Source organism: Polyodon spathula, chromosome 1 (genome assembly GCF_017654505.1).
Source record: "Polyodon spathula isolate WHYD16114869_AA chromosome 1, ASM1765450v1, whole genome shotgun sequence".
In the NCBI taxonomy this organism is placed as follows: Eukaryota; Metazoa; Chordata; class Actinopteri; order Acipenseriformes; family Polyodontidae; genus Polyodon; species Polyodon spathula.
Window position 1 is genome coordinate 72,252,975 of NC_054534.1, and position 72,089 is coordinate 72,325,063.

Genomic DNA, 72,089 nt, shown 5'->3' on the forward strand with positions numbered 1-72,089 from the left:
GTGGTTATAGGAAAAGTGAAAACCCATGCATTAGTGGACACAGGGTGTGAGCAGAAATTAATTCGAACGTCTCTCTTGGGCGGTGTGTTGTGGCAGCCACAAGGTCAGGTGGCTATCTCCTGTATCCATGGAGACACAATGACATAACCCGTATTAAAAGTACGTCAAACGCCATCTGGTAGTAGGGGTGGCAGAAAAGCTACCACACCCAGTAATTCTGAGCTGGGACTGGCCAAACTATAAGGAATTGGTGATATTAATGGCAGCCCCGGTCACACAAGTAAACATGGCAGAAAAAGAAACTGATATGTTTTCTCCCCACTTTTCATACTAGAAAAACAAAAAAAAAGAGAGACGGATCAAGCTGTACATTAGTCCTGATTATCTGTGTAAATGGTTGCACAGAATAAGACAGCGATGCACAGGTTTTGCAGGAAACGAAGACATGGTTTATTTACACTATTTACAAGAAAACAGAACAAAATAACAAAATAAATCAAAACAGGCCATAGGCACTCCAAAGGGTTAATGTCCCATGGAGAAGCCTTATTAGGGAGTTTCCCCAAAGTTTTTTCAGAACAGGTTTTCAAGTTCCCCTGTTTTGCAGGCCTTAGTTTCGTAGTTTTCAGCTCACGGGTGTAGCGTCAGTGGGGGGGGGGGGGTCATGAAAACATTATGTGCATGAAAGTAACAGAATTGGAATATACAGATGGGATCTTAAACTATATTCTGTGTCTTCTTGGTCTGGTCACAAACTCCCCCACTGACAAAGAATGTTTTTAGAAAGAGTCATAAACTTCTCGACAAGTGTTTTATCTCTACCTATCACTGAATGAGTCATTTCGGTGCCAATAGTATTTTGCTGAAGGCAACTTCCAGACAATTCTGGGTGCCTTGACATCTAAGATGAGAACCAGTCCTTGTCGTACATGGGTGCCCTTTTTTTCAGCTTCATTTAGCTCCTATCGGTCTCACTCTGCCATTGAAAGGTTTTCTCTGCTTTTTCTGGAGAAAAAACAACTAGAGACCTGTGCTTTACGTCTTTTTGATGACAGGAAAGGGAAAATTGTAATGTCGGACCTGATCCGGCATAGGACCGCTAAGGGTTAATGGGGAGATGCTCCTCAGAGACATGTCCACAGATGTGTCTCTCCAAAAGCAAACATAGCAGGAAGCATGTCACAGATGGAGTGTCTGACTCCAATTCAAAACAAACAAGCAAAAAACCTGAACAAAAATAAACACAACAAAACATTTCTATTTCATGTGCAGGGCCTCAGCCACGCCCATTTAAATCTCATTGACTGGTGTATTGTGTATGTAACTGATTGTCTGTTAAAACTATATGGAGTTATACTAAAGTAAAGTATGGTATTAAGCAATCTTTAATTGAGAAAAACAAACAAACTAAAGGACATAAACAAAATATGGCACAAGCAATATTTTAAATAGAAGCATGGTCAATGGAGATCGCTGTCTGCAATGAATTAAAGATGTAGTTAATGTAAAACCATTATCTGTATATTTCTTCATTTAAGTTATAAAATATTTCTAAGAAACCACTTCATCAATCTGTCTTGGATTGTAACCACTTGAAAGACTGTTATCTCTCTGTACACTCAATGTGCCAGCAGGAATCACATGATAAATGCATTCAGGTGAAAGTTTACCTCCCTCCTCCCTACCTTCAGGCCACGTAACACTCACACTGGCAGTGTCCCAATTTTATCAGTAAATCTACATTGTGTATTTTCAGTCTGATTTTGCATTTTGAACCTATGTTCAATATTCATATAAATATCAGTTTATGATATTAAAAGTTGATATCATGAGCGAGTTGCCAAAGCTGAGCAGTTCACAAAGGCCCAAGCCAGGGCCACTGACAGAATACAGATGGCAAAGTCATGTTGAATGATTTTTTTTTTTTTTTTTTTTATCTTTCTCTTCTGCCCACACATGCCATTAAGTGACTCTTTCAATTAGTTTAAGTTTTGGATTAAATTTTCAATGTAGTTTGTACAACCAACAATTTATTGGATTATACCCAAAAGTTCAATAGAGGTTCAGAGTCTATGATAAAAGTTTGAAGGCATTTATTTTGTTTACCATGAAGAGTGTGACAAACAGACTGTGACAGAGAAAGAATGAATCTTGGTTATAAATCTCCCTCCCGGCCTGTGAGGGCCCTGTGTAAAAGGAACAGTGTGCCTCGGACTGCATGGTTTGGCAGTTCATTCTAGGGAAAGGTGGAAGTTGGCCATCTAATAAGGGGGCAGAGCCACAATACATCAAATCATCGCCCCAGACAGGCTGCAATGTGGCAATCGCGGATTGAAGGTAAGACGATTGCACTCGCTAACCAAGGGGGTTTGACTAAAGGTACAAAAGGGGATGTGGCAAAGCGAACAGTTCCTTTGTTATGGTTGCGAAAGAACCGCTGAAGGATGTAAAGTAACTGTGAGTGTTTTTTGCTTGTTTGTTTGCTGTTCTAATTGTACTTGTTTGTTGCTAAAGGCCAGCACCAAACCCGAACAGCACTGCACTACTGTTCACTCTAAATTGTATTTCACCACTTGCACGCATAGCACCGACTCTGGACTTGTGATCGTGTTTGTGTTCTGTTTGCGTTTATACTCTGCTTATTATTTCATGACTGAACCCTGTGGTTTTAACAGTGCAGTACACATTGTTGTGTATTGCCAGTCACTATAATTTACAGTCGCCAAATGACCCGGATTATAAAACAATAAAGGATTGTTTGGACCGTGAACTTTGTTGTTTGTCATCTGTTTAAGCATTGCATCACCTCTACTCCTGTGTACTACAAACCACTTTGCAACAGGACCCTAAAAATTAACTTAATCTTAATAAAGTTATTTGTAAATCAGGATTTTAAGTATACATTATTGGTATACATTATTTTATTAGTTTTTCTTTTATGAAACACTAACCCTATTATCTAAACACCTCATGAAAGGTGAGTGATAATAGACAGCCAAACTAATTTTACTGGAGAACTGAGCTGGTTATGCACCCAGGTGTCTAATAGAAAGGGGTTAAGGGGTGAACCTGCTGTGCCACTTATCTGCATCAGTCCCACTCCTAATCCTAATCTTAATTAAATCAACACTAAATTATTACTGGGACACTGAGAAATTATTTTATTTATTTCTGGCATTTGTTGAAAGGTTAATACCAGTTATTTTTGATCAGAAACAAAATACTTTAAATATTTTTGTGGGCTACCTAAATAAAGGTAGAGAATCTTGTGAATTTTAGTCTAACAAATTTTAGAGATGTCACAGTTTGAGTAAATATGCCATAGTAATCCTGCTGTTGAAAAACTGTTTAACAGCAAGCAAAGGGCTTGTTTGCACAAAAAAGTGTGTTGTTATACCCAAGCAACATTTATGCATGCAGTGATGTGTAACATAATTTCCACAAGTCAAGCTGTGGTGGTATTCGGTTTGGTGAGAAACAAAACTGTTCTGAATGTACAACATTTAAAGTGCCTAAATACAGCATCATATGAGAGTGACTGACTTATCCAACAATAAAGTGAAGACAATAGTGATGTAAATTTGAAGTCTAATCATTTTCTGCTGTCACCACAAAAAATCATATCACACAAAGTAAAGCAGGCAAGATCATAAGAAACAGATACAACAGATAAAATACATCTTGGCTGCCTGTATAAATAAATAAAAAATACCATTATCCCCTTGGAATAAGGTTTCTCTTTATCATATAGCAATTTATTTTTGTCTCAAGGATAAATAATAATAATAATAATAAAAAAAAACATATCTTAAAGAATCCATGCAGTGCTGTAAGAAAGATGTATATCAGCTTCCAGCAGTTCCTAAATGTGGTTCTGAAAATGTAAGCTCAAGCTGCAGCTATAAATGACCTCTCAAGGGCAAGTCAACTAGTTCCCTAGACAGCCGAGAGTTCTTCAACGTGTTTAAATGACGGGAACCTTGACATAATGCCACTTTAACATAATTACCTGCCAATAACAAGGTGCTCCAATTTGCCTTACGAAATCAGATCCTTATGTTGCCCAATAACTTTTCTTCTTCAGCCTAGCCAGTAAAATATTGCTGTCTTACCATTCTGTAGACAAAATGCATGCTTTCTTCATTTTTTCTTAATTTAAATGTTCCACTGGTATTTTTACGTATGGTCATGCCACACAACAATTGTTTCAGTATTTATTTATTTTTTCTTAAAGTAGGTCTGGTGGCGTGCTAAAGCCAAACTTGAAACAAAATAAATAAATAAATACTGTAGAAATCATTGGATTTAATTTAGTTGTCTATTTTTGTTTTCTTTGTCAATTTACTCTTTTGACATACTGTATATTGGTGGCTATTGCTGTACTGCAAGCATCAGAGGTTTGCTTATCTTAGCAGTACTGTGACTTAGTGACCATGTGTAAAACAATTTGTCATGATTTAACATCAGAAAACATCCATGAACTGCATTATTCAATGCAGTCTAAACTATCGCAATTTTAGGATATAGCCACGCACCGGTGTAAAACGTGCTCTGATGCATTCCGCACCCTTTTTGTCATTCCTGTAATGAGTCTGTTGTATTGCACACTCCTATATAGAACGTGTACTGTTTAGAGACCCTGGTATTGGTTCTAAACACTATCATCCAGTGTTTTGGATTTTATATTAAGATAAGGATGTGTAATCAAAACACTATTATTTCTACTCATTTACCATTATATTTAACAAATGTTCTTAAATACTTTAACAGGTCTATCACAATTTTTTATTTTTTTTTATTTAGGCATGCAACACAATAATCAGTCATGTCTACACAGCTGTATGGATATACAACTTTTAATTAAATGTGAAATATAGCTGATGCATTTTATGTTAACTTATGTTAAAATATGCATCAATTAAGCAGTGGAACCCCAAGAAGAGTATGGATGCTCTCACAGGCCACTCTGTGTCTCAGAAAGGTGACTTCTTGTCGCATTTGTCAGGATTGCCAGCCGACTCCAGCCATTGCATCACCTCGTGCAGGGAGTGGAGCGCTTTCTCGAAGGGAGGGGCGTGTACCAGCAGATCATCTAGGTACGTTATGATCCTGTTCAGTATTTTCTCTATTAGATTCCCGAATGTGGCAGAAGCATTGCAGAGACCAAAAGACATAACTTGGTGGTCAACAGAACCGCTACTCTCCATCCTTTTTGAGAACCAGGACAACAGGCGCATCCCTGGTGTCAATGGCGTTCTGCACCAGATGAGTCAGGTCTGCCTTCTCTGGTCTGGTTGCAAAGCTGTTTTGGAACTCCAGCCACAGTTCCTGCAGCTGGACCTGCTGCTCCGGAATAAGCTCCTCACAGATGAGGTGCCAAACTATGTTCACTGCCGTTGTAGTGGCGTCTTGGTCGACAGATTGCTGTGGTGTTGCTGGTGTGGCATGCTGGAGGGTCGCTATTCCAGGCCAGGCTGACTGTTCGCTGACCCTTGTCGGGCAGCTCTGGGGGTTAGGCAGTTTCTCCTGAACCAGGGAACCAGGGAAAGTGGTGCTCTTGTATCTATGCTGTGCTGTACAGTGGGGTAGTGATCAGGGGTAAGTGTTGGCTCAGTGGCGGCAGCTCCCGATCTCCTCAATCTTCCTTTGCAACATACAAACACAAACAATAAAAAAGAAAACACGCACATGCTCCAACTGGTAATCACGTCTCAGCACAAGAGACTGTACTCACAAAGGAGTTCTTCAGCAATTTTGCAGCTACAGGATTATCTCTCAATGTCCAACTTCCGCTTATCACCTACGGTCGAGTCAGCCCATCTATGGGAAAGCATACTATCCCCTTACACGGCGCCCTTTCTGATCAGAAGGGAGATTTACAGTGCAGATTCCTTATTTCCCTGTCACATATCACACCCCTCAGAGTGATGTCGAAGTAACACTTGGCTAACCCTACGTCTCCAAATGGACCCCATTTTAGTGCTCCTTACCTGCACGATGCTTCACTGTGTAGTGGAAGAACTGCAGCGCCAGATACCACCAGGCGCCCGGCCAGCCACAGGGGCCACTGGTGTGTGGTGAGCCAAGGACTCCCCAGCCGACCTAACCCCTACCCCGCCCGGGCAGTGCTTGACCAATTGTGGGGACTCCTGTCCATGGTCGGCAGTGGCATAGCTTGGATTCGAACCATGGAAACAGCCACCAGTTCCTTCCCAGCAGTATTTACTTTACTGAATGCTACGAACTATGACACCAGGCATTAAAAATCACCATCTCAGACTAACTCAATATAGATAGTTTGGGACTTGCATCAGGCCTAGGTACAATAGATAAAGTGGTAAATTAGATCAGCTAAATTAGTAATGACTGCATGCACTACAGTCCCTTGCCCTTGAAGGATATAGATTTTAAATGTGAAGGATAATTGACCAATAAAGTTGAATAGGTTTTGACGGCTTGCAGCAAAACAGTTTTTACAAAAACAACTATTTCAATGTAATAGCCATAGTCTACAGAACTTATTTGTGGTAGTTGTATACAGCATTTAAGCAATTAAAGCAAGCTGTTTGCAATACGGATATTTCCATCTTAGTGTTTTCTACTTTAAAAAGAAAAAAAGGGGGGGAGGATTAACACATTCCAATGTGGAGTTGTTGAAACCATTGGTTGTATTGGCATTTCAACATTAATGTGGCATGACCTAGTTTTGGTTGGCGATCCTAGCTCTATTATATGTGTTATATTTAAAGCTTCAAGTCAGACAATATATGTAGTGTACCCTTACTTACTTACGATATACTTACGCATTCTTTGGAATTTGTCTTTTTGACTATTATCAAAGAAAGCTGGTTGTCAATTCATCCCTTGAAATTTTCACTGGGAACATCCATGGCTCTGGGAGCATCTTCATAAACTGAACATGTCATATTCATCTAATATGTGCTGGAATATTGTATATACCTGCTCCGAGAGCATCCAGCAACTTATGCAGTTCTTCTACACATGCTGATCAGGTCGTGTGAGCTCCACTATCACACTTAACAACATTTAATGCTCCTGGTATTTAATTCAAATATTTAGTGACACTTAAGAACGGACATGCATGAGATATTCACACACGCAGAGATATTTAAATTTGAATTGCAAAAGCCCTTCAAAAAGCGGCTGTGGTGGTGCTAGTGTTAAATAGGAAGTGCACCACCTACTCGATATATCGAGGGTGCCGAGGTCCAATATAAATCAGCTATATATCATGAGCCGCAATATAGAGAGAGACACATAGAAAAACAAATAGGTTAACAAATAAATACTGTACAGCCACTCCCTTGTTTTATCGGGGGTGTCAGGGTCCAATATAAATCCTCTACGCAACCCGCTTTTTCTCATTTTTTGTATAAAAAGCAGCACAACATTTAAATTAGTAGTGCGGGGGTGTCACAAAGACTGCTGCAGTGGGTGACGTCAGACTAGAAACAGGAAATAAACAACAGAGAGAGAGGTGGAGTTTGGTGGAGCTGAGCGAATGGTTTCGCTCAGCGTTTAATGAATGAACAGACAGTAAATCAAAGGTCTGTAACAAACAAAAACACAGGACACGGCACATTCGCCAAAACAAAAAAGACAAACAAAACGGACTAACACTACACAAAACACGGTGAGCAGATATTTTAACTTTACGTTATTATTTTATTATTTATTACCTCTGTCTCCAATCCCGTTCTCCATTCACCGAACACCCCACCCCAAGTGGGTGAAAACATGCAGCTTATATGCAGCTGTACCGTGACTCGATTGCTAATCAATCATTCAATTGGAGTCATGGTACAACTGCACGTGAATTAATAAAGTGCAGTTCCCCTTGCTCACATATTATTACGTTTTACTTGCACGGGAAGTGCTGTGCAATTTGCGTGCCTAAATACAAATATACATTTTAAACACTCGTGTTACACAGACCCGTTTATATCCCGTGTACCAATGACCATACACCAACATTAACACACAACATACAACACAAAATACACACAGGGACGGGCACTTTACCACACGGGGGTAATTGCTTCTCATCATCTTAAGTCTGCAATTAATTTCATGAATCTTCCTCTCCTTTCTCAAATGCCCAACTGCTTCATTGAAAGAATCCATTCACAACATAGGAGGCTTGTTGCTAGGGAGCTGATGTCACTGCCCTTTGACTTTCGTTAGTGCATTGCTGCCACAAGTGAACAACTTGGCTAAAATAATAAAAATACGCTATCAGCAAGTAGATATTTAATTTGCTTTGTGTTATTGTGAAATGTGTGTGTATATGATAAATAACAGTGCTATCAATGCTTTGTATATTGTTTGTATTGCGCAGTACGAAATAAAACTAACATTAATTCTAAGTAAAATTGTCTGTGTATATTGCAGCTAAGGCATGCGCAGTTAGACTGTAAAACTGGGGAGCCAACTCCAGGACCACGATATACAGTATATCTGAATCCGCAGTATAGTGAGGGGTGATATAACGAGGGGGTGGGGCGATAATTACGGCGATTTTGTAATAAAACAAAAATAGACTGCTCATTTTTCAGCTTGCACATAACCTATAATTCCCTTAAATTCTAAACAGGAACATTTGGTAATCATCATATGAAAACACACAGCCAATTGCAGCTTGTGTAAAAAAAAAATAAAAAAAAAAAAATTCCAGGAACTATACATGTAATAACATGAAAAATGATGTTCTTATTTTGCAGCTTTATATATTTCAAGTTTTAATAAACATATCATACAAGTACTTCATAACTTTAAATCAGAGACTGCATTTAAATGACAGCCATAGTTTATGAAAAAATGTGTATATATAAAAGAGAAGCTAATCTTATCGCACTGATAAACATCACAGATCCAGTATGTTCTAATACCTATTTGGCTATCTATACAACATAACTCAATTGTATTTTATTATTTTAACTGCAATGGCATTAATTTGTATATTTGCTTAGCTGAATGACTCTTATAAAACAGGCTTATTATTTGTACTTCATGTGCATGAACAGTTTCAGGAAGCACAAGGCTGTCTTTGTGGAGAGCCTTATGTCCAATACAGCAATGGTTTATTTTCATTACTAAGCCTGCAAACTTTGACATTAGTAAATCTGTTGAGTGGTTCAATAAGAGAGGGACAAGGAAAACATTGCAACAAAAAAAGAAAACTCTTTTATTTATTCTTAAAGGTCAGGCTGACAGATTCATGGGACTGTATCTAGCAAGTAGTTGCAGAGGCAGATAATAACTTGATTGCACTGGTAATGATCTGCATTAGATACATTATTGGAAACCATAAAACTCCACAGAGAATAGATTCAATCTTGTTAATATTGACTTCCTTAATGTTAAAAGCACTATCAGAAATACTAACTGGAATATCCTTGAATCCACTCTCATATTCCCTTTCTCAGCTCAGAGATTCCCCTTGCAGTGCAGCAAGGAGTGTGTGTATCTAATCTGACACCTACTGGGCCAGGATACTGTTTCAGATATTTGAGTGAATCACTGCTGCTTTCAGAAAACACTGCACAAATGAGACTAAGGCTGCTACCTTTAAAGGTGTAAACGCCTCTGCTTAGTTCACTAGTAATAAACATTTTGAAAATCCATAAACTATAAACTAACATTAAGCAGCAGAGGGGTCTGAATCATTTTATTCCCAATGTGTTTTTGTATTACATTGCAATTGCATACTGATAATGGCATTCTGGTATATAAATATATATATATATATATATATATATATATATATATATATATATATATATATATATATATATATATATATAATTTTTTTTTTTTTTCGTTTTTTCGTGCAATGAATTGATGTATTTTTCTTTACATACTTGCATCCTAGCACTGCCCTGGAAGCGCTTGTTAAAAAACTTCAGTCTACAATGCCCCTAACTGGACCTTCCTGCCTAATGAATAATCAGAGTCTGGTCTGTGAGATGTAAATTGTCTTGCTTGTTTACCACAGTGCAGTATCAACCTTTTAAAATAAATGTGGATCAGGAGACGGTAGACAGTTGTTTAAACATTTATTGCCTGTTTCTACATTCCTGTCGAATCATAATTGGTGTGTTTCAATACGACAGGTAGGATAGCTAAACGTTATTCTACATGTTCACATTCTCTATATCTGAAATTAATATATGACCTAACACCCCATTTTTGATCTAACCTATTACTGTGTGTGTAATTTACACGTTTGGAGCTACAACATAAACACAATCTTAAATAGACTAATACAGATGATTTAAAAGGACAATATAATATTTAACTAAATAATTATTAATTTAAAAACAATATATTACAAACCCAAAGAGAAATTGTGGATTTTGTTAGGAGACATAATGGCATCTGCACAACCAGCTTACAGGTACTGCTAGAAGTAGAAAAGAATCAACACAATATGAGCCAATGCCCTCTAACTGTAATTGTCTATGCCTATGTCTTAAACTTGCATGAATTAGAGCAGCTTAGTTTCTCAAAGTTCAATGAGAGAAATGACTCCATCCACACCTTGATTGACCTGGCTGTGAGGCATGGAGCATTGTCCTGCTGGAAAAACCAATCCTCAGAGTTGGGGAACATTGTCAGAGCAGAAGAAAGCGAGTTTTCTTCCAGGACAACCTTGTACTTGGCTTGATTCATGCCAAAGCTGCCCGATTCCAGCCTTGCTGAATCATCCCCAGATCATCATTGATCCTCCACCACATTTCACAGTGGGTGCAAGACACTGTGGCTTGTAGGCCTCTCCAGGTCTCCGTCTAACCATTAGACGACCAGGTGTTGGGCAAAGCTGAAAATTGGACTCATCTGGGGGTGCTTCAGGTGTGGATGGAGGACCACCAGATCAAGACCAATCTCCAGACCTGAACACCATTGAAAACCTCTGGAATGTGATCAAGAGGAAGATGGATGGTCACAAGCCATCAAACAAAGCCGAGCTGCTTGAATTTTTGCGCCAGGAGTGGCATAAAGTCACCCAACATCAATGTGAAAGACAGGTGGAGAGCATGCCAAGACGCATGAAAGCTATGCTTGAAAACACTATGTAACACAATTTTTGTTCCTGGGTAGTAAGTGTTATTTCCTAATTGCTTATGCCTCAAAAGTATAGAAAATGGCTATTATTCCCCACAAACTTTGCTTTTGTGACCAGAACAGTGAACAACTGTTACACGGTGAAATCAGGGTTATTCTACCAAATATTGATTTCTGAACTCTTCTTAAGTTAAAACATTAGTATTGTGTTGTTTAAAAATGATTATGAACTTATTTTCTTTGCATTATTTGAGGTCTGACAACACTGCATCTTTTTTGTTATTTTGACCAGTTGTCATTTTCTGCAAATAAATGCTCTAAATGAAAATATTTTTATTTGGAATTTGGGAGAAATTTTGTCAGTAGTTTATAGAATAAAACAAAAATGTTCATTTTACCCAAACACATACCTATAAATAGTAAAACCAGAGAAACTGATAATTTTGCAGTGGTCTCTTAATTTTTTCCAGAGCTGTGTGTATATATATATATATATATACACACACACACACAAGGGTGGGTACACAGGTTGTGGATGTGTTGTTTCTCTTCATTTATAGCTATTGAATGTTTGAAATGCATTTGTTTATTGGGTTCTTAGAAAAAGAAAAAACGCTAATCAATGGAATAAAATGGTTAAATAATTATTTAATGTGTGGTGTTTGTCTACGAGACTAACAATGATTAGTATGTATATGGCTTGTTGTATTGTAATACAAAATAAACTTGATTATACTGCATTTGTATTTTTAGCAGTGTTAGCAATAAAAAGTATTTCTATTTTCCATACCTACGTTATCTGTTGCTAGATTTGCACCTTTAAACCTTTACAATTACTTTCAGAAAATCTGTAGCAAATCAGTAGCAAAGCTTTGAAAATCACAGTGTTACTGTATTACCTAAATTAATTTCACAATTTACAAGGGAGGGCCTCAAAAATATTGTCGCTTAGGGTCCCTAGTCAGCTAGCACCGCCACTGCTTCAGACAGATGGGCTGGGTGGAGAGAAATGCATTCTTTTTTAAATTCTTCTATTAAAATATTATCATGTATATAAAAATAAGTAAAAAATGTATTTCATTCTTAAAATATTTCATATTTTGTGAATATCAGCATTTGTAAAGTATTGGTTTTAAACGATATGCCATATGCTTAGCAATATAGTGTATTTGCAGTGCAATGTCACAATGATAAAAAAAAAAGCTCTGGTCACTAACTTTTCAAGAGAAACATAAAAATGACTCACGGAAACATAGCCACATGAGTGGTATAAATTGGATATTCTTCTCCCGACATCATACTTGACTGATAGACCATTGTATTGATATATAGAATCGGACCCCAGTTCTTACTGAAAGGGTTCTTCAAGTTTAAGTACATGTTTTTACCTTTTGCTATACTTGTTCTATCGGCTAATGTACCAAGTAAGTGTTGCTGCCTTGCAAGGTGGAACACGTGCTGCAGTACGCATGGAATTATTACATTATGGTCATATAAGTTTACTAACCAAATATACAGAACAGAAAATTATACCAACAAGCTTATGGCAAATTAATAGAAAAATGCACACAATATTTAAATGTAGTTACTAGTAAGAATAACATGATAGGGATCAATTTAGTGAAAAGAAATAGGCCAAACAAGTTTGCAAAGTTATAAATAAATATACCAGGTGTTTATTTTTCTATACTGTGCTAAATGTGTTTCATTTTAAATATGTCAGTGATGACCCTACAAAAGAGATAGGGTAATGGGATATGAGCTCTAAAAACAAAACAAAAGATGTCCAAGTGGATCAGTCCTGTATGACAGTGGCTTAGGCTTGTGCTTAAAGAATCAAGGCAAAAAGCACTGGTAAAGAAAACGTGTATTTTTTCATTGGAGGAGCATCTTATCTTAATTTGCAGCTAATGAATCATAACAGGGTCAAACCTTTGACATAAAGAAAACAAATACTGCAGGCAGATTTGCATTGAGAGTTCAAACATATCCCATTGAGCAAAAAAAATAAGCAGATTTCCTTCACGATTACACAAATCGATAATTATGATTTAATTGCTTCTCAAAATGATTAAATAAAGGGCGGTCTTCTCCACTGTTCCATAGTTTGGAATTGATGAGTTAATTTGTCTTTCTGTGGTCTGTCGTCTAACATTTCTCCTCTATGCCATGAAAATTAATAGCACGCAAAATGGAGAAATTATACCCACAAAGAAATCACTGTACAGTACAGTACCACCGAGGCATATTTATTTCATCTTGGGAAGGTTCAGAGTCACCATTTTTTTTTCCTCTGACATTTCAGACTTGACATTCTGTGACATTTTCAGTTTAATATTGCTGATACTCCTGCAGCAGAATTAAAAGTACATCTGAAGGAAGTCCTGCCATTGAGCTGCTTTGAAAGGGGAGATCAGTACAGGGTTACACACAAACTCTGCAAAAAAATAAAAAAAATCTAACATTTTGTTTGCAAACAAGGACTGTACGTATCCTATCGTATTATGATAAATCCTTACCCCCAAATCCTCTGACAAATAAAGCATGTTGTGCAGTACTTGTTAGGTTTCCATTATAATCTTCCCAAATTGAACAGAACTGAAATAGTGTTTTCATCATTTTGTTTGGGTGTATTTTTGTAGTATACTTAGGGGTCTCGTTTTAAGTTTTTTATTTTTGTGAAGCATGCACAGTACTGTAATGCAGCACTCACCGTTTAAAGTGACATATTTATTTTAGGCTGACTCGGGTTCTTCATATGAAATATTAATAAAATGTGTTAATTGTGCAACAGGTTGGCAATAAATAAAGAGGCAAAAGTAATATTCAATGTATTTATTGTTCAGACCAGCTGAAACACAGCCAAGTTAAAGTTTTTCAGCAAAGTTTCAGCAAAGTTTTTCAGGAATATATTATTTTGAGAAAGTACTTTTATTTGAAACAGACCAAGTAAAACTTTAAAATAAACAACCAGATTACAAAATGAAGCCATTGCATAATATTAGTAGATGTATTAATTTTGTAAAAAAAAGACAAAACAACTTGAATGTTTGAGGTGAATATTTTCCCCAGATAAGAATAAACAACTAAAATTATTATTATTATTATTATTTTTTTTTTTTTAACCAATATCTTTATCAGAAACAACATCATCAAAATGTTTTAAAAAAAAACTGAAGATTTCACCTTGGAGTGTTGCTTTGCTCTTGAAGCAATCAATTCTGATGTTCAGACACAAACACAACTGGTTGTTACAGACAGAGGCACAACCCATTAATAAACTGCATTATACAGACTTTTACAATGACACTTGTACATAAAGCCTTTATTTATAAAGTAACTTTAACACTCAATTGTACTTTATCAGATCTTTCCAACACAAAACATACGTAAAACACGTATAAGATCTATAAAAGCAGTCAGTTGCTTCTGAATATGGAGGAACAGGAGGTGGTTTAAACATTGTTCAGTTATGGGTAAGGCAGTATTTTTTTTTTTTCACAATAAAAAAAAATGTATTTCAAGATATTTCACGGTTAAGGATGCTATGTATTAATGCAAAAAAAAAAATTAAAAAAGTAGTTCAAAATAATAGTCCACTGTGGAAGGCATTCATACTTCATTAAACAGTAAAATACATACAAATAGCTTAGGTAATATGAATATAATATCGGCATTAACAAAAAACGTTCTCATCTGCTCAAAAATAATCAAAATAATTACATTTCCTTAAATATATCACAAATAACACCCTGAATAAAATGATTACAATCCAAAAGAGTAATGTTGCATGCATATTGGTAATTTCGGAAAAATCTAAGGATTGTAATTCAATAAAACGTGGGTTAAATGTGAACTCGAGATCATTTCTGAATGTAAAACACTTTTGGTTGCACTAAATTTACATCATTGTAAATGTTGCTGGGCCTTTAGTATGGAGCGGAGAGCTGAAAACAGGCAAAGCTCACCTTTGGAGCATACATACTGTCCATTTCTGAATTCAATAAAAGGGGGTGAAATGTGAACTAGCGACATAGGGGGAATATAAAATAATGTTTTGTTTTTTGGGGGTGGGGTTATATCAGATTTACGTAACTGTAGAACATACAGTCATTTAAAAACAAGTGATGCATTAAATATATGGGGTTGAGCTGAAAAGACTGGCATAGGTCACATGCCACCCTATCTGCTGCAATAAACTAAGTATTGTGCCTCAATGAAAAGGGGGTGAAATGAAATCATTCAAATGATTATGAAATGCAACAATATTCATCTCACCCTTCACACAGGGTCTTAAAAGAGTATTTCACAACATTTTAGTATGTTTAACATAACTTTGTCAAGGGGAAGTATGTTTGAAAACAAACATTGGAGGTATTTATAAGCTTTTGATGCCATGGTAACCACACATTTATTTCTCTTTAAATCTAATCTTTGGGATGTCATTCACTATATAACTAATGACGTAATGATCTACTGTTTCAGGCATCATGGTATCTACTGTATTTAGCTGTTTATTTTATTTTATTCTTTTATACTGTTGTACATTATCTAATTACATTTTTTTTTTAAACCACAAACTTTAGGTCATCGGTGGTGTCTGTTCCTTGTAAAGTGCTGAACTATTGGTTCATTTACTTTTTTATTTCATGTATTTGATAGGTGGTTCTGTAGTCTGTCCTTATTTTATTACATGTAATGCCATTTTAAGCCAAAAAAGGAGATTATAGTACCTAGCGAGCAAGTGTAGAGTGAGAAGAGGTGGGGTCCCAGGACAAATCCTTGAAGTACACCTGTAGAGAGGGGGCGAGAAGATAGAGAGCCATGGAAACCTGGAAGAAATGGCTAAAGAGAGAACCAGGCGAGAGCAGTGCCTGAAATCCCCAGGTCAGAGATAGGAGAGGGGAATAACATAATCAACAGTGTCAAAGGCAGAGGAGAGGTCAAGGATAATTAGAATGGAGAAGAGGGAGGCAGCCTGAGGAGAGGGTCAGGACAGAACCCAGATTAAAGAAGGTCAAGCAGTGAGTGCTCAGTGAGAAAGGATGCCAGCAGGTGGTGGACAGCTCACTCGAGAGTTTTAGAGAGGAGTGGGAGGAGACAGGGCGTTAGTTTTGGGTGGGAAAGGGTCAAGAGGTTTGTGATGACTCAAAGGGGTTTTGGTCTGTAATTCAGCCTCCCGGCAGTAGACGACATCAAGCTAACTCGGGACTTCCCTTACCAAGATCATGTGACTATGACAGAAGTCTTTAACGAACTGGATAAAGCAAAGGCAGAAAACTGCATACATGAAAACAAACAGGTACATGTAATTCTATTTTTATTCACAATATCATCTAATTGAGTTATTTATTAATTTTGATTGTCGTTTCGCTATAACAAACCCCTCAATATAATAAACAAAAGGCTTGGACCCCAACAGGTTTGTTATAGCGTGGGTGTACTGTACTTCACTGCACACAGACTAGCCAATCCGGAAATAATTAAATCTTCTCTGCATATAAATGCTGACTCATGTCACCTCTAAAAGTAATAAGTACAATGTCATGCTGAATTTTGTATTATTTTGAGATGTGTTTTGATGTTTAAAGGTGCATCTCATTTGTAATACTGAAAGTTCAACTTAAAAAAATACATTAATAATAGAATAAGTAATCACACAGACAAAATGCATTGAACCACTTATGCATGTGCACATATCAAAATATTGCCAATAGTCCTTAATGCAGACAGCATGCAAATAGCGTTTGGTACCTTTGGCGAGTACCAGATAATGTGGAACCATAAATTTTCCACCTGCTGCTTTTAATTTGAACAGCAGTATATATATATATATATATATATATATCTATATATATATATATATATATATATATATATATATATATATATATATATATATGTGGAGGGAGGTACACAGTTGTGGGTTTGTTGTTTTTTTCTCTTGATTTATAGCTATTGAATGTTTGAAATACATTTGTTAATTGGGTTCTTAGAAAAACACCGTGTAACAATTTTTTTTTTTTTTTTTTTTTTTTTTGTTCCTGGGTAGTAAGTGTTATTTCTTAATTGCTTATGCCTCAAAAGTATAGAAAATGGCTATTATTCCCCACAAACTTTGCTTTTTAAATTTCAAAATATCAGTATTTCCAATGAGAAAACGGGCACTTTTGTGTCTTTTCCTTCACATAAAGTCAGAAAAAACAACATATGAATCCAAATTAACATGTATTTATACTAAAGTAATACAAAAATGACTACAAAAGATTTAGAAGTGAGTAGTTTTTTGAGATTTACGATTATACTGTAAATCTACATAAAGGGATATTGTCACAGGCAGAGACGACCAGGGGTAACCACAAGTAAATAAATCATGAGTAGTACCAACTACGCCAGAGTTTGAAAAGGGCAAGGACCTTTTTGACCGAATAATAACCTTGCTGGATCAGGAAACCCAGATACATTAAAACAATTTTTATTGTTTCTCAACAGGGTAAAAAATGCTCGCAAATGCGCAACAAATATAAACAGTTAAAAATGAGGGAAACATCAAAAAAATACAAACTGAGGAAATCCCCTCCTGTTGGTAAAAGTCAGTAAAATAAATATGTAAAAATAATGTTTGTGTTTAGCTGCCACACAGTCCAGTAAAAGCATTGGAAGTCCGATTAAAGTTGGTTCCCAAACAGCATAGCTGCCTAGTCCCGACGTCCACTATCCCACATATCAAACCGCCAATGGACCTCACTGCAACGATACGCCGACTAGGGATCAAACGATAGCACATTTTCACGATACGAACAGTTGAGAGCCCACTCTTTCACGATACACCGATTATCACAATCGTGGCTGTTATTTTTCAATTACTTTTTTTAAACTAAATAAAAAAAAAAAATAACAAGTTATGATTTTTCTCTGTGGGATATGGTCTGCAACACAAGGAAGCTACAGACTTTAAAAAAGCAAGATTCTAGCAAGAATTACAAAAAATTACTAGCACACAAGTGGAAGAAAAATAATCTTAATGAAATTGTCTTTATATTACCATCTTTAATGGTTGCAAAAAATGATACCTTTATTTAAGTCTGTCAAAATGGGACTGCAAGCTTTTTTCCCTTCTGCATTATTTATACATTTTATTTATTTTAATGTACTTAGAAACAGTACATAATTACAAAATATGAAGCATCTGTATTTCTTTCAATACATTTAAAAGTATTTGCTTTACACACATACTGCTAACTATTCTCAATTTTTTTTCAAATAGTCTCCAAAATAAATAAATCATTTTGTACTATATAACCTGTAAGTATGGAATAGAGTAGTATGGGCATGGTGTTCTTTATGCGTATTCCTTTTTTATTCCTTTTTTGTCATTATTTCATTAATATTTTAAGAAAACACATTTAAATACCCTTATCAACTTTACCCGAGGTAGCCTGTTTTTCTGGTGGCATAATAGCCTATAACGTGTACATTTTAATGAACGTTTTGAAATTATATAATTGAAGGTGGAACGGAGGACAGTATAGGGAGGGTGCCGCACTGGAAAAAAAAAACAGTACGTTATTAAAGTGACCTTGCTTGCTGACCGCAGTACAGAAAGGCATGTTTGAAGTTGTTCCTGCTTTTGTTGTTGTGCTTTTGCCACATTCTGTGGATTGGATGTATATCCTATGGTACTGCATTTCCCCGCTATATATTTCTTTGTAGTGAACGTACACACTAGGGCTGTCAGTTAAGCGTCAAAATAGCAATCGATTAATTGGGCACACAAAATATAATCGTTCTAGTAGATATCGATGACTGCACCATACATTTTCGTTCCTTTCCTCAGTGACATCATTATTTCAATATCGTTGTAGTTCAGTAAAAGCTTGTGCACAACAATTGAATGTGAGGGGTAATTACGCCTTGGTAGCGTCAAGAGAAAAAGAAAAACAAAACACAACATTCGCAACAAGCCTACCAAGTTTAACATACAACATGAGTGTTACTAAAATATTTATTCCAAACAGATTACAGTATTTTGGAATGTAAGCTATATAAACTAGACACAAGCTTACGAAAAACTTTTTTTTTTTTTTTTCTTTCAGCAACAGCTGCAGCATCATGCATTGCATCTTATTAATACTGTACCACTTAACCTTCACTATCTGTGAAACACAATGTGTAGATCCCGGCCTAAAACATAATAATAATAATAATAATAATAATAAGCTAGCTGATCCTTATTCCAAAATTGCATGTAACATCACTGATTATTTATTTATTTTTAAAGTTTTTGAATATTATTAAATATTGATTATATAACAGTTCATTTTAAAACTCCAAAGCAGTGCAAACTATATACAGTCAGTTTTCTTCAATGTGCACAATTTATTTATAGGCTGTTTGCCAGGAATACAAGCCTGTCGTCCTGCTCTGGATACAAGGTGGCACGCTTTTTTATGTAAATACGAGCGGCGTACTTACAAATAATTTTCAAAACTGATTCGCTGATAGGATGGGACCAGCAAATCAGAGGCTAGTTAACAAGAGAAGGCAAAGAAAAGCACGCTCACTGCTTGTCTGTGGCAGAAATACTGTTTGGCGCAGTTTCACTGATAAACTTAAATAAATGCTGTTAACTATGCGCATTACAAAAATATAATTACTGAATCGATTATCCAGTATTTATATCCATGTATATAATGAGGAATGGAATCGATTGAAAAATAGATTTTTTATTTAATCATAGCAACCCTAGCACACACTGATGATTTTATCCTTATTTGGAGAGAAAAGCGTCTGTTCTGCTTCCAGCCACGTTTAGTGAGTATGTGACTATCGTTTTGTACAATTATCAATTAATTAAAAAAAGTTAACGATACATTTATCACGAATATTGTAATGGCGATATATCGTACTATCGAAAAATCACTAACACCGACCCACTGAAGAAGATGAAGATGGAGAAGATGGAGATGGTAAGCCTGAAGTGGGGGGGGGCAAAGAAGGAGGCCATCAGAAATTAGTATAACGGTAAGTAAAGCTTTCTCATGCACTCCTGTGTTCCAGCTGGTTACTTCCCCTTAGCGTATCTCCCTCTCTCTCTGGATCCCGACTGTTGCACCCTGGAATGGACCCCTGGACCTCGATCTCCAATGTGGAACTGGTAAGTATCTCCCTGGTGGGGTTGAGGCGTACCCTGACAGAACCCAGAGCTGACTCAGCGTGAGTAAATATAAGTTATGGATATACAGTTTGTTAGATATCAAAGCCTCAAATGAGTAAGCAAATAATAATGAACATCACTTCCCTACTCTCCAGAGTTGCCAGGTCCGTGGTTTTCCCGCAGAATTGGGCTACTTCAGAAACACAGCCATGGGAAATATTAAGGAGTCGCGGGTAATGTAATTAGTGGTATAACTTTAAAAGATTGAACTGTTTTCATGTTTGCAATATTGCTTGGGATACAGTTCCAGCATTAGTGAAGTGTTTTGGGAGGTACAAATTATTTCAGGCAAGTTGGGGGGCTCCACTCCCTTTTGGGGACCTCTTGACACTGCACGGGTCTTTTTGTGCTGCACTCTCATCTGGTTTAGCGTTGCCATCCATTCTGGTTTTGCCTGGATTGTTCTCTTTTTGAGGCAGCTGTACTGGGAAATCTGTAAGACATTACATATACTTAAAAGTATATGATTATTTTATTTTATTTTTCTATGAAATGGCTCTGGTGTCCTGGGTTTTTGTAGATCAGAGGTGGAAACCCTAGTCTGGCTGCATAATGTAAACAATGTGTCAGATTTAAAAGGAATTTATAAAGTGCACATTTAGACTCAAAACAATTCTGGAGTAATTTATTTTGTTATTATGCATTCCCTTAATATATGGGCAGACCTGGCCACCAATGACATGCAAAATTCTCCCTTACAATTATGTGTACTCTCTCTGCAGTATTATCCTCAATGGGTTATTGATTAGTGCTGTACTGACATTTTCAGTCGATTAATATGGAAAAGTAAAATGTTTTTATGTATACCACAACCAGCACATGGTCTTATCTATTTAAAAACATATTATTTGGTATTTTCTATATAAAATACATCGGTGTCAATCACTTCGAAATGTAAATTGGAGTGAGATTTTAGGATGGGTGTAAAAGGCTTTTATAATGTTAATTTGAAAGCAGAGGGTGAAAAAAATCTTGAGAAGCTTTATTCCCTTTTAAACTGCATTTAGTTGTAATGATTATCCTAGAACAATCAAAAGCCCCTTTCTAACAAGTAGAGGAAATCGATTAAAATACTAGCTGATAATCTGATGTGTTTTAGGCATAGGTGACAGAACTTCTTCGGTTGGGGGTGGGGGGGGGGGGGGGGGGGGGCGGAGGTTCCTCAGCGCTATTTTATGGTTCCAACCTAAACACAATTTGTGAGTTAATAGTGCAAATAATAAAGGCCCTACCTAAATCTTCAAAAAATGCAGCTCAATTGCAGCCAAAGCATATCCATGCTATAGACCATCGTTTCTCATCCAGTGGGTCACAGACTGCTTCTAAGTGGGTTGCAAGCCCAGTTTCCCAAAATAATGAATATTACTGCTCTAGCATTTTTCCCTGTCTCAACATCATCAACATTAACGCTTTTGTTTTTTTTTTTAACCAGAAGAGTGTGCTTTCAAAATAATGTGTACCGCCAATCAAATATCATTTTAATTTACACTGAGAGTAAGGCAGACAGAAATTATTTTGAGTGCTTTTGCAACTGTTAAGACTTGAGCACTAGGCTCTGGAAAGCTAAAAGCGGTATAAAGCAAAAGGTGTAAGGAATAATAAATTTAAATTAAGCATCTAAAACAAAATAAAAAAAAATAATAATAATTCCAATTAATAGATTTTTTTAAACACGTTGGGGCTGACCAAGAAGCTGCATCACCATCAAAGGCATAGAGAAAAAAATAAATAAAAAGTGGTGGGCCTAAACAGAAATACGACAATATCTTCAGTTGGGCTTCACTTATATCGGTTCTGAAACAGAACCTAAACCGTAGTGTGTGATTTGCTGTTTAGTGCTTGCCAATGAAAGCAAAAAATATGGTTAGCTGTGCTTCTACTGTATCTCAAAGTGCTTTGAAAGCTTCTTTTCTAGTTTTGCAGCGTATAGCTAAATGTAAAGCCCCTTTCACATTGGCACTTCTACCCAGGCCCGGACCTGGGTTCTGGCTACCCCGGTCACAATCCAGGATAGTGTGAAAAGACATACCTGGGTCGTACCCTGGTTGACCCGGGTCCCAGTGTCCCACCGCAGATTGTGGGTGGACACGCTTTGACCGGGTTGAGTGAGACAAAATGCATGACGGCCATTCTTAAGCCGATGAAATAACAAACAGCCACGTCTGCGTGAAGGTTTCACTTCCGCAGGGAAAGTTTTTATTTATCCTTTTAGCCATATTATTGTTGTTGAGCCATACAGTGAGCCAGTTTGCAGTGGGGATGAAGAAATGTTGGCTCTAATCAACATATGGGCCGACTGTTCAATCCAGAGAAGCTTGGATGGAAGCTTCTGTAACAAGCTACTTCTGAGGCATTGATAAATGTATTGTTTACTTGCGTTTGTCACCCAGATCAACCCTGCTTTATCAAAAGCAGTGTGAAATCGTCTAGCCGACCCGCATGACACCGGGTCCTTACCCAGGTAGGTTCTGACCCGGGTAGAGCATGACAGTGTGAAAGGGGCATAACCCTTTGCAGTCCATTTATTCAGCGCTTGTCAGGCACATCAGGTCCAATTTATTTTCACACACGCTGTTTATTTTACATGCGCTGTTTAATAAACTAACTAATAAATCCTCTCCTGTTCACTCATTTTATCATTCCTCAATAATGCGATCCAAGTCATTATTTTATTACTATAACATCCCAAAAAGCTCTTCGAATGTCCATGATATTCTTTGATCTGTGGATGCAGAAGCAGCTATCTCTTTTGTTTGTGTCCGTGTTATCTCTATGGTGCATGGGTCTATCAGATTACCCTTTTTTCAGCTTCATTCGGCTCCTATCGATCTCACTAGGCCATTGAAAGGTTTTCTCTGCTTTTTATGGAGAAAAAACGACTTGAGACCTGTGCTTTACGTCTTTTTGATGATGTCGGATAGGGTCCGACATAGGACTGGAAAGGAAAAATTGTAATGTCGGACCTAGTCCGACATAAGACCACAAAGAAACCCCACATGATAGCCGAAGAGTTGCTTTTACCATCTGCTTTGGATATGTGTACTGAAATTTTTGCAGAATCTGCTGCCAGGAAACTTAAGTGCATCCCGTTATCGATTGATACTGTACACAGGAGAGCAACAGACATTTCAAAAGACATTAGAGCAACTTGTGGATTTTGTGAAAGTGAGCAAGTTGTTTGCTATTGGAATAGACAAGTCGACAGATGTAGATGACTGTGCAGTTTTGCTTGTGTATGTATGCTACTGCTGCAATGGTGACCTACAGGAGATTAGCTGGTTAGTGCAGAACTTCCCACTAAAACAACAGCCAAGAATATTTTGATTTTGAACACTTTTATTATAGAAACTGCATTTTAATCATGAACAGTGTGGGAATTGCTACTGATGGTGCTGCAGAAAGTCAGGGATTGTTCAGTAAATTTTACAAGTAGCAGAGGATTCTACTTGGCACCATTGTTTAGTCCACAAAGAGGCCATAGCCCTGAACTGCATGCTTTATTACACACGGCTACAAAATATGTCAACTTTATAAAATCACACTCCCTCAATGCTTGCTGCTTTGAAGTACTGTGAAGGGAAATGGGAAGTGAACACGTCCACCTTCTATGGCACGTCGAAGTTCGTTGGCTGTCAAGGGGTAAAGTGCTGCATCGTCTTTATGAGCTCAGTTTAGAGGTGCATTCATTTTTGATGGGTAAAAAGGCTTATTTACCAGAGTATTTTGTTATCATTTATTTCTTAGCAGACACCCTTATCCAGGGTGACTTACATTTGTTACAAAGTATCACAGTACAAAGTATCACATTACAAATCATTATCATATCTCATATCATGTTGACACAACTTGCTTACCTGGTGGATATCTTCAGTCACCTCAGCCACTGCAAGGCCATGAAGGTAACATTTTTGAGTAAAACAAAATCACAGTTTTTAAAACAAAGCTTAAACTATGGGGGAAGCGGGTTGCTGATGGGTGTACAAATATGTTTCCTCTCATGATTGAAACTTTTGAAGGTCATGAACCCCAAGATTTCAGTCAGGTAAGAACAGAGGTTGTAAACCACCTCTGTGCTCTCGCAGTTCAATTTGACAAGTATTTACCTGGCAATCCTACATCAAACATTGTGTGGATTCGACACCCTTTTATTACGGAGATTGAGAGTCTTAAACTGCCTAGTGACTGTGAAAACGAGCTTATAGAACTTTCTTGTAATGGATCTTTGAAAAGGAAATTTGTGGAGGTTTCTGTGTTGCAAAGTCCGTCTGTCTGGGTCCACCAATCCTGGACATGCGTCCAGCCCCGGGATATTAGCCAGGGAGTGTAGTGCGCAGGGGAGTAGTAGTTGGAGCAGAGACAAGACGAGACAAAATCGGAGCCAATAAAAGGTTAGAGAGAGTGAATAGAGTAGCAGGGTAACAGTAGATTTACATAATTTGTTTTATTATTTGTTGTGGACCACGGCTGACAGTGATTATGAATTTTGGTCTGTGTTAATAAACTATGGATTGCATGTTGTGAGTCTGCTTTTATTTTCACGCAACGCTACAATATCTACATAAAATTAAGTATTTTATTTTTTTTTATTTCTTTATGGCTTTGTTTTTACTGCGTATGTTACAGCTTCTAGAAAAAAAAGCAAAAGTGGGTCTCCACAAAAAGAAAAAAGTTTGAGAACCGCTGCTATAACCACGATTGGCAGTATCTGAAAAACTGACAGACAATATTCAGAGGGTGTTACTAAAAAGGAGATTCATTTTCATCAGTCGAAAAATGTAAAATACATAAAAGAATACTGTCAACGTATTTTTCAGGTTAAAGGACATCTTTTATCCATTTTAAAGAGACTCAGTGTTGAGGGGGTTGAAAACATATTTCATTTTCATGGGGGGTAGCACAACCCCCCTCCCTCCCCCATGGTCAGTTGTTGGTCAGTTGCTTTTTTGTTGTTTGCTCTGTCTATTCCTGCTTGCCCTGATCCAATTCTGTGACCTTTCTTTTCATCCCAAAAATCAAACTTGCTTAATATATTTGGACTGATTTCAGAATTTATCAGAGGAAATACACAACAGGTATGTATCATTTCTCATTTTGTAACATGAATAGTAGTTTATTTACCCTTTGAAAAGATTTACATTTATAATAATCAATGTAATTCTGAATAACCTTGTAACATTTCTATCAATATTTTGCAGCATATTAAACCAACCCCACACACATACATTTAGAAGTGACTGCATTATCCATGTGTATCTACAATCCTTCCTTTCAGTATTCATCCCTTTCAGAATTTAATCTGGGAAATGTAATAATTAGCTTTGGTTAGTTAGTTAGATGGTTAGTTTACTGAAATAAAAATTAAGATATGGGTGGACAGTTATCATTGGATCACCCAAGACTGTATGTATTGCTTAGTGAGCACTATAAATCCATATAAGTAAAGATTTAGTGAACATAGACATTTTAAGATTATAAATATTTCTGGGGGAGAAAATTCTTGAGAGTGACAAAGTAACATCGCACATTTCAAAAATTACAGTGCAATAAGAGGATAGCAATTAAGAAAAAAAATGATCTTCCAATAGTTTTACTTTTAAAACTATAGTTATGCATTATACATGTGCTTATCTGCTACTGTTTACAGTGATTTACTATCATTTGTTTTAAACTCTACAAGATGCATTTAGCGCTTGCTATTGATTTATGAAGCTTGTAAACACATAATGGAAAAATTGGAAGGTCAAAGATACTTTGTATGTCATTATTTCGTTCCATGCAATAACACCGTAGGTGCTGGTATGATATCTGGTGCTTATATGATATCACAAATAGGGTTTCTCTGTGATGTGTTGTGGAATACAGAAGGTGAAACATTCACTCTGATTGGCTGAAAGATCCTGAGCAACCTATAATTACTTATAGTTAATATTCACATTCCATCCGTTATGCAAGTAGTTGAGTTACTTTTTTTTTTTTTAAAGTACTTTTTTTAGTTATTTTAAGTATTATAAAGTTTTTTTTTTTTTTTTTTGAGTGTTGCTTTGTGACTTACAGTTCTGAGTGTTATTCTCTCTGAGATTTTTTGCAAAATGACTGTATTCTGTATATCTTTTTGCATGGCCAATATGCAGTGGCAGTCAGAGAAAATCACTACATATTGCTCAAAATCTAATTGTGCCATCATGACTTGCTTTGCCTTTCTACATAGTAGATGATGTAATTGTATATTTTAGTTTCAGATACCTGAACTGACATCACATGGTTTCCCTGTAAAACAGTCTCACATATTGATCTCATAATTTCCTGTTAACTAATAAAGTTTCATGCAGCCTCAAACAAAAATTTCAATTTCAGGACATAACCCTTTGTTAGTTAAAGAGCCACATATGTCATCCTAAATTCTGAGCTACGCTGACATTTCCAGCTTCAAAACAAAAAAATCTAAAAGGTAGACTAAATACCATGTCTGGCACTGATTGCCACATTTATACACTTCATCAATGAAAACAGCAAATCAATCATGAGTCTTTCCATATTTTTCAAAGGGTTATCAAGATAAAACATAAATAAGGGGAAGGCATTGAGATGGCATTTTTCCTTTTTTTGTTTTTTTTTTTAGCAAAATGTTAGGCAGTATGGCAGTGCCAGGTCTGTCCCCTAGCTAAGACATGGATGGGTGAGTTGAACTAGCCACTCTAGTGCACGGATAGTCTAAGGATTATTGCCCACATTGTCAATAGGTAACACAACCATAGCGATCCTTGATGTGGTACAGAACAGAAAAGCAAGAGCACTTCTTGTACGGTAAAGGTTTTTTTTTTTTTTTTTAATCGCTCTTCCTGCAGTGATTTATAGGACAGATCTCAAACCCCAGTGCACTAGATCAGCCATCTTACAGGTATGTTATTTAAACAGTTGTAGCACGTGGAGACGTATAACGCTATATTTTTCGGATCCCTGCTACTTACTCTTTAAATCATGTTTGCAGTAAATAAATGAAACCTTTCCCATTGTAGCTGGTAGTTAGATAGTTTATTATTTTTTCAAATTTTGGTTTTACCGCAGAAAATTTCTTCTAAAACATTACTTAAAAAAGTGAATAATGGTTTTAAAATGACAACTTACTATACTATAGTAACGCAGATGAATTTTGTCATTCAGTCACAGATAACATTTTGCATTATCAATACACTGTTTGTTTACAATTCACACATAGTGCAACCTTGGGAGCACTTGTCCTGCCGTAGAGTTTGCAACTAAAACAAAACACATAATTAAGTCCAACATATAGCACAGAAGAACTGATAAACACAAGGGAAACAAATAAATGACTGTAGACAATACCAAACTAATTAATTTAACATTGGAAATTCTTTTCCTTACTGTTTAACGTGCATGGATTGAGCGGTAAAGCAGCAGCAGGCAAGCCTTTAGCATTGCCACACCACCTAGAGGGCAAGCTCCTAATCACATTCAAAACTGTCTCTCTGCTAATGGATGTAATTGATCTGAACCTCATCTAGATTCAGAGAACTAAACTGTGTAAATTGTCCTTGCTCTTTTGTAATAGGACCCCTTTAGTGAGATAATCATGAAATTTCACTTTTAATTTCCTCTTTAGAACTTGAAGATAGCAATTTAAGTGAAGTGTTTCCTTTATGCTCATTTCTGCTATTATCTTTTTTTAAAGTTTTTTTTTTTGGTTTTGTTAGTCTGAGACTCAGCCTTTGGGTAAAAAGGACAAACAACATTTGTGGTACCTTGGTGTGTTTTCCCTCATAGCTTTGTCTTGTCCTGTCTGAAGTTTTAAGCATTTACTGACAGAGAAACGTTGTGTAATTGAGCAAATAAAGTGATTTTTCAGGTTTCTTAGTAAATAATGAGTTGATATCCATGTGGTGTAATTAAAGACCGTATCAGAACAAAAACTGGCCACATAATATGACACATAGCGTCGAGAATTGTGTGCAAAAAGTTTCTATGAGAGTCACATGCAGTATCGATCATTATTTTCCTTAAATATGAAGGTAAATGAAAGAAAATGGCAAGATGACAATGACAATATAATGCTGTTGCCTAGAAATGTCTGTTTTATGTTTTTTTTATGCTATTAATATCACTTATACTTTAGTATAAGTGACACTAATGATTGTGTACAAATTGGATAAAACGGAATGGATAAAAGAACAATCAAGGATGGGAAACTATCTAGACATAGCAACAACAACACAAATTGTACTACCGATGCTGTTGTTATATTCATTTTACATCACAACATTGAATGCCCTTAGAGAAAGCACATACTAGAAGGGCAAAACTAGTAAATTATTATGTAATTACTAAAAGGGCAGTTACTAGCAGGGTATTTGCCAATAATTTTTTTAATAAATGTTAATTTTTTGCAGTTTCATCCAGCTTACATAGAAGAGACAAGTTAGTACTTTTAGCAATAGTAACAAAAGGATTGTTACTACAGCTAAAAGAAAAAAAAAAAAACAAAGACAAGAAAGCTTTCAAAATAGCTTCAAGCTTTTATTTTGACTGATACCTCAAATAATGCTTTGGTCTGAGCTTAGGAGCTCTGGGTGATTCTCTTTCATAAACCAATGCACTCTCCTGTGAGATTGGTGATTCAGTCTGTGGATCAAGTTCCTCACAGTTCCTAAGATTGAGTCATGTATGGAAATATGAGCCTGGAATCACAAAATACTGAATTTCCATAGTTTTTATTTAGAAAACAGACAGGAAGAATATTCTATTTTGTTCTCAAAGAAGGTCGTTCACGTAATTAAAGAGGTTGTACCTCATACAGTACTATTTTAAAAACTTAGTTTTACACATTTTAGAAATTATATTGTACAGATTTCTTAAACTGGGTTTACAACATGTTTTTAGGTAGCTTTAAAGAGCCACTAATGCAGACTGCCTTATTTGGACATCAAAAAAATAGAACAAAATAAAGCAAAGGAAACAAAACAAAAACCCAGACATAGCTTTACACAAATACCAAAGCTCCATAAGAGAACACTGACAAAAACTGAAAAATGTAGCATTTCTAAATAAAACATGAAATGCTGTACTATTATTATGGCTTCCGGAAGACTTTTGCTATATTTGTAGTTTCTTTGATTACATGATGTTAAGTAAAATATCTAAGTTATACATTATGTTCATATAGTTTTTTTTTTTTTGTTTTGTTTTGTTTGTTTTTTTTTTTTTTTAGTTATTCTAGGTGATGCAAAACTTTTGGCCATAGCTGTAGATTCAGCGGATATCCATGATTCATGAAAACTGGCTTTTAGCTTTCTTTCTCTCCTACTCATCCTTCTAGTTCATCCCAATATTCTAAAATGGTAGTGTGTGGCTCCATGCACCTGAAAATGTTTAATTATTTTAGTGCCTAAAGTACATGCTTCATGGTCACTTCCTTTTGCCTCGTATGTTAATAATTTGAGATACTAAGCCATTACAAGCACATGACACTATGTTAATGGTGCACGCCCTCAGCAGGTGAGATTTATATTGTACTGGGCCCAAAGTCAATGCTGAAACATCCAGTTATTGCTGTCTGTTAAAGACACCACATTATGAATGGCATAACATAAATTGTCCTGGGATCAGGACTGCAACCTGTATAGGGGTGTGTGACATGGTGCAGGAAGATGGAGGGTGGAAAAACTGGCCTCCCAACAGATGGAGGCACTAGACTGACTGACTAACTTGACCTCAACAAGATGGCGCATGCAGTAGGTGTAGAGTCCTGTTGAGACAGCCATCTTGGGGAGATCAGCTACAGGTGTACTGAGTTCCTACTAGTTAAGATCATGATTTTATCGAGTATCGATTGGCTGTAGCAGATTAAAGGGGTGGGGCTTGGTACATATAAGGCTGTGTAGCTGAATCGGGAAGTGAAGCTGGAGAGGTTTTGGGGAAGGAATGAATGCTATCAACAACAATTATAACAGATCTTGCAAATTGTCGTTTGCTTTGCACACCAGGAATATCAGGACTGGAAGAGCACAGATAAGATGGCATGAGACACTGGAGATTATAAAAATACTTATGGGCATGTGGAATTTTGATTTTGTATGAACACCAGGTTATTGTAAATACTATTGTGTGGTGTCATCCAATAAACATTTGTGTTGCACTACATAACTGATTTCAGTCTCAGGTCATTATATACTCTACACCCCCACCACAGGGTGTATCTACAGTAATTATGAACAATTGTCAAAGCTACAAGAACATAACCTTCACCAAACCGACATCATAAGCAATACTCTAAGCAGTGATTTAGAGAAGACAGAACTCTTCTTTTTATTTATTTTTTTGCTTTAAGGGTGACAAGGACTCTGGAGAACCATATAATCTTGTGACCTTTTCTGCCATGTAGAACAATTAAATTTTGTAGGAAAAACAAAATAATCATAATAGAGGATGAAGAAAAATAATAATTGGTAAACGAATAACCTTTTTTGGTTAGCGGTCAGCAAACGGTGTCTAGTGGCTCTGATGCCCAAGCTGTAAAGTTTGGTAGCTGCAAGGGCAGTTCTAGAAACTATGATGGAGGCAGCTTAGGCCTGCCAAGTAATTGTCAGCAGTTAAGTATTGATCTAGTACAAGCTGTTATCAGTCAACTACCAATGCAAAGTTGACCTTTGTGTAATGCCAGAAGGGCACCAACAACTGATAATTGCCTGGATGCTCAGATACAATGTCAGACATGCTGAAGTAATCGACTGGAAGCACTGTAGAGCAAGACCTTGGCTTGAGTAAGTCAAGCACTTTTGTAGACATGTAATAATATGAAACATAATAGAGTTCTGTGTATGGTGTAATTCTTTTGTGTTATTATTAAGCACTTTGTGAAAGTATATTTACTATATAGTTCTACAAAAGTATATGCTGTATATTAAATACAAGCACAATTAAACTATTTCATGTAAGAACATCATGAGATAATTCAGTACAATACACTAGGACATTAAGTAATTAATTATATGAATCCATTTTGCTTTAAAATATATTTGCATTATTAGCAATAGCAATAATGTCACTGATCACCCTTTCTCCTGTTGAAGATATATTATTGCTTGTGTTTTACACTCCAGTTTGGGATATGAATACATACATTCAACAGATAAAAAATGAAAGTTTCCTGGTACTTTATTTTATGTGTACATACTCACTCCAGTGGTCTAGCAGCAACCAGGCCAGATACCAGGATGCAGAAGGTTATCTATAACATTGTACACTGTACATTGACGATCGTGCACTGTATAAAAGTGATTTAAAAAAAAAAAACTGCTTGGCTTGTTTTTGGCTATAACTATATATAATCCCTCTACACCGTAGTCATATGTTTGGGTTGTGATAGGATCTTATACACATGTACGTTCAAAGACACAGACTGTAGGCATGCTGGCTTGTTTTTGATTGTACAAATCATGTATTTTGTCAAACAGATATACAGTAGTTATTAAAAGTCACTGTAGTAAGCTGACACACACACACACACACACACACACACACACACACACACACACACACACACACACACATATATATATATTATATATATATATATATAAATAGATATATTATATTATATCATAATATAAGTATATTGATATTTCTGATATTTTATTCCACATTTTAATTAAAAAGGAAGTAATTTAATTGTAATGTAATTATAAGATTACATGACATAAAAATGGTATTAAAATATTTATTAAAAAAAAAAATACATTTTGTAGTTATTTAAAGCTAAAATATTCCTTTAAGAGAAAACAGTAGTGATGTTTCTACTACAAGTTACGCCTGTACCATATTATGTGCAATTGCATATGCTTTCAGGAGCTTAGTTTTAGTCCTCCAGCGTCTCTGACGCTGACTAAAACAGTGCTAAAAACTTGCTTCTGCTGATTTCAGAGAACATATGTTCTCCCCTAATACTTCTTCCCCCAGGAATGAATATTCATCCCCCTTAGGAACTAATGTTCGTGAATATTTGTACCCCCTTGTTTTTTATTTTTATATTTGAGTTATCTTTTTCTGACTATAAGTCTATATCCATGCACTTTCAACTAAAACCTTCATTTTAAGACCACTTTTCCGATCCTAACTTTAACTCGAAACTTGTACAATTCAGTCTCACCTACAATAATAAACAATAATAGCCAGCAAAAAATTGCTCACATTTATTACCGTAATTTACAGGATAAATAGCAGACATGCAAGGAGGGGGGAACAAGTGTTTGCTGGTGGGAACAAATATTCATTCCTCTGGGGGTACAAATATTCAAGGGAACCAGTATTCTCTTATACTGGGAACTTATGGGAACTCCGGAGGGTCAGTTGAGTTAGCGTATCAGTAATTACCTCCGAGACACTACATATAGGACACATTAATATCCCATGTAGAGTGAGTGTTAATGGGTTATTATCAATTGCACAATGAAAATGTAATTTTCTGATACTAGTTTCCAAGTGTAAGCATAATCTTTGCTCAGTTCACATGAGATAGAGGCTGAACTGTTTGATTTACACATTCTGTGCATGTATAAGAAAGTCTTCCCAATCTTATTTTTACATTCAAGCAATTAAAAGGGAAGCAGACAAAGACATTATTTACATACTTAGGAGCAACATATTTGAATGCATTACCAGCTGATACTAAATCTAGTTCCTGCCTGTTTGCCATCTAATTATTGTTGTTGACACTGGCAACACCAGTGATTTTTATAAAAAACCCACAGCTTCATTTTATGGTCACAATGTGCAGCATTCAGTCACTTGCACAATGTATGAATAGCCCTTTACTAAGGAGGAATGTAATGCAGTATTGAGATAGAGTACCTGGAAATCCCTGCATTCCAATGTCTTGGTTAGGATATGTCTTTACATTGTGAAGTAATTATTTATAATCCAGGTCACATTGTGACAATTTAAACATAATAAATTGTTGGCCCAGAAACTGTATGTATGGAGAGATTTTTGAAATCATACTATTATTTTTTATAGATGGCCCAACTATCAGGTCATTTCAACCTGCAATGATCATGAATTACACTATGTAAAACAATTTTTGTTCCTGGGTAGTAAGTGTTATTTCCTAATTGCTTAGGCCTCAAAAGTATAGAAAATGGCTATTATTCCCCACAAACTTTTCTTTTGTGACCAGGACAGTGATATTTCAAAATATCACTATTTCCAATGGGAAAACGGGCAAATGTGTGTCTTTTCGTTCACATAAAGTCAGAAAAAAACAACATATGAATCCAAATTAACATGTATTTATACTAAAGTAATACAAAAATGACTACAAAAGATTTAGAAGTGAGTAGTTTTTCGAGATTTACGATTATACTGTATTTACAGTATAATCGTAAATCTCGAAAAACTACTCACTTCTAAATCTTTTTTTTTTATTTTTTTTTTTTTTATTATCTTTAAATTGTAGGAGGGGACCTATATACAATCGTTATGCCAGGGAACTAAATCCGTTAAATGCCAGGGAACTCTTTACATTAAATGCCAAGGAACTATTTTCTGTGTGCATAAAATGCCAGTAAGTGAAGTATATACATAAAATGCCAGAAAATAGAGCTATATTAATCAAATGCCAGAGAAGACAACTATGTCAAAAATCCAGGGAAGTGAAGACAGTTCTTTATTTTTCAGTTACTGGCTAAAATACTAACACTCTGTTAGCTCCTCCTCCTCATCTTCAGTTACATTCTCATTTCCACAGAGTTGGACAGATGTAGATTTTTTTGTAGCGTCAGTATCTTTGATATTTTACTTACAGTATGGCAAGTAAGATGCATTTTAAGAAAATTATTTTTGTTTAATTTTCCGTGCCGTCAAGCAGTGGCGTAACACAAAATGCTGGGCCACCTTGCCAAATATGGTGGGGGTGCCCTAAGCGCATCAGCACAGCACACACACACATATATAAACAGTTTTAACTTTTAACCAACATGAACAACAGCTACTTAAACAAAATCATTTCATTCCTTTAAATCTTAATTCCTTTAAAACTTCCCCTCCCTTTGAAATCAAACGCTTTCCCCTCAAAATATATAAAACCATTGTCTGACCTTTTGCTTGGCACTGTTCTCAGTGAAGTAGCCCTCATCTGTCCTGTCTGACCCCTGAAGAGCTGAAGAATCAGAGCCTGCTTGGTTCTCTATGACTAGGGAATGGTGCTTCTTTAAATTTTCTTTTTTTTATTAAACGGGCGTCATCACTTATTTTACAAAAAGCTAGACTGCCGTCTCACATTTTTTTTGCGCAATCTCCTTTATCAAGGCTTTTACATCTAATTGTCTTGCTCGTTCATTCTCTGTGCTCAAGGCTGACAGTCTCTCCTGGGTCATTGAACTTCTAAGGTAGTTTTTGATCAATTTCAGTTTAGAAAAGGACCTTTCTGCACTTTCCACAGTAATTAGTATAATCAAAGAGAGTTTCAGTGTCGTTGCAACACCCAAAACACTAGGCAATATAGTATTTTGTTTACAAAAAAAAAGCTCAGTTAGATCTTTAATCGTACCACCAGCAATCTGTTGTATTTCATCTTTCAATGCGGTTCTGAATGATAGCTGTGTAGGAAAGTCTGGAGATAAAGCCCCTTCATACTGAGCTGCCAGAGACTCTGCTGACAAAAGTTCAGAACTGTTGCACTAAAGTGTTCATTTCCCAGAAACGGGTTTTCAACTGAGTAACAATAATGTCAATGTTGGTGTATACACAGATACTTTACAATGTTCCTCGGGGTTAGACAATCTTTGGTCTTCACAGAGTTCATCCAAATGTTTTTTTGTACTTCGTACTTGCAAGTGAAGATGTGCTAGCTTTAGTTTCTCCAAACTGCTTCCTAAAGCTTGTAAAGGTCTCAGTTGCACTATTTAACATTTTAGCTGCTAGAAAAAGGTCCATGTCCTTAGACTGAAGCAGTTTCGAAACGATGTTTACAGTTTCTAGTACTTTGGACTGGATCACAAGCATGAGCACAAACTCAAAGGTCTCCATGCATTTTTTCAGTCCAATTGCTTCTGAGCGCTCATCTGTCTTTTTAGACTGTAGTGCTCACTAGAAGCGTAGAGCAAGGAAAGCATCATGCCTGGATGCCCAGGGTGTGGGACACAGTTTTTTCAGCATGGGGTTTGCAGAAGATGCTTTAACTAAAACATGAGTATAGTCGCTGCACGATGCATGATGTCATAAAATTCCTAAAATTCAGAAATGTTCATGCAAGTGTCATTCAGTACTAAATTTGAATTTTGAGCAGCACAGTGCACAGAGACCGCGCTGAGTTCTTTTTCACATATTCGTTTCTGGACACCAGAGTAAATTCCACTCATTGTGCTCACTCCATCGTACCCCTGTCCTCTACATTTTTTAAGTGGCAAGCCTTTGTCTTCAATCATTTTCACTATTTTGGTCTCTAGCCTCAATCAGTTGGGAACAGGTCGTCTGGACAACAATCACTAGTTTCAGCTTCCAGTTTGTCTTGTTTGTTATCAATCAAAGTTTCATTATTTGCAGAACTTGCCTCATCATTATTTGCTAGTGGCATATAATCAGGGTTGTCTGTGTTTTGACTGGAGCAGGATAATGACAGTTGGTCGAAGTGTAACTCTGGCTCTGGCTGTGATGATGACGATGCTGAGTCCGAATGACAGGTAGCAGGCCTAAATAGAGTTGTTATTTTCGGCAACTTGCTTTTAAGTATCTGCTCTCTCTTTATTCTGGCGCTTTTGAGCTCCAATGAAATACTTTCTTGCGGCACTAGCACACTTCATACCTGACAATTACAGTAAGTCACTCACAACCTAAACTGAAAAATGTGAATTGAACAAAATGTCTGTTAACACTCGTTGGTTCTGCAGAATGAATCCTACGGGGCAACAGCATGCGTAAAGCATTGACCCGCCCCCTGTTGCTGATTGGTCGCAGGACCAGGAAAATTGCCTGGGGAAAATTATATATACACCACAACATTTTAAACCAATTAAGATTGTCTTCCGATCTGAGGCCTGTTAGAGATGTGGAGGCAGGGCCTTTCGTCCCTTGTTGTTGTATATCTACTTGCTTTTAAAGTTTTTTACTCTCTTAAATTTCTTTAAGTTGGCAATAGCCGTCTCTTCTGAACTGTCAACAATGCAGAATTAATTCGGAGTTATAATTTCTGCTGTTCTGCCTTAACTTCTGGTGTGCATTACTATGGAAACAAGAAAAGGAATAAAAAAAATAAAACATGCCATCCCTTTCATATTTAATTACATAAATGTCACTGTTGTTGGCCTTGGACAATGAATCCATACAATTCATGTTTAATTCATCTGATCTTTAAAAAATGTTTAACATTATTGAATTTAGATCAATTTCAGCATTATGCAAGCTTCCAAGCATCCTTTTTCAATTTAAATAATTTGTCTCATGCCCAGTTTTGCTGTCCAAATTAACTAACAAGTTACCGGAGAGGAAATATGACGTTAGAATATCAAGCTGAACCGTGCTGTCATCAAGAGTACAACATACAATAGGATTGTTTAAGGAAGTCCAGCATTTTCCCTTTCTTCCTCTGACTAAAATGTGGCAGTAGTTTATATTGCGCTGCAGATATTATGCACTTTAAATAAAATATTTAAGCAATTATGAAGCAAATTACAATAACTGACCTGATTTCCCATGAAGATCTGAATGCTCAGTTTAAAAAAAAAAAAAAAAAAACTTTTTTTTTGTATGACTGCTGTGTGTATTAAATACTGTTGAGCTTTGTAGATGACAAATGCACTGTATTTATCTTGAAAGGGATTACAGTACCTGCTCATGACGAGACATATGATATGTAAATATAATATTAGACCTGCAGTCTATAACATTTAAACATTCTCTAGTCTAGTGCCATGTGACAGGATTTATCCTGTTACTGGTTCAGCTGCGCTGCTGCTTTGGTAAACAGAAAGGCTTGCACAGAGTTCAGCTGATTGGCAGGTCCCGATTGGCTAGGGAAGCATGCCCAGCAGTGGCTTACCTTACGTCTTGCTTTCCAAGGTCTACTGTATTGTTATTGGCTAACATGCAGCCTCAAAATGGGTGGGATTATGTGTGCATTTCACCGAGAGGGGTATTTCTGCAAAACGCAGACTTGTACAGAGTAGCTCTCATAGGCAGCTCATGAAGGGTAGTGCTGCGTGCGCAACTCGTAATAGACGTCATCAGTATTTGCTACAGCCCAATTACATGATAAGGGTGATGAATTTAGGTACTAAAATTAATGTTATTTCATAACAATAACCTAAGCCCAAACCTAAGGTTCGTGGGGTATTGGGCATGGATCACCAATTAATTCTCACAGGGTAATCACTATATTCAGGGTTCTCCCCCTCCCACAGCCTGTTTATGGTCCAGTGGTAGGGGTGTTGCAGGTAAATGAAGAACGGTGTAAATTACAAGTTGCACAAGCAGCAGTACCCTATGTGAGCTCCCTGAGAGAGCTACGCTGTGTGAGCTTCCCTATGTGAGCTCCCTGAGAGAGCTACGCTGTGTGAGCTTCCCTATGTGAGCTCCCTGAGAGAGCTACGCTGTGTGAGCTTCCCTATGTGAGCTCCCTGAGAGAGCTACGCTATGTGAGCTTCCCTATGTGAGCTCCCTGAGAGAGCTACGCTGTGTGAGCTTCCCTATGTGAGCTCCCTCTACGCTATGTGAGCTTCCCTATGTGACTGAGAGAGCTACGCTATGTGAGCTTCCCTATGTGAGCTCCCTGAGAGAGCTACGCTGTGTGAGCTTCCCTATGTGAGCTCCCTGAGAGACCTACGCTATGTGAGCTTCCCTATGTGAGCTCCCTGAGAGACCTACGCTATGTGAGCTTCCCTATGTGAGCTCCCTAAGAGAGCTACGCTGTGTGAGTCTTCATTTTGTAGTTGGATACTCTTGAGTTGACCTGCAATCACTCTCTGTCTGTCAAGTTTTACGTATTTGTATTGACTACACAATGCGGCTAGCCTCTACAACTCATAGTTAGACTTGCCAAGCAGGTTATGGTTCATGTGTGGCTACTCCCCTAAGTTTTGTTTTTGTAATAGTATATTTTTTATAACGTTGTGGATTTTTTAAAAATTTATTAGCAATTTTTCTTGCTTTCAACTGAAGAAAAAGTAAGAATAAAAAACAGACAATAAAGGTTGTCCAAAGCCTAAATTGGACCTACATTGGACCTTTTCAAAAGTGAGGACCAAAACAAAATGTCCTTTTTAATTACTCATGGTGCGAAAAAACTAAATGGTTGACTGCGATTATTCACAGTTTGGTTTTTCAAACAGGATCTCCATCTTCCCCGTAGCTACAGTAATTTAAAAAATCTTCCATGGGTTGTAAAAATATGTTTTCTACAAATGACATTACTCAGGATTCATCAATCAAGTAAGTCCACAATGTTTTAATTATATTCAGTTTCTTGCCTTATGTGTTGCGGATACTATATTAATGTGTTGCATTTCTTATTAAACTATGAATTACCTTTTGAAACATGCAGTGTTTTATTGCATGTAATAAAAAGTATATATATATATATATATATATATATATATATATATTTATACTTATATTGTGCATGTAATAAAAAGTGATTACTACTATATATAGATATATCAATATATATAATATACTGAGCATCACAGAACTTCTCACTTATGTTTGTCATCAATGTCCATCATTTATATACCTTATTTTTGGGTTTTTAAATACATGTGTTATCATATACGATGCTTTTGATGCTTTTATATATATATATATATATATATATATATATATATATATATATATATATATATATATATATATACACACACACACACACACAGTGGCTCTCAAAAGTATTCACCCCCACCCCCCCTTGGATTTTTCCACATTTTATTGTGTTACAACATGGAATCAAAATGGATTTAATTAGGAGTTTTTGTCATCTCTCCAAAGGTCCCTATCCAACTTGACGGAGCTTAAGCAATTTTGCAAAGAATAATGGGCAAAAATTGCAGTGTCCAGATGTGCAAAGCTGGTAGAGACTTATCCAAATAGACTCACGGCTGTAATTGCTGCCAAAGGTGTCTACCAAATATTGACTCAAGGGGGTGAATAATTATGCAATCAATTATTTTCTGTTTTATATTTTAATTCATTTAGAACAATTTGTAGATGTTATTTTTCACTTTGATATTTTGGACTTTTTCTGTGTTGATCAGTGGCAAAAACTCCTAATTAAATACATTTTGATTCCATCTTGTAACACAATAAAATGTGGAAAGTCCAAGGCGGGTGAATACTTTTGAGAGCCACTCTAAGCAATAAAAGCAGATTTTGTGGTTTAGCCTCCTGCTTGTTAAAGTCGGGAGCCTCTACTGGTGCCCAGGGAGCTTTTGCCTGTTTAAGAAAGCAGCAGCACTAACGTTCAAGGCTTCTGTAACGCCATGGCTACACAGACAGGTATTGAGAGAAAGCCTCTGTGTTCTTGTACAGCAAAGACAGTGTCCAGAGGAGAGAATTACTGCACGAACCCCTTTTCACTTCAAGATGGTGCTTGTGAAGGCATTGCCCAATCGAGACTATGTAGAAGAGGCCGAATTTGCCGGGAGGACGACGGGACTTGGCTATGTTAGTTTAGGAGATTGGATCCCAACAACAGTATAGCAAGGGTTCCATAGGGTAGGTTCCTGGAGTGGGATGTCTCCTTTAGTGAGGCTAACGCTCGCCATATGGGACAACATTTTTTATTTAGCTTTGCTTTTTTTTTTTTCCCTTATTAAATCCAGCAGTAGGATTACCATTATTAGTACCCTAGCACTGAGGCCTGTCTGTGCAATGTGTCAACACCCAATGTTCTGTGTCTGATTCAATATTATTCAGATTATCCACATTTGTAATATCACCCTGTTACACACCAACACAGCAATTTTATAAAAAGATTCATTCATCTGAATAAGGATTTTTGGCACAAGCGATGTTCCATACCTTACAAAACTTGTTGTTAAATCATCTTCTTTACTGAACGCCGAAAGGAGCATCTACTGACTGCTGAAGCGTGCTTTTAAAGAGGCCAGCTTGTTTCTCCTCAAGTCTGATCCAGGAGGATATTCAGAAGAAAATATGTTCTGATTTGTTTGATAATGACATTTGTGGTGACTCGCCGCATACAGACTACAGTGTGTAAATGATGTGTTGCAGATGAGACAGGTTTACCACTGTTTTCAATGAAAGCAAACTCTTCCTTCCATTCTGGTTTAAAGCCTCATACTTTCATTTATTACTTGTGTAGGGATTGCTCAATGCCATTGTCTCCATGAAACAAGCACTTAATTCAAAGTTGTGAAATTGACTTTCAGCTGCACATCTGGCTTTCACTCGAAGTGACTGAAATACGCATGTGCCAGAGGACAGTGTCAAAGGTCATTGTGGGAGGGTAGTGGGTGGAGCTTTTGGGAAGGACCAGAAATGACAGCACACAGGAGCCAGAAATGGAGATTAGTCCTTAGAGCCCTGTACCATCAATGGTATCAGGGCAGGGTTTTATTTTACAAAAACAATAAAAATAGAACAGTCGAGTATTGCAAAAAATAAACAAGAAAACCACCTGGAATACCAGCAATGGTAAACTCAGGTTTGAAATAAAAAGAGTAAACAAAAATGTCACGGTTACAAAATAAATAACAACAAAGGAAGCACTGGGTTTCGTTGTGGTACTGCGGTGGGTTTCCTCTCACCGCTTCTTAGCTCCCTTTCACAGATTAATGGCCAGTCCTCGCTTCCTCACTCCAGTAATCCAACAGTGTCCAAGGTTTTCAAGCTTCTGTGAATAACAGCAGTGAATAAAAGCAACACAACAAGCACAGCATATGTTTTCAGTTCAGCCCAGGGAGACCGAATGGCAAAACCAGACTGCTTAAATACTGCCAAGTCCCACCCCTGCAATCAGCACGCTGCCCCACGTCAGCCAATCAACGAGAACAGCACAGCTTATTGCAATGATGGGACCCGATGGCCGCATGGTTCTACCTTGGGCCAAGATGGCTGCCTGACCCGGAACTTCCTGCATGGTCAGAGTTCAGCCTCCTGATCCAATCACGGTCAACCGTACACAGCGCTGCCGGTGGTCGGGAGGGCAAATTACGACAGGGACTCCTTCCAGTCCTGTCACAGTCATCAAATGACGAACTGTGGTTGCAGTGAACATGCAGGCTCTAAGAAACAGAAGAGAGAATGGGAGAGAAGAAAGAATAATGAACACCAATGAACAATGAATACCAATGGTTTGGCCACCTCTGTACAATAATAATAATAATAATAATAATAATTATTATTATTATTATTATTATTATTATTATTATTATTATTATATTATTATTATTATTATTATTATTATTATTATTATTACAGCTTATCAGTCTTGGTGTATTTTATTTGTTGTAACAACATGGATAAACAAGATGGATGTAACAAGATGGATAAACCCAGTAAAATAATATTTAGACACATTTTAGACCTCTTAGAGTTTTACTGAATTAAAATTTGGGATTTAAATAACAGTTTTTAAAACCTAAATACAGTAAGCCACAAAAATACTATATCTGGTAACCAGTATAATTTTAACACAAATCCTTTGGTCATTGATAGGTATTTAAAAAAAAAAAAAAAAAAAAAAACACTCCTTATTTGTCCTTTGAAAAACAAATGTGAAGAGGACCTGATAGAACATTGCATTTCACAGACTCCTCTGAGGTGATTTCTTACAAATGTAATCTCTCTCTCTCTCTCTCTCTCTCTCTCTCTCTCTCTCTCTCTCTCTCTCTCTCTCTCTCTCTCTTTTACTGTATATGTACTTTCTTCCTCTGAGAAAACACCCTGCTGACCGAGGAGTAAGTGTTGACAGGCAGAGACTGTGGGGATAATGTGCAGCTGCTCCAGTTTGCCTCTCCCAGCAGGTGTTTTCATTAGCCAGACTTGTTTGGAGATCCCAACAATAGAGAAGGTGGTAAAACAGGGAGATTCATCTATGAGACTAAATAAAAATGTTTAAATTCAAAGCAATTAAACTGAATGTTTGGAATTGGCAATTTATTTTCTAAGTGGAGACAATATATAGAGGTTACTGAATGACCATTTGTGGTATACGTTTTTTATTCCCATAGAAGAATGTCCTAATAAATCCCGAGCCCCGAGAGGGCCGAGTGGTTTATGTAAGGACATCCTAATGAGAATAAAAACCGTACACCACAAATGATCATTCAGTATTCTGTTTATACCACAATTATATATCTAAAATAATTAGCAATACAATTGTATATTTTTATATTAAATCAGTTAACTGAGGGATTATTTTACCTGGCATATCTTTACTTTCACTGTCAACAGACTATGCTTCGACACAGAGTAATTTAGAACCTTTTACAACCGTCTTTTTAGACAGAGTCTTGAGCTCAGTCTCAATTTGCAGCCTCTCTTGTTTCCTACCTTAACTTGTGTTAAGGAAGGGAATACAGGGTGTTTGGGTAAGACAGGCAGATCAGTAACTAACATTTATTGATCAAACTTATTCTTAAAGAAACAATAATAGAAATTTGAAATTATTTCAGACATTTTAAAATTGTTATAAAACATTTATCGGTGGCAGTACTGTTTGAAGCGCAGCTCCATCCTGAATTTCAGCAGCACACCACTGGATTGGAATATAAACAAAGACACTCTCCTGGTCAGCATGGTTAAGTAAAGCGATGGTTCAGGCAGGGAAGTCACTTTAACCTATCAAGCTTATGTTAGACATTTCTAATACCAGACTAAATCATCAATTGCATAGCTAGTTTCTTATTCATCCTTCGATAAACAATATGTCTATTGATCGGCAAGAAAAACAGTTTACCTCAATCCATAACATCCCCGCTGTGTGTATGTCAGAGTTTGCATCCTCCTACCCAGCCTCCACCTGCTTTTTTGGCAGCTGTCCTGCCCCTCTGCCAATGGACCCCCCCCCTATGGCCAGCCTCTCCACTTATCTGCAAGCTAATTTCACAGAACAATGAAAATAGGCAGGAGGCAGTGTCAAGCAAAAATTGTTCTCCCCTGATGTTTGGACCAATTTTCATTGATTTTCCTATAACATGTAGTCCCTCTTTTAAACCGAAATACTGTTCCCTATAAATAGTGTCTCTAGACATATTTTTTTATCCATGTTGTTAATTCATCCAGAGGCAAATGCTCCAGGAGCATCTACTGTACATATAATTTGAATCCCAACCCTTAATCCTAACCGTAAAGTCCCTATCAGATTGTAAATGTGTTATTCAGTACCTCAGCACGTTGATTGGAATATTATTCCCTGTATGACAGATGCTATTTGAGAGGTGTCCCCTAAGAATTTAGTATTAGATTAATCAATAATCTGTTCCTAAACAGGCTATACCAGCCATTGTCTCCTGCTAAACAGTGGCGGAGCAATAGCAGGTGCAGGAGGTGCAGCTGCACACGAGCCCACGCACTCAGGGGGCCCTGGAGGGGTTAGAAAGTTCGAATTTATTTATTTATTTTTTAACAATGGTAATATCCTTAATACATTATTTGTGCAGTGCCAGTAATTCACATTCTATCCTCCCTCATTTCATCAGGTATCGCCATTGTCTTAATTATCCTAACCCCCCCCCCCAGGATGCCAGTACGAGGCATGTCTTCATGGAAGGTTTTGGGGAACTATTATTTATTTTTTAACAATGGTAATATCCTTAATACATTATTTGTGCAGTGCCAGTAATTCACATTCTATCCTCCCTCATTTCATCAGGTATCGCCATTGTCTTAATTATCCTAACCCCCCCCCCCCCCCCCCCCCCCCCCCGGATGCCAGTACGAGGCATGTCTTCATGGAAGGTTTTGGGGTACTATTCAGCACAGACATTTGCAGTTATATTCTGTGTGCACGATTCATCCTGTAGTTTAGACGGAAGCTGTTGGGTGCTGCTGCGGGCACCAAAATAAACTACAGCAAATCAACATGCCTGTGATTTCTGATATTATCTTATTATTATTATTATTATTATTATTATTATTATTATTATTATTATTATTATAATATAATAATAATAATAATAATAAACAGTTTCCTATGTGAGACAATTGCTGCAAATGTCTGTGCAGAATTGTGAATTCTATGATCACAGAATTGGGGATTCCTGGTAGGTTTAGTGATTAAACTTGTTTGTTTATCATAAAAAAAATAGTGTAGCGTTAGATGTAAAGATGTACGCAAAATAAAATAAAGTAGGCGAGTAGAAAATGTTCTTATTATGTACTGTTTCATACATGTTAACATTCTGACAACTAAATACAGTTAAACATTGAACACTTGATTTGGTATGTTTGTTGTTTATAAGTAAGGGTTAAATTACCATTTGGGAAGGGGGGCCCACAATAAGGTCCTGCACTGGGGGTCATCTTCCTCTTCCTGTGCCACTGCTGCTAAACTGTGTCTTCTTGCAAATGAGACACAGTTGTTGATTCGTCTCTATGAAGCCAACCAAAAAAGCAAGACCTACTTTTTTTCAGCTTCAAATACAGCACCTCAGGTGCTGGCAGAGAAGAAACTGTGGATGACATGTGAACTGAAGTCTACATAATTTTACTTCCTTCTATTAAGACACGTAGGAATAGGTTATGACTGTGAGGCGGTTGTGATTCTTAAGTGTTCGCTTTTATTATACTGTAACCTATGCTTTAGTGCTGCTGTCAGAAAGTTAAAGATACACTTTAGCTTGACAATACCACCAGTCCGAGCGAAGAAAATGTGCTTCCCAAACAGGGCAATGTTTGAAATTTCTTTTTGGTAAATGTGAGGCAGCGTTTAGAATTTTGATATATAGAAAACCTTAGACAAAGAGAGATGATGTTGAGCAACAGTGTACAAAATGTCTGAAAGGCAAGTGCCTGACCCAATGAAAACCTCTTACACGGCACAGCATTGGCAGAAAGATAAGGTTTTAACTTACTTAATTAGCATTTCACAGTAAAAAAATAAATAAATAAATAAATAAATGCCAATAAAATACAGGCTTGTCTATTTGTGGTTATATCTTTTGAATTCATCTCACCAACATCCGTAATGGCAGTCCATCACACATCATTGCCTGATACAATTTCTTGAGACAAATGCTAACTGCATCATGTTGTAAGGTAAACATTTGTACACTTTATTTCATTTTCAGATTAGGTATGTTTTTACTTTAGGGGTTTTTTTTTTAGTATGTTTGTCATTTTTTCTATATGTCTTCTAAAAAAGTGTTTGTTTTGAGTTAGGACAACAATGGTAAAGTGTGATTATTGCCTTACACCAGAGTGGTTTTGGGAAAAATCAAGCTGAGTAAGTTGGGTAAAGCACTCTCATGACATAATGATGATGACCTGAACATTTATACAATGTATTTGTCTGTCTGCTTGATAATTAAAGCTGCATCCACATTTGTCAAAAATCTTATATTTTCACATTTTCCATTCATACTAAATTTTGACCCTTATTATTTGGTGTACAGTGCACATTCATGTGGGTCATACTGAGAGCAGCAGGACAGACGAACAGTAATGTCAGCAATCTCCCTATGGGGAAAAAAAACCTGGCCTTCTGTACTGCACAGCTCACAGTAAGAAACAATATGCTGACTACAAATAGAAGGCTAATGAACATTGAGGAAAGCCAAATACCAAAAGGCCAAAACCTTTACAATCCTTTCCAAAAGTTTTTATTGTAAATCTGCACAGTCATTTTGCGGTTTGCCATTCCCCTGCTAAACTTTGCATTTACCATGCTTTGTTTAGCAATCTTGTCCTTTTATGTTCTTTTGTTTTTAAAATGTAGTTTGCTATTATTTTTCCAAGGTGAACTAAAAAAAAAAAAAAAAAAAACTGCATTTTCTTAAAAGCCAGTTGCATATTCACACAAGATTATTCTGGCTTTGTGATTTTTAATTGTATGCAAATGTTCTGCCGGTTGAAAAGACAACCAATCAATGACGAATCCATTACCCATCTGCTGATGAAGCTTTGCACGTGTCCTGATTCCTTTCAGGGTGAAAATGCAACCTATGAATTGAACTATAGACTATATCTATATCACTATATCTGATTGTGGCAGAGCACAGCTCTGCTCTTTGGCAGGGATGGGGTTAAATTCCCCTACCTGCCTTGGTTCATTGTGTTCAGGTGGCTGGGGTTGATTAGATGATTAGTTTAATTAACGATCAATCAGCGCCCAGCCACCTGACATAAAAGGAGGCCTCTGCTTTTCATTTAGGAGGAGGGAGCTGAGGAAGCAGGTTGGTGGGTTGGTGGGTTGGTGTTTGTGATTTTTGAATGGGTTGAATCCAGTGAAGGCATTGCCCAGCCTGGAAACCTTTATTTTTGTGAGTGTATTTTTGCTTTATTTTGTTTATTTTGTGTTTAAATTGCTTTGTTTTGGCCCTTGTGCCCTTTCATTTTTGTGTTTATAATAAAATAGTTATTTTTTTGAACTCCAGACTGTCTCTGGGCCTCTATCCACTCACCAGCCTGCCACACTGATATATAAAAAACTGTATCATAGCTGACGGCTGTCCGCTATATACGTTCAAATGTGACTATAGATACCTTGACTTGGTTAAGCATATTAGAATGAGACATGCCGCAGAATAGCACCATACCACATTGTTTCTTGGTAGCTGATCACTTCCTCACTCTCCATTGCCCGGGCTGCATTGGTTGTAAAGCTTCTCACACATTTAAATACTTCAGATATGATAGCTCTGGGTCAATAAAAGTGAAATAAAAATAAGATATGTTTTAGTACAGTAGAAACTTAAAATTACAAACTCACGGGGGATGAAGGGTGTTCATAAGTCTGAAATGCCTGTAACTCAGTGCGTCAATAAAATTAATTAACTGGCAAAATTCCTAAACTTCTAGTCTCCAACAGTAGCCAGGAAGCCCATTAATGGTTAAACAAATGTGGTGGATTTGATTGGTAACTTTGAGGTTTTACTGTACTAAAATATCCAGAAGAAGAAAATATATATATATATATATATATATATATATATATATATATATATATATATATATATATATACATATATATATATATATATTTGTCGTATTTGGTTATTTTTCAAACAGCATACATTTATGATGGATTCCGTACTCAAACTTCTGGCCCATCAGTACTAATAACCTGCCTATTCTGTCTACAAAACACCACAATGTGTATCATCTATATTATAAAAACAAAACAATATACTTACTGTGCTTATTATACACAGGAGGTTGGCATAATACTTTTCTAAAGTGTGTCCATTTAATTTAATTGAATGTGTTTCAAAATTTGACCAAGACCTTTTCTTTGTCTACGTTTGACCTACCAATGGTCCGGACTGAAGTGTAGTAATGAGGCTTTTAAACTGTGTTACAGTTAATCACATCTCTGACAAAATCCTCAACCACACAATTATGACAACCAAGTTGGGTGTAAATGAGCTTTTAAGCAGTTTGCATTAATCAACAAAATGACACCCCATTTGGTTTTAAAACCCACTCCCAACCTGAAATTATGATTCACCAGTTATTTTATTCCTATAATTTTCTCCCACTGAACTTGTGAGTGGAACATTTTAGTATTCAATGACCAGAGCTGAAGGGAATTATATGGGTCTTTGATCGAGTGGTTTGCAGTGCGCAGGTGTACAGGTGATGCAGGTGCTCCAACAATGACAAACAATGTTCATAATTCAAAACAGTTCTTTATTTTCTCTTTGTCTGCTTGAGACCATTAAATAACAATGTTGGCTCTATACAACAATATGTATTGCCAGGATATAAACCACGGGGTTTAGTACCGAAATAATAATACAACGAACAACACACAACACAGACACGGTCACTTCTTCTGACAGTGAGCACTGTTAGCGCAGGTGCGGTGCAGGCAATTATAGTGACAGTCATGAAGTGTAGTCCAGGCTTGATGTTGGCCTGTAGCGACAGCTCCTGGTTTGTGTTAGCCGTCTAACAGAGACAAATACAGACAGCTCGTTTCCACAAACAAACAAAACACTTAACACTCACGATACACTTTTCACAGTCCATTTCCTTTCTCGGTCTTTATCATAACCACATCCAAAGGAACAGGTTACATCGTCACATTCCCAATTATACCCTTAGTCACGCTCCCCTGGAATAGCTAGTTCAGTCACATCTCCTCCAATCAATGACTGACACATCGTGTACCGCATTAGGGCGATGACTTTGGGCATTGTGACTCCGCCCTCTTCCTGGATGACTGGCTTCCGACTGACTCTGGAATGAACCGCCAGACCATCCATTACAAGGCACTCTGTTCCTGTTATACAGCGCCATCACAGGTTGGGAGGGAGTTTGTTGACTATGATTCATTTGATCTCTGTCACAGGGTCTGATTGACCTAGCTTGGACTACATAGGACTGAACTGCTTAAAAAAAAAGAAAACAAAGTGTCCAAAACTTGGGAAAGACTATTTAGGCTTTGGTGAGAGGCTGGTGTATATTCCCAGTAGGGTGTCCTGGGGAGTGCTGCAATTAGCTTAGTACTACAATTAGTAGTCTTCCATTCTGAAGCTTGTTTATTGGTGCATTGTCAATTTTCATAGCTGTTGTCAAATCAATGTTATGTTCCTACAGAGCCAATCCACCTGCATTGGCTTTGATTCCTGAGTGATTTTCTGTGTTAATAATAGGGCATTTTCAAGATCCATCTGCAATAAAAGGTTCAATGGTCTGTTGAACTGATGTATAAAAAAAACAGCAGTGGATCTAAAAAAAAACCTGCCTCATGCCATTAAATAAGTCCAACGTGGTGTTATGTTGGTTTTGAAAAACATATTTTCATGCTATAGGCCACCTTCTGCACAAGGTTTCAAATTAGCAACTAGCAGAGGATGGGCTGCCAATCTCGTTTCTGCCAGAACAACATAAAAACAAAACAATAACAAAACAAAACGCACTGCTATGCCATCATAAATACAATAACAAAAACACACACCATTCGCCGACATTTATACAAATACATAATAAACACAAATAAATAAATTCAAATACAAAACACAAAATGAACAGCAATAATACCTAGTTCAGAGAGAGAGAGAGCGCGCTAGAGAAACTACAGACCAGAGCAAGTTTTATCCATTGTGTCTTGTTTCAGATACAGAATGGCACAGAAACTAACGGGACATTGCCTGAGCATGTAGAAATGTAAATCGTTCTCTTCAGTTGTTCATATTCTGTTTTGTTAAAAAAAAAAAAAAAAAAAAAAAAAAAAAAAAGTTGTGATTATGCTCGTTTGGTAATAAAACAGTTGTTTTTCACAGTTTGCTTCATTTTTTTCCCCACGTTCATTTCATATTGAAGTTCAGTGTTGCAGTGTTTTTTGAGCCATCTATGATTACAAACTATATAGCAGTGACCAAACATGATTTTTTTGGAAAAGCATTTATTTTACATATATTCTAACCTCTACCACATATAGTATGCCTGATCCTGCAACTTACATAATATGAAAGATAATTGTGTGGCCTTTTGTTACATGCATGCAGCACAAACTATCCCATAGTTGCACATACATAAATGAAAACAGTGAAAAACAAGCAGAAATAGTGACAAGTGTAAAGAGTTATGGCTGGCAAAAGATTAAAAGTATGTGCAATTATTTTCTTAAAGATTACTGTACATACCTGTGTGAAATAATTGATAGTTTTCTTCACAGCAACCCCAGTAGAATCCTCTTGTAAAACTACTGTGACTCCAGAATATTAAATGTGACAGAAGCTACGCTGCTGGGTATGTTTTGTTCTCCCCTATCCAAGTGCGGATCTGGTCTTGTACTGCTGTAGGTTTGAAACTCAGGGGGGAATAGAATAATTCTGAAAATCTGGAATTAGTGTTGATTTAGTTTTCCAGCTCATCAGTTATCTGAAAAGAAAACTGGAGCAATGAAGGGCTTATAAGAGTAATTTCAATCTTTCAAATGCAATGTAATGTTGTTTCCTATCTTCCAGGTTCACTTGAAATACTTTTTAGTATGTTTCAGAAACAACATGACCTTCAGGCAACTTTGATCTCCCTAATCTTGATCCCTGTATTATCTTTTTGCTTTGCAGCTGCAGCTTGGATCTCACAGCTGCTTTTTAAAGATTCTGGAAGTGTGCAGGCAGTGCAGGCTGGCTGTGAGAGAAGCTTGGCTGTGTGTGCAAGTACATTATCTGCATTACAATAAAGGCACCAGTTTTATTAGAAAACTAGTATACCCTATTTTCCAGAGGTATTGTTATACTAACTATATAAGAAAGTTGTTACTTCATAAACCCTTATTGGAAACATCAGGATTTTAAGTCTTCTTCATTGAAAAAGAAAATAGTAATTTTACAAAACAGCACACCTACATGTTTTTATTGTGGATTTAAAAAGTACCAAATAACTAAACAAAAACATTTGTGATAAAGGTACCGTAGTGGTGTTTTTATTTTTATTTTAGACAGTGGAAGCATTTAATAATTGAACATGATATTTGGAGGCTGCTGTTTTGTTACACTACAAAAGTTACACTTTTCAATTGTACCATTGTACTGTATTTTTGTGGTTTTGTAGTTTGACCATACTTTCCCCATGGTTATATTATGCATTTACCATAGTTTGCCATGTTTATTAATAACTTTACCATACCTCTCTGTGCTTCACAATGCTTTGATTATGCTTCAGTACACTTTGCTACTGTACGCTTCTACTATTATTTTCTTCTTGAGCTATGCAATGTACAACACATTTTGCATATTTAATGTGTTGCTTTTATTTTCATTTTTCTGATGTGTGGAGTGCACAGACACCAAGCAATCATATTGTGTGACACTGCAGAGCTTTAAAATAATATTTATCACACATTTTCGTTTTATGTTCAAGGTTTTAATTGGCAAGCTTTTCTTTTTTATATATAGATATATAAATAGTCCATGTGGCCCAATAGAATCTCAGAGGTGTAATCACTGCATTTCCCAGTGGTGCCTGCTTGGCTAAGCAGTTTTAGTACACAAATCAATTTTGCATTACCTCGTTCTGGCTGTGAGTGCTCATGGTGTGGAGACCATGAAAAATGTATCGGCCTAAAAATTCAAATTGCAGTCGAAGTGAATCTTTAATCTGTGGATGAGCCCTTGAAAGGACAATGTCAGGAGAGGTGGTGGCAAGTGTTTGCTTGGCTTCTTAATGTAATTCTCTCTTTTCTTTCTCACAGAGATTGACTCTGCAGCTGGAATTTCAATGGAGGACCCTTCAGAGCGAACACATGGAATGGAATTACGGTAGTAGGTTAGGGTAGATCACTGTCCTAGAACTGAACTCAACTGAACTGATTATAAGCTGAAATCGTTTTATTTTGTAGCTCAGTTATAGTTTGGTTTATTAATTATCGTAATAGACTTTCATTAACCCTGCACTTCTATTGTGGTGTTGTGTATGGTTTTATTTACCCTGGTTTATTCATGTTTTATTGATGATGTTTTATTTATTTATTTATTTATTTTGTTATGTCTTATTGATTTGCTATATGTGGGTCCATTAACCAAGTTTTATTGGGGAGAGCTTGTCCTACTGTTTATACTCAGTCTATGTACACTTATTATTATAGGATGTCTGTTCCCTTACATAGTAGTACATAGTAATGAGATCTTATTTTACCTGCTATCTGTGATATTCGATATTCATTTAGGGAGTTTAAAACTGCCCTAGTATTAAACATTAAATAAAGGTGATTTACCATATTGATAATTCTTTATATAGGTCTCTTTACCACTTTCCATATTCCACATAGAACAAGGTAGCAAACGTATACTTTGGAGTGTTATGTATTATGCAAAAACAGACCTTACAAAAAGATACAGATTTGATATTGATGAATATTGTGCAATTTATGAAAAAAAATGTTTAACAGGTCTTAAGGTCTGGATCTCAAGGTCTCAATCTCCAGACCTGAACCCCATTGAAAACCTCTGGAATGTGATCAAGAGGAAGAAGGATGGTCACAAGCCATCAAACAAAGCCGAGCTGCTTGAATTTTTTGCGCCAGGAGTGGCATAAAGTCAACCAACATCAATGTGAAAGACTGGTGGAGAGCATGCCAAGACGCATGAAAGCTATGCTTGAAAATCAGGGTTATTCCACCAAATATTGATTTCTGAACTCTTCCTAAGTTAAAACATTAGTATTGTGTTGTTTAAAAATGAATATGAACTTATTTTCTTTGCATTATTCGAGGTCTGACAACACTGCATCTTTTTTGTTATTTTGACCAGTTGTCATTTTCTGCAAATAAATGCTCTAAATGACAATATTTTTATTTGGAATTTGGGAGAAATGTTAAACATTTTTTTTCATAAATTGCACACTATTCATCAATATCAAATCTGTATCTTTTTGTAAGGTCTGTTTTTGCATAATACATAACACTCCAAAGTATACGTTTGCTACCTTGTTCTATGTGGAATATGGAAAGTGGTAAAGAGACCTATATAAAGAATTATCAATATGGTAAATCACCTTTATTTAATGTTTAATACTAGGGCAGTTTTAAACTCCCTAAATGAATACCGAATATCACAGATAGCAGGTAAAATAAGATCTCATTACTATGTACTACTATGTAAGGGAACAGACATCCTATAATAATAAGTGTACATAGACTGAGTATAAACAGTAGGACAAGCTCTCCCCAATAAAACTTGGTTAATGGACCCACATATAGCAAATCAATAAGACATAACAAAATAAATAAATAAATAAATAAAACATCATCAATAAAACATGAATAAACCAGGGTAAATTAACCATACACAACACCACAATAGAAGTGCAGGGTTAATGAAAGTCTATTACGATAATTAATAAACCAAACTATAACTGAGCTACAAAATAAAACGATTTCAGTTTATAATCAGTTCAGTTGAGTTCAGTTCTAGGACAGTGATCTACCCTAACCTACTACCGTAATTCCATTCCATGTGTTCGCTCTGAAGGGTCCCCCCATTGAAATTCCAGCTGCAATTTTTAAATTATATAAATGATATATTGTAGGTATACATATCATATATAATATTCATGTTCATATTATTTCATTTCTTACCAGTTTGATACCTTTGTTACATTTGTTCTTTATAATAATTTTTGCCGCTTCTGTTTTGATTTTGATTTTTTTTTACTATGCTTACTAACTACCAGAATCTTGTTGTTTTTTTGTTTTTACAGTTTTCGGAAGTGTATTGTATGCACAAACACAAAAATATATTCAGTTCATACGGCCTTATTTTTTTGACTGTATGTAACGTAATACTAATAATTAAGTGAGGTTTTAGGTGACTTGAATCTGTATCTGTTTCATTGATCAGTTTGTTGTATCTGGTCATTATTTCACAGAGTCGATAGATTTTGCCTACAACTTTGATGTCAACTGAGAATACAAATTTTCTCATAACAATTCAGTTTATCTCCTGGAAGCTGGGTTGCTTTTGTGTGACATTAAATAACAATTTAATTATTACAGTAGGTTATTTTTATAATCATATACAGCACTTAATAAAATTGACATTATCAGTTAAAGTACAGAATTTTTGGTATAACATTGTATTAATTAAAAAAAAAAAAAAAGTCTAACACTGGGTACACAGAACAAGGTATCACATGTTTCATTGGACTAAAGATGCCACATGTCATTTAATTTTCAGTAGCAGTGTAGTTATTTGGAAGTTATAGTATTACTAATTTCAAGATCAGTAGAAATGGTACTTTCATTTAAAAGTTTTCAACAAATGTTCAAATTCCAAATTCTCTTAATTTCCTCAATGACATGAATATGGAAAGCAGACTGTTTCCATAAGCAATATTAGAAAAATACCTTGAGGTTCAACTGCGTAGAATTGCTTTGTTTACGATCTGTATGACATTTAGGCACTATGCAAAGCATCAATCAACTAACAAAAAGAGTCAACAAAATGGGTTCAATCTTATAAAGATATGATGTACAGTATAAAAAGATAAACAAGACACAATCTGGAATAACTTGGCCTACTTCCCAGTCCAAAATGAATGGCCAAGCAAGCAAGACACAATTAGGGCTTCATCTGTACGTTGTAGCTAGATCAAAAGAACCATTATCAGAAATAAGACTTGAGTATTAACGCTGATGTAAAGTGCTACTTAAGATGAACAGAGTTTCTAACAAAACATGAAGCATGTTCTGTGTTTTGATTGGGGATATGAACTGGTTTAATGAATATCCATGACTACATGTACAGCTCAACTGTGCACTCCTTACACAGTATTGTCACGTGTCCCTTAATATAGTAAATATCTTTATTCTTTACTCATGACATTAGTGTGGATCATTACTGTGAATTGTAGCACATAACAGTTTTTAAAATCAGTAATGAGACTAGCTATGGTTGCCTCATACAGACCTCCACTGACAATTAAGAGATACAGTTACTCTACCGTGGTTTCAGATTTATATTTTATAAAGCTATAAAGGACACTTTATTAATATAGTCTCTGTGGTTTAATTGGCTACCATTCTTAGTTCAATTAAGGAATTAAAATATTCTTATGACATCTGTTTATTTTATATATATATATATATATATATATATATATATATATATATATATATATATATATATACACACACACACACCACACAGAGTGCCTACAGAAAGTCTATAGCTCCTTTCAAAATTTTCATTTATCTACACATCTTACCCCACAACTTCCAAGTGAAAAAAATATTCTAGAAATTGGTAGAAAAATTAATTAAAAAATAAAAACTGCAATAGATTGGTTGGATAAGGGTCCACCCCCTTGTAATAGCAATCCTAAATTAGCTCAGGTGTAACCAATCGCCTTCAAAATCACACACCAAGTTAAGTGGTCTCCACCTGTGTTAAGTGATTCACACCTGGCCTGCATGGTAGGGTGACAAGAAGGAAGCCATTACTCAAGAAAGTCCACCTTGAGTCCCGTTTGAAGTAAGCAAAAAAACACTCAGGAGATTCTGTAGCCATGTGTCAAAAAGTTTTGTGGTCTGGTGAAACTAAAATGGAAATTTTTAGCCTAAATGCAAAGTGTTTTGTTTGGCGCAAACCCAACACAGTGCATCACCCAAAGAACACCATCCCTACTGTGAAGCATGGTGGTGGCAGCATCATGTTATGGGGATGTTTCTCATTGGCAGGGACTGGGGCACTTGTCAGGATAGAAGGGAAAATGAATAGAGCAAAGTACAAAGAAGTGCACTCTGCAAGAAAGCTAAAACTGGGACGGAAGTTCACCTTTCAGCATGACAATGACCCAAAGCACACAACCAAAGCAACACTGGAGTGGCTAAGGAACAAAAAGGAAAATGTCCCAGAGTGGCCCAGTCAGAGCCCTGATCTAAATCCAATTGAAAATTTGTGGCATGACTTTCTATTGTAAATATAGACTGGAGAAGAGGGCTATAGTGGAAAATTATTGGCCCAAGGAAAGACTATTGTTACTGACAGGGGCTATAATGCTGAGAGGATTTTAATTTTCCTCTATTAGCTGAGTCTGCAGCACATATTTAATATATGAGTGTGACAGGGTGCTTGTGTCACGTGTGTGGGTAACCGGTGTTTAAGAAATACAGAGAGACAATGGAAGTGGAGTTGAAACACCAGCACAGATGCGCAGGATTTATTCATACAAAAAGAAAGTAAACAAAGGGGTCATGTGACGTTACCAACGATGGTAACGCACAGAAGACGTATACAGCAAGCTGTACAAAAGGCAAAATAAAACACAGTACAAAAACTACAGCTAAAAGGAACCACAAAGGGAAAACGCAAGACTTATAAACGAGGCGTCCCGCTCTAGGAACCGGCTACACTACGAACCCTCGCTATACATTACATGGGATCACTATCCCCTAAACTAACCAACTTATGAGCCAGTATTCATACGATGACTCCTGCTGCTTCATAGAGCCTTGGCTGGGCATTGCCTTCACATGCACTGCTTGGTGTTTCAGGGTTGCGTAGCTCTCTTTCCTGCAGAGCAGACGCACTCCTCCTGAGTATACGTATGCAGCTCCCCTCTGTAGCATGGCATTGCAGTGATCCAAAGTGATCTCCACCAGGTGTTTTTAAACTGACGGTCACTCGGTCAAGACCCGCCCAACTGCTGATTGAGGACCAGCACAGCTAATCACTTCATGCCCTTCCCCTCAACCAAGCCTAGCCGGCAGCAAGTCTAAATCGAGCACCTTAATCACATAAATCAACTCCAAAAAGACACACAATAAACCCATTCCCACATACAAATTATACCAACACTAATTCCCACCAGGGCAATCGACCTGTCACAGTGAGTCAGTCAAAACAATAAGAGTTTAGTTTTGATAAACATGACTTTAAATACCGTAAAAACAAATATTTGCAAGCCTTTTATTATGTGTTTTTCGCGTATGAAAAAACGTAAACATATTTGCCACAAACATGTTAGTGCTGTACATATAATGAAGTAATATACTACTACCAGTGCAAAAGGTTGGCAACATTTCTGGAGCAGTAATCTAAGCAATAACAACAACAATGTTTTAACCAATCACAGGCCAGAATTTCAAAGCAAAGTGCCTTGCAAAAGTATTCAGACCCTTCCTATGGTGTCTCATTTTGTGAAATGACAAAATGATGCATACACATTTTTTTTAAACTTAATATTTTATTCAAAGCTTGAATGCTCAAACTGAATACTTCTAAGGGTGAGAAGTTACAGTAAATGACAGCAAAAACTAAAGAGAAAAAACTGAAATATGTTGGTTGCATAAGTATTCAGACCCATTAACTCAATATTTGGTGGAAGCACCTTTGGCAGCAATTACAGCCGTATGTCTTTTTGGGTAAGTCTCTACCAACTTTGCACACCGGCTTGGTGCAGTGTGTGCCCATTCTTCTTGGCAGATTTGCTCAGGCTCTCTCAAGTTCCTTGAGGATCGCTTATTGATCCTCACAGTGGTATCCTTCAACAGTTTCTTTCTTGCCCAGCTGCTCAGTTTGGAAGGACAGCCTTATCCAGGCAGTGTCTGGGTGGTACAATGCACTTTCCATTTCTTGATGATTGAGTAGACTGTGCTCACAGGAATATTCAGAGTCTTTGATATTTTTTGTACCCTTCTCGTGATCTGTGCTTTTCAATGACTTTATCTCCGACTTGCTTTGAAAGCTCCTTGGTCTTTACTTGAAATTCACTACCTGATCAAGGAACCTCACAGAGACAGGTGTTTATTTTCTTTTTCTGAAATCATGAGAACCACTAATATTGCACACAGACAGAGGCCATTCAACTAATTGTGTGGCTAATTAAGGTCATTTTGTGCACCTGAATTAATTTAGGTTTGCCACAGCAAAGGATTTGAATACTTATGCAATCATGACTTTTCCATTTTTATTTCATATTAATTATCTATTTAATTCTTTCTTTTTGTTTTTGCTTTGAAGTGTGAAGTAGGTTGTGTATATAACACATTAACTCCTACTTCAAAGTTTCATGACTGCAAGCTTTAAAGCAACACAATGTGAAAACTGTGACAGGATCTGAATACTTTTGCATACCCTTGTGTATCTGCCATCACATATCCGCCCTAACTATTTATCCGTCATGATCAAGCTCTTCAGCAACGTTAGTTGTCATTGAACAGAGAAGATTAGTTCAGAGACTGTAGATCCTACCAAAGTTTTCGTACACTGTGTTGTATGTACTCTGTGCGCTACCAGTTGCTGGTAGTGTCACATGAGCTGTGTGTTGACATGTAAATAAATCCTGTTCACCTGCGGGGCGTATCAACTTCAACCTTCATCTCAATCTCCTCCTTGCCTCTTAGCACTGAATGCACGCACCCACGCGACAGCTATATCTGTATCTAAAACCAGGTGGTGTCTCTTCTACAAAAAATGTGATAAGCTGCCTTGCTGATATCAAGGTATGGATGTCTAATAATTTCCTTACGTTACATTCAGATAAAACAGAGATAATGATTTTGGGATCAAAAGATAAAACAAACAAACAAAAAAAAAAACATAGATCCATCCGCCTTTACAGAGGACAGTTTCCCATACTCTCAGAAAACTGAAATGAGGAATCTGGGTGTAATTTTTGACCCTGACCTCTCCTGTGAGCCACATACTCGGAATATAATTAAAGAATCTTTCCTTCACCTTAGAAATATTGCGAAGGTGAGGCTCTTTCTTTCACAGCATGATGCTGAGAAGCTGATGCATGCCTTCATATCTTCTATGATTGATTATTGCTATGCCCTGGTCTCTGGAATTCCAAATTGTGTTCTGTCACGATTGCAGCTTGTACAAAATGCTGCAGCCAGGATGCTAACCAAAACAAAACAAAAAAAAAAGCACATTACCCCAGTATTAGCAGCCCTCCACTGGCTCCCTGTGCTGTGCAGGATTGACTTTAAGGTCTTCTTATTGCCTATAAAGTCCTTAACGGTTTGGCTCCGGCCTATTTGAAGGATCTTTTAGTCTCGTATGCCCCTGGCTGTCCACTCCGATTCCAAGATGTCCCAGAAGACTACAGGAAGGCGAAGTTCTACGGATGGCGATAGACAGGGGTACGAAGCATTCACGGTCACATTCCATCTGAACTCTGGAATGCTCTACGTGAGAGATGCACCTACATTGGCAATTTATTAAAATAAATTGAAAACGTACTTTTATAATAGAGCATTTATATATAGATATATATTATATATATATATATATATATATATACAAAAAAATATATATATAGGAGTATTTTAACGATTCCTATTTATTTGGTTTAGAGTTCTTCATCCTTTGGTTAGAGTTCTTCATCCTTTGCTTTATTTGCTATATATTTGCCATGAAAGGCGCTTTATAAATAAAATTTGATTTGATTTGACAGACAGCTACCCTGTCACAAACATTATTACCCTGTATCTTTCTAAACAAAGGATTTAGGGGAGCTTCCTAATAAATGCTGAATCTCAAAACAGTAATTGTGTGACTATAATAATTGTATAGCAACAGATTATTGTGTATGTGTGCATGTATATTATATCTATATATATATCTATATATATATATATATATATATATATATATATATATATATATATACAGACACACACACACACACACATTTCCAGACTTGCAGACATCTACCCTGTCAGTGTTTAAATCAAAAGCCTGGCAATATTTCTGAAATTAGTCCAGAGCTTTCCTAAACTGAGGGATAATAGCAAATTAATCATGTGTTCTGGTACCTGCAGCCATTACTTTACACGGACAAATCATCATGGCATGCGCACTGTGGATTACGAAAGCAGGAATGGCCGACTTCCAGGAGAAAGGTAAAGACAGAGGAGGGAACGAGGAGGGCCTAGTTTCATTTCCTAGATTTACTCTGCAGGGTTGAGGGCTCAGTACAAACATGGGTAGATTTATTCTGTATACATGTCTTCTTAATAATAATAATAATAATAATAATAATAATTAAAGGGTTATGTATATTTTAATCGTATGCAGTCTTACATACAGAAGGACCTGCCCACCTATACTACCAACTAAGCAACTACTTTAGTTTGTTTAAAATTCTGCAAATGAATCAGTCATTTTTGTAACTTAGGCTAGATCAGCCAGTGTCTTTATAGAAGTAAGAGCCAGAGCCATCTTGTGATCTGCCACTTAGCTCAAGTCTGCTTTTCTTTTGCAGGCAATACACAGCCATGGTAGATGGTACTGGCACTTACTAACATAAAATAGACTGTTGCTGATAAAGCCAACATTACATATGTCTAAGGCAGGCAACTACAACTAATGGGCAGCTCCTAAATTCATAGTAAAAGCACTTTAACACAGATTTATAAAAATATAAAAATGTATTTGAGTAATTGCAGTAACCATTCAGAGTGATTGCAAACAAACAATAAAATGTAACAAAACAGTAAAACAAACTAAGAAAATGTAAGATGAAGCTATTTTTGCGTTGTGCATGTGTAGTTAATAATCAGCAAGCATTGTGTAGTTAAGTATTATTGCAATCCCGGACAAAAGGGAACCATATAATTGTTAAGCATCAAGCTCTGCTCAGCTTGGACATCAAACAACGCTGATTTACTGCCTTCCTACCACCAAACCCAATTACTGAAGATCATTTCATGCATGGCTAGATGTTTTCTTTCTCCTTCAAACACAAAGTGATCCCAGGAATAGAAGCACAGCAATGTTGTCCAGCAGGAACGAAGGCACATGTAAACCTTGATTTAGCAGAACACAGTTGCCGCATTCAGACATTACCTGATGACTGTTATGTAACAGTGCTGGACCGTTTCATTATCCTGCAGTAAACTATGGTAAAATGCTAAGTGTAGCAAAATAGTGAAATCATGGTAAAGCCCAGGGTATGTTAATTTACAGTAGATGTATAGCATAGTTTTTTTACACAGTGAAGTGGGAGATACTTAATTACATCGGAAGTCATTAGGTATATTGACCGTGAGATTTTAGGGCTCAGATAGGTCTCATGTGATGTCTGTAGAGCTGACAGTATTTGACACACATTCTGTGTAACTTGGTAGTTGATGTTGACAGCAGCACTTCCAGTAATATCTAAGGCGCTAGGATGGATTAAAAAAAATAAATAAATAAATAGATGCTGCTTAGAAACAGTCAGTATTGGTAAAATTCTATACAAAAAGCCAGATATTTCCTCCAAATGCATTATAATTCTTGCAAAAGTGCAATCACATAGCGATCTGTTTGTGTGAGAATCTTTTGTATGCACAGCCTTGTGTTTTCCTTACCAACTAAACTAATTATTGGGTTTCTTTAGTAAGATAATAAAGACTATTTTCTCAACCGACTGAGCAAAATAAATATTTATGGTAATTTAATATAGACTCAAGGAAAATGCATCAGAAAATATTTATTTTTAGTAAATAAGACTTGAAGGGTTCCCTTTTCCTTTTATTAATTTAGATTGTGCTCAACAATTTAGGTTCTATAATAATCTAAACACCCCTTTAACTCTTTGATTTATTGAGCCTTTTATTAATCTATTATATTACGTAAAGTCACTAAATAATTGGAAATAGGGAAAAGGGAAAATAATTAAATTTATAGATAGGTTATTGTTTAGAATAGTCATAAATATATATATATATTATAATATATATATATATATTATATTATAGATATATATATATTATATATTATATATATATAATAGATATGTATTACATCATTATCATTAGAATAAACTACGTAATTTGTTATGGTTCATTAATATCAAAAAAGCACCATGTTTCACAAAAACTCTTACCGGTGGAACTTACTGTTGCCTTGGTAACAGTTTCTGTCTAAGGAATTCTGGGTCTATGAATCAAGGAAAAAACAAACAAAAAAAATGTCTCAAACTCTATTGCCAGCGCTTCCATCATTGTATCCAGTCAGCTTGTGTTGTGAACACTAACATGACTGGCTGTATTGGCTTCTAATGCACAGGGTGTCTGTAGAGGTTTACATGAACCTCAAATATGTAGGGTAGGTTGAGCTGAGATTTAACTAAAACCAATCTTAAACAGAGGGGGAAATACAAATTGTAAGTTAACATAGATAACATAGGTAAAGGCAGTGTCCCAATACAATTTTATATTCAAGTCAGTTGCCTTATGTTGGAACTGGCTTGTATTTTTACTAGATGCTTTTTTTTTTTATCACATGTTTGAGTAGTAGGGTAGCACATGAGAATTTATCACAACAAAAATCTAATACATTGTAATAAGATTAGATTTTTACTTCCAGAAGCCTTGAATTGAATCCAGCATACAGAAGGTCACACTTCTCAAGGGCAGTCGTTAGAGTTGGAATTCAGGTATGCTGGTGAGGATGGCTGTAGTCAGTATTATTGTCCTCCATCTTTCATGGGCATTAAATTCACAAACATAAAGGGGAAATAACAGTTTACAGTGCACACTGTCGACAACGGCAATAAAAGATAGTTCACTATGGCATTAAAAAAAGAGAAATATTGAAGCAGGTTTATGAGATAGTAAAATAATAAAATACTGGTCTCAGTATTTACTTAAATTATTGTTGGGATTCTTATTATTTTTTGTGGTCCTGAGACCTAGCATGCATTTAAGTTGAAGCACCAATCATTATAGGTAATAGCCCCACAAAACCTATTGGTTTAAATTAATATGAAGACAGGTGATGTATCTGAAATGTGTATATCCTATTTAAGATTTAAAAAAGTGGAATATAATTTATGGGGTATTATACATTACAATGTATGTCTGAATGTCAGCTAGTATCTTCTCTTACTCTCAATGAATGCATTTAAACAGCATGTTTTGTCGTTGCGCTCTTTACACTGAAATATACACTTGCTGGCCACTTTGGTACCCAATATTGGGTTGGGCCACTGTTTGTCTTGATCACAGCCTTGACACAGCATGACATAGAAGGTGTGTTAGAGGATGTTACTCATTCAGTCATTCATATTTCACTCAGTTGGTGGAAGGAGGTTGCTATAAAACCTAGCCCTGTAAAAATGTATCTATAGGCATGTGCTGTTGGAAGCTAAATGTAGTTAAACATATTAAATCTATTGATTTCCCTATCATACATATTTAAATAGTACTATGTAGTGTGTGGTGTACTACCTCCTGATGCCCTTGACAATGCACTGTTCATTCCCTAGATTTTCATGTGACATACTGTTATATGTGGATGTTACACTTAACAGTGTTCTGTGCAGGAACTCTTGAAGGAAAATGCCAAAGAAGTCATGGTCAGGTTGCAGTTGTATATATTATGTATTGATCTTATGTCACTTATACCCATGTGAAGTGTAATGTGGTCTAGTGTCCATATAGGAATGGAACTCTTTGGGCTGTAAAGTTCTAAAGGGGGTTTTATAGCCCGATGGTAAAATATACACCTCAGCAGCATGTATTGAGTAATTCATTTTTACAGAAAACAGCACTTTTTATTCAAACTAAATTTTCTTGTTGTATTATCTCACTTTGGACCGTGTGTATATGGAGCTTTCAGCACCACAAACTGAATTAAGGTAAAAGATGTAATCTTTGGACCTAATCCTTTGTAATATACCTGCTTTAAATTGATGAATCCATTTTTGAAAAAAACTGTAATCTTAAACTTGCATGCTCCTGAAAAATAAAGTTCTATAAATCCGTGCAGTAATGAAGGTACAGTACTGTAGCAACCTGATTCCGTGCGTGTGCACAAAGCTCAGAAATAGTTCAAAATGCTAATAGTATGGGCCAGATATTCAATGATTTATGCAACATTTATGCAACTCTGCTTACATTGTGAATATCTTGCATATAATCGCAAGTCTGTGAAATCCAATAGTTCCAAAATTTCTAATATCACAAGGCTGCAGACATGAATACATTCAAATTACTCTAAACAGGAAATGAATCATAACTGAGACTACACCCAACTGATGCAGGTGTATTTGCGTAGAAGGTGAGACAAATTGTTTTGAAAGGAAAAAAAAAAATCCAAGGGTGAGAGAAATAAGATTTGATGAAAAACTGCAGTTGAAGTAAATGATGTTTTAACAGTACCACAGTATATACAGTAGATGATATTAAAGAAAAAACAAAATTATAATTTGAGCTAAACAAAAAATTGCTCAGATTCGAAAATCTGCCAAATCCACACCACTTAGAAATCAGGGGTCAGTGATTTTTCAGAAGCTCACAAAAGATTTTTTTAATACTGTGAGTTTTATTACTGTTCATGGAGATCACTAATTTCACCTGCCTACCATCATAAACCCCCTATTTAAACCCAGTCATAGCTCTGCTCTTTCTCTTGTGTTTGCTTTTCCCTCGCCCTCACTTTTTTCAAATGCTGCATGTTTCTGTGTTGGTCTCCCCTGGGGGGATAGTGAGTCTCACTTCCCCGACCTAGAGTTCCAGTAACTCTGCAGGCTCTTTGTGTGGTCAGAGGGGACCACCAGCCACACTATTCTTTCGCAGCTCATGCGCTATATCTTGCCTCAAGAAAGAAGGCTGTCTTACTTCCTTCTTTATCCTCTTGGGGCATGACCCTCATACTCTTAGTGTTCAAGTCCCATAACTAACAATTATTTGTGTTCTTTCAGGTTCTCTTCTCTTCCTTACGTCATGGATTCGTATTAACCGTGTCGTCCTCTGAGGGTCGAACCCAGTCGCTAACTGGACCTCTTCACGAGGCTTTGCCTATAACGACTCTCCGAGAAGTCAGAGGAGTCTATATTTTCAGGGGCCCGGTGGCCGATAGGCCAATTCTCGACTCCATAGGGAAGGCTCTCTCAGTTGGAGTCCAGCCCGTCCTTTTCTCTCTCCCCTGTTCTAGAGGCCAAGCCTCCAATCCTAAATTGCAAAAACATTTCCTTCCTATCACAGCCCTGGCTCCCGCCCTGTGAATATTTGTATAAATTGAATATGAATTCACATAATTGTTCCTGTTCATTATAATAAGAATTTGCATTGCTTTCTTAAACTCATAACATCAAAACACTCAGTTAAAACTGAATTACTTCAATACGGGACAAGTAGGCATTTATGCTTAAATTCCCATTCCCCATTACTGAAAATCACCACTATGAGCATCTAAAAAATAACCCAGTCTAAAAATAACCCAGAATCCCTGATTTTATTCTACATGCGGTTCAGACATAGAGAAACAAATGTAATTACCTTCTCTCCTTACGAAAGCAGGAGTTACTACCGGACTGATTCACATAGAAATGGCAGATTAACTAATACCAGCTATGTCCCCTGTTGTTCTTTGGAATGTGCTGGTAGTGAAAAAGGTTAGGGCAGGAGTTAGCTTAGCAGGTACTGATATGGCATGGGTTCTAGATGTGACACTCTACAGGTCAACTCTTCAGAGAGACCAGCTACAGTTTGTTTGTCTTCTAAACTGTATCTGTAAAGAACTTCCTAATCAGGCAGGTCAAGCAACCCGATGCATTGTCTATAAACAAAACCAGCACTTTCTTTTTTTCCTTCTGTTGTTCAGTCAGCACTTGAAACCAGTTTTTCGAATTGCCATCTTGACTAATTACAAACATTAAGACACTCAGTCACCCTTTAAATAGTATTTTAGCTTGTTTGCCAATTAGTTAAGTGGAGTCAAACACTTGCAACAAATTTGTCCCCAGCATTGTAATTTGCGGAAAACATATTTTAATAACAATTATAAAACAAATCCCACAACTGCCCTTGCAAAACTCTCATCTCTTTTGAATATCTGACAGTATGTTCTTGCAGCTTATTAAAGGGGAATTCTCATTAACATCATATTTATCATATCTGAATTCTGCTCTCTTGGTTTACTATGTAGTCTTTTCTATCTTGGCATCCCCCTCATGGTTTAAGTTTGTGTAAACACATGTACACCCCCTGATGAGTCTTGATTTCCTGCTGTGAATAAGTGACATTTGATTCTGCTTCCCAGAATCCTTGAGCAGACCTTGTGTATAATGGTCACTGGGGATCCTTTCAGACTCAGCTTGGGGCATCTCCAGTAACAAAGACATACAGGGTCCATTTGTAAAGTTTTAGTGGCATATACAGTTTAAAAAAACAAAAAAAGCAGATATGTATTTAATATCCTCATCCTAGTTTAAAGGTAAAATGAACAAAAATGACACATGACAAAAATTTTAAAAATAAATACAGTTTGCTGCATGTAATTTCTTTCTTTTTTAAATACATTGTTGGATGCCAAATGGCTCCCTTTTTGTTGTCCAATGATAAAGATTTTTCCATCTGTCAGCTCAATACTAACTTAGTTTACATGCACTTAGAGCCAATATAATTACAGTACTTCTTAGGCCAGTAATGTTCTGGAATGGAACAGCAACCACAGCATTATCTTAGAAAGCCTAGAGGAAGCATTTACGTTCTTGCACACTTTAAAACTTATATAACAAAGAAATGACATTTTCACATTGTGGCTGAGTCATAGCAGACATAATGTAATGAAGGAAAAGCCATTACTAATAAGGCTGATGCAATGTCATCTGGTCTCCAATTACTTAAATGTGTTTTTGGACGGGGACCTGTTCCGTCCGTAAGTGGACGACCACCTGTCCACCAGCAGGCATATGTGTAAATATCAGATATACTGTATATATGTTACAATTCCAAGATAATCAGCGTGACCCTTCCCCTTGCCATTGGAAAATAATAACAATTAAATTATGCTAGAGGACGCGAGAGGGGTACGGCACCACCACTCCCCCGCTCTCCGTCTCCGTCGAGGACACGATAGGGGACTGCCCCTAACCACCGCCTCCGTCTCCGTGAGGACGCGAGAGGTGGACCGCCACCCACCAACTCGCCGCCGTCCTCCTCGAGGACGACGGCAGAGGGGGACTGCCAACCTCCACCGCCGTGCCTCTTCTGTCGAGGGACGACTGGAGGGGGACTGCTCCACCTCCCAAACCGCCGCCGTCTACCGTCGAGGACGATCGAGACGCGTACTCCACCTGCTGTGACGCCCGCCCTCCGTCTCCGTCGAGGACTACGAGTCTGAGGACGGTGTACCTCGGCCCCGCCTTCCGTCTGGCATAAGGCAAAACTTGCAAAACCTTAAAACGTAAGTTTAAAGAAATGCATACCTTACACAAATCTTGCATAATCCTTGCCATCATGATCCTTGTGTATTTTTTTGGTAAAGGGTACCAATCTGAAATCTGATTGGGTGTGACATGGTGTCGTTATCATGTTATCAGACTCATCCATCTGTTCTGGGAGCTAAATTAATTACTGGCTTAACACAGCATTTACTTTCCAAAGCTGTACGTTTGGACACACACACACACACACACACACACACACACACACACACAAACCCATTTCACATTACAGTGACTTTAGGATCATGATGAGTTACTTTTAATCCAATTTCACTTAAATTAAATAAATTGTCAAACGTTAGTTTCTGCATTGGTATGGCTTGCTGAATTTGGGAAAGATCTACAGAGGGTTGCATATATAAAAGACATACTGTAGACAAAATCAACAATAACAAGTAGTAAACCTATTATGTGGATAAAACCTTATGTTTAATCTTTCATTTCAGTAGTGTAAGTTCAAAGCCAGATAAAGACAAGTACAGAGAGAAATGATAATGACTGAAACCTGGAACATTAGAACCCAGAACCACACTTAATGATGCAAACATCATAAAAAAGGAAGGGGAAAGGTGGAGCACACAAATACAATGGCAACTGAAACAACTTGCTCTTCAAAGAGAAACAGGCTACAGTATTACAATATTTTTTAGATATTTAAATCCCTTTATACCCATAGCCTGTTTTTAATGATCTTCGAGAAACTCAAAATCAAATTTTAGTGGATGCACAGGATACAGTACCTTGATCATTTACCAGTTACTTAAGTTAGACATTAGATAGACAATGTGAGATAAAATGATTAGCACAAGAATAAAAGGCTGTTTTTAGGTACCAGCACTGAAAGGTAACCAATAAATCATCCTCACCTTTACTCAATTTTAAGACTTTTATGTGTACCTGATATGCCTTTAGTGTGCCTTTGTATTCTGTTATGACTTTCATCTTCAAAATAAAATCAAATAAGATATGTTGCACTTCATGGCTGTCAGATAAAGTATGTTATTAGTTGGATTTGATGGCATTGCTAAATTATGACAATTTAACTGACTAAGGTACTGATCTCACCACAGTATTAGATGGAACATATGAATAGCTAACAAAAAATAGTTAATGTCCCTTTCTTTTTATTTCACTTTGATGCATTCTAGATGTGTGTTCCTTGCTACTATTTTTTTTTTTTTGTACATAAAGGGTTTATTGTTTTCACACATATTTTTATGTTAGGAAATTGTCTTTAAAGTTGTTTCAGATGTTCACTTTTAAGATACAAATGCCTCATGCAGCACAGTCTGTCTGGGAAGTTTGGAGTGTTGCTGACAGGAAATCCATTAAAATGCTTTACTCTGAATCTAGCATTGCAAACATGAGCACAAGCATCCTTGGCTCAAAGGGCCTGGGATTTTTTGCAATTCCATATAGACACACAAGTGTAGTCCACCAAACTGAGAGTTACTTTTAGTATTTAAAATTTAAAAACATGAATCTTTACTCTAGCCTAAAAACTAATGACTAATAAACAACTGATACATAAAAATATATGTATTTTTCAAAACTCTTTTGTCACTTTTAGAGATTTTTTAATTCCAGATACAAAACAAATGTGTACATGGAATTTCTTACTAGTTTTTTGTTTTGTTTTGTTTTTTTCACTGGAAGCAGTGTTGCAGAGTGACGGTTTAATGGTAACTAGCTCTATTGGGATATTAGATGTTTGAGAGCTATATTGAGGCCACAGATGTGCTGTAAAATGAGTTTTTAAAAAGTCACCATGATGTGATGATTGGAACAGGACATTATATAAATTTAAACAAGAAGAATGCACTATTTAAGATAACTGTGATTGTTTTAACCCCCTACAAAGCAACTCTTTAATGCAAGTGTTACCAGTGTAAAAAATGTGCTTGCCTTGCTTTCTGAGTAAACACATTGCCTACTTTCCTTGTGAAGACTGTTATATCAGTGCAATTTTGTATTGAAATTTAAAAAATAGTTTGATGGATATTTAAGTTTTACGGGTCTTTAGAAACAAACTACCAGGCTCTGACTTCATTAGAAACTAATGTGGACTAGCCAGCAAAGATACTTTAGATGTGTGCTCTGAAATTTCTCAGACCATCCTGAAAAAATACTGAGCATAACATATACTGTAAGTATCCACTAAAGACAGTTTCATTTTTAAACAGAACTGAACCAGAGGGTATAACTATCTAATAGGTAAGTAATGAATTTATTTGTAGTATTGATTGTATAATGCAATCTTGGCTACTAATCTCAGTAGAATCTTTTCATACTATTTTTTATGTGAAAACATCTATGTTCGTGACAAAACTAATAACTTAGAGTGCATAAAATACCTTCAATTATATTTATGTTTTGTACCAGTTTTGTTCAATTTCCTCATGCTTTTCTCCTTTAAAAAACAGGAGGTAATTAAAGACTACAGTTAAAGCTCTGAAGCTATGCCCCTGAGCCTCCTGCTGAACTCTCTGTAAGTCCTGTTCCACTGACATAAACAGATCATTGGATGGCTCAACCCCAGATTCACCAGCCAGCCTCTCACTCCACATTACTATAACTTTTTTATATCACTCTTTCTGCCAACACCTTGTCGGATAAATTCAGTTAAAACAGAGCTATATGAAGTAGTTTGAAAAAAATGACCTCTACAGTTCATGTGTGTGATTGTGTTTTGTTAGTGGGCCATTGCTCATTCCTTGTTGTGCCATACAGTACAGTAAAGTAAGGTGAAGCTAGACTGTTCTCTCAGGAACATTTTAAGTGTAGTTGGAACTCATGTTATATAGGGACATGACTGATCAGGTTTAAGAAGCCATTAAAATATTTCCATCTCATCCAAGTACAGTAAAACCTTACTAATAAAGCCAATTGCTTACAACTGATGGAACTTGTTTACAGTGGTATTTGGGCTCATAGTTCTCATAATGTACCTATCCAGAGTCCAGATAGGCTAGTTGCATTGATGCCTGATTCTGCCAAGTCAACGCCCATGTTTGAACTATCGTCCTACCCCCACTTTTACCTGAATGTCAATTTTTGTTATACTGTTCCTAATAACCATGTGCAAAAAAATAATAATAATAATAACCATGTGCAAATAATGCCAGAGTGTGTAAAACAAGCTGTGCAGTACAGAGGTTGCTCTGTGCATTGATTGAATAAATCTGATTGATTACGCTTTCCTGATAAGCTATAATCCATTTCTTTTTCTTTTTTTTTTTTTACAATAGACTTCAGCTTTAAAGGTTAATGTATGTTTTATGAACATTCAAAATCACTTTACAGTGGAATTATGCAGCACACCTTTTTCAGGAAAACCCTTTACTTTGTATTTTACCATTTATTAAATGTTAACTTATTGATTCTTTAACCTAACTATGTGCTGTGCCCTTTGAATTTTAAACATGCCTAATTCTAAAAGTAATCTATTTGGCTAAAATATTATATTGATTGTTATTTCGCCACTGTCTTGAGTCGACGCCCCTTCTCCACTTAACATCAACTCTACGCCCCCCGGGGCATTGACTCGGCAGAATCCTGGTAATTTCTTGGTAGTACCATTACACTGGGTGCAAACGGTTTATCACTTTGGCAATACAACAAATGTTCTGCAAGATTACAAATGGTTAAAACTAGTTAATAAATCTCATTCGTAACCAAAAGTATAGAAAAGGCTAATATATTTTCAAAACTACAAATATTGAATTATCTAAGTAGTCTTACAATACTGACCTATTAACATGCCATCTGGTGTATAGGATCTCTGAAATGATTAAACACAGCAGATTGTATCAAAATGTCATGACAGGAGCCAGGGAAATTTACACATACATTCCAGATGTTATAGAATGCATCACAAATCACCTGAACATTAGTGAATGTGTATGCAATCAATGGCTCCCATTACTCCACATTGTCATTTTAATATTTTGTAGTTGCTCCTGATTAAGTGGGGTACTGATAAAATCGTTAACCCTTTATCAAATCACCCATGACCAGCGCACCAGATATGTAACTTACCCTCTAATTTTAGCACTAAGAGTAAAATGTATTTTTAGGGGATAAAATGCAACATTACCTTGAAGTCAAGAGTAATCTCGATAAATACTTTACAATATTTAATGGTAATGGGGTAAGCATTAAAAAAGAGGCTTCCATTTTAACGACAATGTTACTTTGAACAGCCACACTTATGTTCTACAAAGTTCTTTATCGGCTCAGCACATTTTTTTTTTCAAGTTTCACACTGCAAATGAATTATGTTACTTATATTTTAACATTAAATTATTAAACTCAGTGAACAAGTAAAAACTTTAATATAAGGCCATGCAGGTAAATAAAATGAAATAAGGAAATGCATTAATAAGTTATAAAACAGTTTGTTTAATATTATAGGAACCTTTTTAGTGGTGCCTCTGATGATGGTTCTAGTTGGATTTGTAGCTGGACTGGAGTGTTTACGCTTCAACCTGTGTAGCTTTGAATTTTTCTTATTCTTACTGTGATTGGCTGCAAAGACAACAGGGCTAGCCAGAGATTGGATAATGTTTGTTCGGTTGTTTTTTCTTTTGTACAGTTTCCTAGTAACTGAAGACATTGTATTCTGGGAGATGTATTTATTAGTGGAAGTTTTAGGTGAGGCGGGAGGGGAGGCAGACAAGCTTTAGATTTCCAGAAAGCTTTTGACAAAGTCCTGCATAAAAGATAAATTATCAAACTGAACGCAGTAGGGATTCAAGGAAACGCATGTACATGGATTAGGGAGTGGTTGACATGTAGAAAACAGAAAGTATTGAGTAGAGGAGAAACTCAGAATGGAGTGTGGTAACCAGTGGAGTACCAAACAGGGATCAGTATTAGGTCCTCTGCTGTTCCTAATCTACATTAATGATTTAGATTCTGGTATAGTAAGCAAACTTGTTAAATTTGCAGACGACACAAAAATAGGAGGAGTGGCAAACACTGTTGCAGC